We start from the raw sequence: 69310 nt of genomic DNA, 5'->3' as shown, positions 1-69310 counted from the left end.
TGCTTGGTGAGCCAAGACTTACGTCCTTAGTAACGGCGAGTTGTACAGGTGAAGCCTATCTAGCGTCCTCCAACGATGAATCACCACCGAGGCAGGTCAAGCCCTACTTTGGCACTTGCATGTGGGAGCCTGCGGGCACCATGCAGTGCCTCGGACGCTCGTCGGAAACGCTTTCCACCAAGGGTTCTAATGGCCAATGGCTGTTGCTGACGCCACCAAGCTCGTACACTCCTACGAGGGATGCCAGTACTACGCACGATAGACGCATCTCCCGGCCCAAGCCCTCCAGACCATCCCCATTACATGGCCATTCGCTGTGTGGGGGCTCGACATGGTTGGGCCTCTATAGAAGGCCCCCAGGGGCTTTACCCATCTACTGGTAGCAATCGATAAGTTCTCCAAGTGGATCAAGGCTTGTCCGATCAATCGAATCAAGTCCGAGCAAGCGGTGTTGTTCTTCACTGATATCATCCACAGGTTCGGGGTTCCGAACACCATCATCACTGACAACAGGACGTAGTTCACCGGCCACAAGTTCCTGACGTTCTACGACAACCACCACATCCGTGTGGCCTGGTCGGCCATAGGACATCCTAGGACAAACGGCCATGTAGAGCGTGCCAACGGCATGATCCTACAAGGCCTCAAGCCGAGAATATACAACCGGTTAAAGAAATTTGGCAAGAAATGGCTTGCCAAACTCCCGTCAGTCATCTGGAGCCTTAGGAACACCCCAAGCCAAGCCACAGTGTTTACACCGTTCTTCCTGGTCTATGGAGCCAAGGCCATCCTCCCCACTGACTTAGAGTATGGTACCCTAAGGCTGCAGGCCTACAATGAGCAAAGCAACCACACTGCCCACGAGGACACCCTCGACCAACTGGAGGAAGCCTAAGATGTTGTGCTACTACATTCGGCCAAGTACCAGCAAGCCCTACGATGCTATCAAGCCCGACACATTCAAAGCCGTGACTTGAAGGTGGGCGACCTGGTGCTGAGACTAAGGCAGAACAACAAGGGCCACCACAAGCTGACCCCGCCATGGGAAGGGCTATACATCGTCGCCCAAGTGTTGAAGCCCGGGACCTACAAGCTAGCCAACGAAAAGGGCGAAATCCTCACCAACGCTTGGAACATAGAACAGCTACGTCACTTTTACCCTTAAATTTCCAAGCATTGTATACATTGTTTCTCGAAATACAATAAAGAAGCATTCTATAATTGTTCTAATTTTTGAGAAATCCCCTAAGCCCATCGTGGGCCTCAACGTTACGATAACACCATAAGGGAGACTCGGCTCTGCCTCTACAGAGGTGCCCACCGTGGGGCTCGAACAAGACATGACTCTACCTTTGCAGAACCAAGCCTCCCTTAGGGGCTAGAAGGGGGGACTCCACCCCTAAGTCCCACGCGCCATTTTTTAGTCATTTTTTGAAAAAAATTCTACGCCAAACTCTCTAGCATGCTCTGACAAATCGATCGTAAAAAACCTAAGGACCGAAAGTCTATCTCAAGGCCAAAAGGCTGGCTGAGTCGCGAGATGGCCTACGCCTCTGGGCTATGGCACTCCCTCACCACCTTTTGCCCAAGGGGCAGCTTAGGCTCCGAGGAAGTTTTTTGCAAGAGATATGTTCAGAAACAAGACAGAGGGCAGAGGCTTGGAAATATAATAAAAACAATTAAGAAGCGTAGACACAAGTACTTTAGAAAAGGCCTCGATGGGCACAAGCGTTATGGTACAATAATAATCCTAATTTATTTACACAGCCCCTTTGGCCTAGGTCAAGGCTTAGGGTCTCTAGCATCGGTAGACGACGTGGGAGGAACCACCTCCTCTTCGAACAGCTTGGCCAGCGTCGTGCTAGGGCCCTCAGCGTCATGCAAGGAGATGACGGCCAGGGCGCGCTTGATGCCCATGTGCAGCGCTCCCCGGAGTCGCTCGCGCACCTAGCCGCTCAACGTGGTCAAGCGGCTCCTAAGGGAGCTACCTAATTCGACCCCCTCAACCTCTAGGGCCTCGCAGATGGTACGGGTGGCGCTCTACAGCGCGTCGTGCTCCTCGATCTCGGCCTCGAGCACCGCCTACACTGCGACAGAGGCCTCAGCTACCCGGGAGACCTCCTTCTCCAACCATGCACCAAAACTAGCAGGATGGGGTTAAGCGCAAAAGAAAATAAGCCAAACAGGGGCAGAGCCCTACGAGACTCACCCTCGGCTTTCACTTTGCAGCACTGGACCTTGACCCGAGAGGCCTTGGCTTTCTCTTTCCAGCTCTGGACCTCGACCCGAGAAGCCTCGACTGCCCTAGAAGCCTCCCTCTCTAGCTCTGCATCACGTCAAGGAGTTAGGGGTCGAACACAAGAAAAACAAATAAAACAAGGAGAATAGGACTCACCCTCCACCTTTCCTTTCTAGACTAGAGCCTCAGTCCAGGAGGCCTCGGCCACCTTGAGGGCCTCTGCCAGGGCGCCTTTCGTCAGTAGGTGCGTGCCCTGCTCCACCCCCAGCTACTCAGTGAGGGCCTTGGTAGAGGCCATTGCTTCTTCAGCCCAGGACCTGAAGGTGTCCCGATCGCCGGTCGCCCAGGTCAGCTCCTCCTCCAACTCCTTGATCCACGCCGCCAAAGGGGCAGCCTGCTCCCGAGCTATGGTCGCCTCGGCCTTCATATCAGCACAGCAAAGGCGGAGGTCCTCCACCTCTGCGCTCAGCACCGATAGAAGCTCATTGGCATTGGCGAGCAGGTCCTTCTACTGCCGAAGCTGGTCCTAGACATCCCTCTCCCGCCGGAGGAATAATGACTTCTCGAGGGATCGGGCCTCGAGCTCCTGATAGGCAGAATGGACGTTAAGTGCTACGAGAAAACTCGAGAAAAGGATGACACCGCATGAGAAAAGAAGGCACGTACCTAGGCAACCCTAGGCAGATCATCAGCCATGACAGACAGCGCTGTCCACAGCGACCGCTCCGCCAGACGGCGGTATTTCTCAAAGGTGTCCCAACGCCCCCCCCCCCTCGACCGCGTCCTCGAGGGTGAACAGAGGCTCCCCTTCAGGGTCGTCCAGGCTCCACCACAAGACACGCAGGTGATCCCACCCACGGGGCTCGGGTTGTACCCGCACGAGGGCCGAGCTTCCCTCTCCAGAGGTCGGAGCCGACTGCTCCATGGCGCTGGCCACCTCGGCATCCGCCACCTTCTTCCCCTAGGAAGTATCATTAGAGAAGATCGAATGGACCGCCACTTCCTGGGCGCTCTCCTACAATGGCGGCGGGCCTTGGACCAGTGGTGGTATTGAGGCTTGCCCCGCCTCCGTCTCCACTTCCTAGGCCGCCGGCTTCACCGTGCTCATGCCAGCCCTCGCCACCCCGACCTCGGTGGTCTCAGGGGCTTCGGTCCCCACCACTTCAGCCTCAAGGGTCCTGGGCGCCTCGGCCTCCATCGCCTCGGCCTTGGAAGTCTGAGGGGCCTCGGCCTTGCCCTCGGTGGCCTCGGCAACTGAGGGTGCCTTGGCCCCATCTGACTCATGGGCCTCAGCCCCACGGGGTGTAGGCTCTTCCTCCTCCGCTTGCCTCGTGGCCGCCTTGGTAGCCCCTCCCTGGGCGACCGGCTCCTTCAGGTTAGTCCTCGCCATCGCCACGCCACGTTGTACAGCGGCTTGTGCCTCCACCACCCATTGGGCGGTGGAGCTGGTGCTCACCTTGAGCGCCTTACGTGGCGCCAAGGCGGGCACTTCCGCCTAACGCTTCCAACTAAAAGCAAAACTCTGATAAGGTCAGCATACGACCGAGGAACGAATGGGAGATGCTACCAACTCTGCCGAAAAAACACTCACCTCGAACGGGGACACAACCGCTTTGGCACTGCGTCCCTCCTCTGCAATGGCGATGGCGACGGCGGTGGCATGGCCTCTGTATCTGCCGGTTCCGGCCGGCCCTCGCCGGACTCCAGCACCCCCTCGATCCTCTGTGGGGGCAGTTGCGTCACCCCTGCCGCCACCTACTCCACCTCTGCCGTCGAGCCCACCGGGCTGACGGCGCGCTTCCCTAACACCCATGCCTCGGGCGTGTCGGCCTCGGCCTTGGGGCGGGCGATCGTCGGCCCCGAGGCGTCCTCTCCTCCTCTTCCTAGAAGCGTCGGGCTACTCACCGACACCCCGAGCGTTGTCCCCCCGACGTTAGGGAGATGGTCTAGGGGACCCTGCCCCACCTCGCTCTCGTCATCTTCACTCGAAGAGTCTATCGATAGTGACAGCGATGGAGACGTCTCCACCGGGAGACCGTCCTACCTCTGCTGTCGGTGGCGCTTCTCCAGCTCCTCGCGCTCAAGGATCTTCCTCTTGAGCTTTGCCTCCTCAGCGTCCTTCCGCTTCTTCTATGCCTCGGCGTGCACCCGGTTCACCGCCCGCTGCTCTGCGTCCTCAGGAATAGGTGGCAGAGAGGCTCGCACGTCCCTTATCCCCTACAGGAACGGCGAACACAAATAAGGGAACAGGAAACGGCGAGGAACGAGGAGGCCTCGGGGGTCGCAGTAGCTCGTGCCTTACCAGAGAGAGGTACCCCTATGATGGGCGCATCATGAATAGGGTTAGACCACCGATCCTCAGCCACCCCTCCACCGTCTCTCTCACCCGATGTAGAATCTCCTTATCAGAGAGGGCGACGGTGGACATCCGGATGCCCTCGATTGGCTCATCTGGTCTAATGTCGAACAGGCGCCACCGCCGAGCCATCAGCAGCAACACCCTCTGGCGGTGGAAGGCCACCACGACCACAGCCGCCGTAAGGCTATAGTTGCGCAGCCTCTCCAGCCCCTCTAGGAGCGGCTACAGCTTAGGCTGGTCGGCCAGCGGGACACCGTACCTCCACTTCTCCGGCTGGCTCTCCACGATCCGCCCGGTGTAGGGGGAAGTCCGCCGTCATCGTTGTGGAGGTAGAACCAGCTGGTGTACTAGTGGCGATTGGATGACGTGAGCTGGGCTGAGATGTAAAGGTGCTGCCAGTCTTGGCGCACTTGGAGAGTGCAGCCGCTGGCCCTCATCGCCTTCCTCGTGCCCGTCATGCCTGTCGGCTTGGTGGTATGTCCCGTCCGGAAGAGGTGGAGCCACAGCTCCCAATGGGGGGCAATGCCCAGGTACCCCTCACAGACGGCGATGAAGATGGCCGCCTACGCGATGGAGTTGGGGTTGAAGTTGTGAAGCTCCATGCCATAGTAGTATGGGAGCGCCCGCATGAATTGGTCCGCCGATAGGCTGAGACCGTGCTCGTGGAAGGACATGAAGCTCACGATGTAGCCATCACGTGGCCTTGGCTCCGGCTCGCCCCCCGGAGCGATCCACTTCGGCCGGTTGGGGTCAGTGACCGAGCGGAGGAGGCCATCATCAACAAGCGACTGCAGTGTCTCCATGGTCATGTCGAACGGACCCCAAGGATCCGCCTGGAGGATAACAGGGCCACCAGCCATTGCGTGGTGGAGAGTGCGGCTACGGCGGTAAACCTCGCTCTGCCTCTCCCGCTCTCTCTATCCCTCTCCCTTCTCCCTTCTTCTCCCCTACGCTCTCTGTTCCTAGCAATGGCTCGAGGGCGGCAAAGGCGAGTGCAGGCAAGGTAAGGAGGGGAGGGGCGAAGCTCATTATGTATTTATGCAGGAAGGGGGCAAAACAGACGAGCGACGAAATCAAGGAAGTTTCCCTCAAATTTGATATAGTTAATCCAGATCTGGTTTTACCGCCCATGCGCCCAACTTTTCCTTATTAATCGCACGCATAGTTATGTCCCATCCGCTGACACCACATCATGTCTGACCGTAGCAGTGGTAGGCGCCGTTCTGCCTCCTTGAGAAAACCGCCTCAAAAGGCGCACCTACCGTTGTTAGCCGATGGGAGGGGAATATCCCCCACCCGATTCCTTTTAGACGAAGGAACTAGGCACCGAGCCCGTTACAGTCCAGGGGTTCAAAGGCTGGGCCCTCGAGGGTCTCGATAGTCGCCCTAGGACAACAGAGTTAGGGACAAATACGGGCGAGCCTGTACATGGCCGAGGCCTGAGCAAGCGATCGCTCAAGATGCCCTAAGTCGTGTCCAAGACCGACAAGGAGGTCTCCAAATGGGATCCCACCGTAGGGAGGCGCCAAGCCCCTAGGGCCCATTGAACAGCCCTGGGACCCACTAGAGAAGCCCTCTGGTACTTTTGGAGTGCGTCTTCGGACCACTAGCCAACCCTTATTGAACGGGGCATGGGTCTCCACTCAGACTTACCCGATAACAGCTCACCCGAGGTGTCACTGCTCGCGCCCACCGAGGGTAGCCTGGCATCCTCCACCCCTCCTTTCGAACGAAAAGGATGCGTGAGGGCCACACAAAAAAGATAGGGAAACTCCTGATTGCCCTCTTGCTCCATGCAGAGGCTCGGGGGCCCTTCCTGCAACCAAACCAAAGACCCAGCGACCCAAACTCGCACTCATTGGCTTGGCAAATGCAATGAAACCCCTCGCACGATGTGAGAAAAGCCCCTAGAGGAACAAATCCACTCCTCTAGGGCCTCGGGGACTACACCCGGTGGGTGTGCTCGCGCGCACCCACCGAGGCCTCAAGTACGAAACACCATCCCGCCAGGAGCTACCGCGAGCTGAGTCTCATCAAAACCTTAGGGAGAGTGCTCACACTCTCACTGAGGCTCAGGGGCTACTATTGGGTACCATAAAAAGGGTCCCCTAAGCAAAAACCAAAAAAACCACTTAGACCCTGTCAAAATCAAAGCCAAGAGACAACTATTGGCTAACCCTCGGCCTTGTCCGAGGCTACCGACTCTCCGCCTCGCTCGAGGCCTCGCATGAAAGGCCTCGGACGGCCTACCAACTCTCCGCCTCGCTCGAGGCCTCGCACGAAAGGCCTCGGATGGCCTACCGACTCTTCGCCTCGCTCGAGGCCTCGCACGAAAGGCCTCGGATGGCCTACTGACTCTACGCCTCGCTCGAGGCCTCGTACAAAAGGCCTCGGACAGGCTATCGACTCTTCGCCTCGCTCGAGGCCTCGCACATAAGGCCTCGGATGAGTGACCGATTCTTCATCTCGCTCGAGGCTGGCTCAGCGATAGCACCGCCGCCTCTGCCTCGACCAATTTCCCTGACAGAACGTCACGTCCAACTAACGCGACCATCCACTCCCGTGATGTCAGCCGAACGATGGCTCGACACAGCGGAGTGACCAACAATATGGGAGTCGCATCAACACCATGCCACCCGAGACAGGATAGGGCAGGGGTTACCGACCGTTGTACTCGGTACTGTGCCCACGACTGACGCCCACACTACACTGTGCTACCTAACCTCTGCTCCAGGAACAACGCGATGTGGGGAGTCAAGTCTAGGTCACTATAGCCTCGGAATTAGTGTACAGGACCAACTGCTCCCTCTAAGCCTCGGCAATCCACTTCAGGGTCTCGGCAGCCTCGGGATTCATGCCCACCGAGCCCCCATGATGGCTCAGCCTCGGCACCAACTGAGCCTTGGCTCTTCACACTATCAACACACAGCGACCAGCACATTGTCCGCCATACCCTGCGTCAAGCTATCACTAGAGCTCCCATGTCGCACAGGATCGGATGTGACCGGCCTGTCGCTCCAGCACATCAAGGATAGGACCGCTCCATCGACCATGCCGCCACAGTAGCAAGCCACAGGGCTCGAACACGCCACCTCCGCTTACAGGACGCTGCATAGTGAACACATGTATCACCCATGTCCCCCCTTCAACTATAAAAGGGAGAGACCAGGGCCATTTCTAGGGAAGGGGATAGACGGGCATGAACACGGATAGATAGACTCATTCACTCGTGTGCAAGCGACACTCTGTAACATGCACGCTTCCCCGCGGCCTGAGATCAACATCTCAAGCAATTCACACCACTCCACACAGAGACCTAGGACTAGCTCCCTCTCTCGCCCTACTTGTAACCCCCTACTTCAAGCACTTCGGTGCAAGGAATACAAGATCGATCTCTTAGACTGGACATAGGGCACCTCTTGCCTGAACCAGTATAAACCTTGTGTCTCTTTGCATCACCATCCGGGATTAGGGGCATACAGTACATTTTCACTAGTTGGTTGAGGGCCCGCTGGTCCAAAACACCAACAATTGTCATGAGAGCCACTTGCACTAACTTGATTTGTATCATCTTGCACATTTGAGTTAGTGAGCACTTGCACTTGATCATCTTCATCATCATTCACTTGCCTAGGCCTCAATTCACCAATATCCATATTCTTCATGGCATTTGAAAGTTGAATGCCTCTAACATCTTCCAAGTTCTCATTCTCTACTTGTGAACCCTTGGTTTCATCAAATTCAACATCATGAACTTCCTCAAGAGTACCACTATCCAAATTCCAAACTCTATATGCTTTGCTTGTAGTGGAGTAACCAAGTAGAAATCCTTCATCACATTTCTTGTCAAACTTGCCCAATCTAGTGCCTTTCTTTAAGATATAGCATTTACAACCAAAGACCCGAAAATATACAACATTGGGCTTTCTACCATTCAAGAGCTCATCTGATGTCTTCTCTTTCAATGTGTGACAATAGAGGTGGTTGCTATAATAGCAAGCCATGTTGATAGCTTTGGCCCAAAAAGATTGACACATTGTACTCACTAAGCATAGACCTTGCCATATCATTGAGTGTTCTATTCTTCCTCTCAACAAGGCCATTTGATTGTGGAGTGTACTTGGCCGAGAATTGATGTCTAATTCTAAATTCATTACACAACTCATCAATTTTAGTGTTCTTGAACTCACTACCATTGTCACTTCTAACTCTCTTGATGGTTGTTTCAAACTCATTGTGAATGCCCTTGACAAATGATTTGAATGTTGCAAACACATCACTTTTGTCCACTAGAAAGAATACCCATGTGTATCTAGTATAATCATCCACTATCACAAAGCCATATTTGTTACCACCGATGCTAGTGTATTGTGTTGGCCCAAACAAATCTATGTGCAATAACTCAAGTGCTTTACTAGTGCTCATCATGCTTTTCTTAGGATGGGTGTTTCCAACTTGTTTGCCGGCTTGACAAGAGCTACAAAGCTTATCCTTCTCAAACACAACATCTTTGAAGCCTCTAACTAAGTCATGCTTAACCAATCTATTCAATTGTTTCATTCCAACGTGACCAAGCTTTCTATGCTATAACCAACCCATGCTAGACTTAGTAAACAAGCATGTAGATAATCTAGCTTCACTAGCATTGAAATCAACCAAGTATCGATTCTCATATCTAAAGCCTTTGAAGATCAAGTTAGAGCCATCTACACTTACGATCTTTACATCATCTATCCCAAATATGCATTTGAATCCAAGATCACACAATTGAGCCACGGATAGCAAGTTAAAATTCAAGCTCTCTACTAGCAACACATTGGATATGCTCATGTCATTAGATATTGCAATCTTACCAAGCCCTTTGACCTTGCCTTTGCCATTGTCACCAAATGTGATACTATCATAACCATCATTGCCATTGGTGTTGATTGGGTTGAATATTCTTGCATCACCGGTCATGTGTTGAGTGCACCCACTATTAAGAACACAATGTCTTCCTCCAGCTTTGTAATTGACCTACAAAAGAAGATCAATTCCTTTTAGGTACCCAAACTTGCTTGGGTCCTTGAAGGTTAGTTACTAAGCTCTTTGGTACCCAAATGGCTTTCTTCTGTGAGCCCATCCATGATTTACCAATGAACTTAGCCCTCACACCATTTGTACTCTTAGTAAGCATATAGCATGAATCAAGCTTAAGGGAGGATACATTAGCATTTTTGCTTTTGTTCTTGCATTCATGCTTTTTATGACCAACTTGCTTGCAACTAGTGCAAAACCGACCATTGTTCTTCACAAAACTAGTCTTATGAGGAGCAAAGGCCGCCTTGCCTTTTTTGGGGGTATAGCCCAATCCCTCTTTGTAGAGAGAAGCTCTTTGGCTACCCAAGCACATAAGCAAGCGGTCCTCACCACCATAGGCCTTAGACAAAGTGTGAGTGAGCTTGTTGACCTCCTTCTTGAGATTCTCATTCTCAACCATTAGTGAGGCATCACAAGTGAAACCATCACTACTAGATGAGGTAGAAGTGGAAGTGCTACAAGAAGGGTTAGTGGGAGGAACAATGATAGGCATAGATAGTGATTCATCAATTATATCACAAGTTAAACCTACATTGCAAGTTTCAACATGCTTCTTTTTATTTTGCTCATCAAGCAAAGAGGAATGAGCCTTTTCAAGCTTTTTGTGAGCTTTGCCAAGCTTCTCATTGGCTTCCTCTAGCCTCTCATGAGATGCATTGAGCTCATCAAAGACTTGCTTAAGGTCTTTTAGTTCCTTACGCAAGCTTTTGCATTTCCTTCTCTTGATGTCAAAGTGTTCTCTAGCATATTCTAGCATGTCAAATAATTCATCTTTGGTGGGTTCATCATCATCACTATCACTATCATGGTTATTTTCATTTTCATTTTCATCATCATATTCCTCATTGCTTTCATCATCACTAGTTTGTACCTTAGTGGCCTTAGCCATGAAGCATGATGAAGATTCAAAGAGAGAAGGCTTCTCATTGATTGCAATGCTTGCAAGAACCTTCTTCTTGGTGGTCTTGTTATCATCATTATCATCATCATCATCACTTGATGAAGCATCACTATCCCAAGTGACTACATATGAACCACCCTTCTTCTTCTTGAAGGATATCTTGTCCTTCTTCTCTTTCTTTTCCTTCTTGTCCTTCTTCTTGTTCTTCTTGTTGTCATCATTATTGTCGCTATTGTATGGATATTGAGCAACAAGATGATCTTTGCTTCCACACTTAAAGCACCTTCTTGACTCTTCTTTGTTCTTAGATGAAGACTTATTTCTCCTAGCATGGTAGCCCTTCTTCACCATGAACTTACCAAATCTCTTGACAAAGAGAGCCATCTTCTCATCATCATCATCATCCCATGAATCATCATCTTCACTTGATGTTTCTTGCTTACCTTTGCCCTTGGATGATGTGGCTTTGAATGCCATGCTCTTCTTCTTCTTCTCATCTTTCTTTTCCTTCTTTTCTTCCTTCTCATCTTTATCTCTATATGTATCATCGGTTATGATGTCTTCCAATACTTGGTTTGATGTCATGGTGTCCAAACCACTCCTCACTAGAACTATGACCAATGTGCCAAATCTTGAAGGTAAGCATCTCAAGAACTTGTGGGAGAAGTCCTTGTCCTTCACCTCTTCTCCAAGTGCTTTGAGATCATTGATAAGCACTTGAAGCCTATGAAACATCTCTGGCACACTCTCATCCTCCTTCATCTTGAAGCTTACAAACATCTCTTTGAGGATGTATGCCTTTGCACCCTTCACGGCTTGAGTGCCCTCAAATGATTCTTCCAACGTCTTCCATGCCTCATGAGCCATCTCAATATTCTTGATTTGCTCAAATGTCCTTTCATCAATTGCATCATGAATAGCACTTAGAGCAATGTCATTGTTGTGGAGAAGCACTTCTTCGGCCGTGGTGGGATTCTCCAGATCTTCAATCTCAATTTTGGTTTCTACCACCTTCCACACTCTTCTATTGATTGACTTGATATGTGTGGTCATCTTTGACTTCCAATATGGATAATTTGATCAATCAAATTGGGGTGGCTTCTTGGTGTTGTTGATTTGAGCCATTTTTACACCGAAGGTTGTTAAGCCTCAAATCACGGTGACCTCGTCTCTGATACCACTTGAAAGGTCCTAATGGCTAGAGGGGATGAATAGCCTATTTAAAAATTTCTACAATAATACTTAACAAACCAGTTAGACAATTATGAGACGAAGCGAGTGTTGCACTAGCCTACTAAAAATACAAACCACCTACCACAATTCTAGTTTATGTAGTTTCTATCCATACAATAACTATGTCACTACACTAAGTTAGCGTGCTCTCAAAGGCTAACTAAAGAGTCACACTAACCAAACTAACAAGCTCTCACAACTAGCAACACTAAAGAGCTTGACAACTAGTTTGCGGTAATGTAAAGAGAGTGAGCAATTTGTTTATACCGCCATGTCGAGGAAGGAGCCAATCAATCACAAGAATGAATGTCAATGAAGACCAATCACCTCAGAATCAAATGATGAACACAATGATTTTTTACCGAGGTTCACTTGCTAGCCAACAAGCTACTCCTCGTTGTGGCGATTCACTCACTTGGAGGTTCACGTGCTAATTGGCATTACACGCCAAACCCTCAATAGGGTGCCGCACAACCAACATAAGATGAGGATCACATAAGCTACGAGCAATCCACTAGAGTACATTTTGGCTCTCCACCAGGAAAAGGTCAAGAACTCCTCACAATCACCATGATCGGAGCCAGAGATAATCACCACCCTCCGCTCGACGATCCTCGCTGCTCCAAGCCGTCTAGGTGGCGGCAACCACCAAGAGTAATAAGCAAATCCCACAGTGAAACATGAACACCAAGTGCCTCTAGATGCAAACACTCAAGCAATACACTTGGATTCTCTCCCAATCTCACAAAATGATGAATCAATGATAGAGATGAGTGGGAGGGCTTTGGCTAAGCTCACAAGGTTGCTATGTCAATGCAAATGGCCAAGAGTGTAAGCTTCAACTGGCCATGGGACTTTAAATAGAAGCCCCCATGAAATAGAGCCGTTATACCCCTTCACTAGGCATAACGCAGGGTGACCAGATGCTCCGATCTGATCGACCGGACGCTGGCCTTAAGCATCCGGTCGCTCGATGTTAGCCATGTGTCACACTGCGTTCAACAGAAGTCGTCTGATCTCAACGGTCATCTGTTGACCGGACGCTCCGTTACAACTGACCGGACTCTGAGCCTCCAGCGTCCGGTCATTTCCAGAAAGGTTCCAGAAACGTATTTTACTGATCGGACTCGTCTGGTCATGCTTGACCGAACCCTACTAGCGTCCGGTCAGACGACGTCTCTTCTATGCGCTTCATGTCAGCGTACATCAGTACTGACCGGACACACCATGCCAGCGTCCGGTCGTAGAGCGACCCAGCGTCCGGTCATTTGACCGACGCCAGCGTCTTCGCTGTTACAACTGACCGGACACGCCGGTCCAACCGAGGCCAACGTCCGGTCACTTCCAGTGACCTCCGTCTTTTCTGTCTAGGGTGCCGGTGGCACCGTCGGACTGACCGCACTCTACGGGCAGACACTCCACCGGTGGAGTTACTTACCCTTGCACCTAAACTTCACCACCCTTGATCAAATGTGCCAACCACCAAGTGTATCACCTTGTGCACATGTGTTAGCGTATTTTCACAAACATTTTCAAGGGTAGTTAGCACTCCACTATATCCTAAATTCATATGTAATGAGTTAGAGCATCTAGTGGCACTTTGATAACCGCATTCCGATACAAGTTTCATCCCTCTTAATAGTACTGGCTATCGATCCTAAATATGATCACACTCACTAAGTGTCTTAATCACCAAAACAAAATGGCTCCTACAATTCATACCTTTGTCTTGAGCCTTTTGTTTTTCTCTTTCTTCTTTCCAAGTCTGAGCACTTGATCATCACCATGGCATCATCATCATTCATGTTATGATCTTCATTTGCTTGACCACTTGGAGTGTGCTACCTATATCATGATCACTTAATAAACTAGGTAAGCACTTAGGGTTTCATCAATTCACCAAAACCTAAACTAGAGCTTTCACAAGTGCTCGCTGAAGGACCATCTGCTCCGAAAGTGGATCCTTAGAAGAAATTTGAACATAGGAAAGAGTCTATACAACCCTAAGGCCTTATGTGAACTAGGTACACAAATATACCTGCTAAACAAGTGGTACATGGCGGCGTGTGAACATGGAGAGAACTTTGTTTCTGTCAGAGTTAGAAACCAACATTACTTCCATGACGATGACGTTATATATGTCGAGTTTTTAGAATTACACCAACTATGCCACCTGGACTCTCTTGACAAAAGTCTCATTAGCTGCTATTGTCTGTAAGTGTGATTATTTTCTTCTATTAAAGTGTGTGTATATATATAAAGCTACATGTATATATATAAATTATATATCATCACACTATATTTTTATATATGCAGATATGAGATGACAGAACTCAGAAAGAAAAAGGATAATGATGTTGGTTTCGTTGATCCAAATATCGTATTCAAACACCCTAATCCCCCATCTCAATGGAAAGCTGAACTAGAGAAAAATCTCATGAGGTTCTTAGTGAACCAACAAAACAAGTACATACTCTTCCCCTACAACTTTAAGTGAGTGTTAAATAATTAATGTCGATCATATGGACATTTGTTCAATTATTTACTTACTAGCTAAGCTATCTCCCATATATATATATATATATATATATATATATATATATATATATATATATATGTGTTGACTCTAGTTAATGTCTATCATATTTGTGTATAAAAACATATGCAGCAATCACTGGATATTGATGGTCATCGATATGGCCAATAGTCGGTTGAGCATCTTAGACTCATTAAGAAAAGAGCAAATAGAGTACCAAGACATGATAGATCTTATCCAAGGGTAATTTGGTCTCTCTAGCAACTATATATACTCCGATCTCTTAACTGCAACAATTATTAAAGGCCAAATTAATTTTTATTTTATTAGGCGCAGTGTTTGAAAAAGTTTCATTGAGGAACACCACATGAAACATTGCAAAGCGCCACTGGATGTAATCAAAGTAAGTACTAGCTACATTTATATATATATATATATATATATATATATATATATATATATTATATATATATATAATTCAATTAACATCATGCATGCTTTCAATTCACCGGATCTTTTTTCTCATAAAAGTGGGTTCTGAGACAAGAACAAGGGAACAACTACTGCAGATACTATGTTTGCGAGTTCATCATGACGTACGCAAAAAAAACTCCTGAAGAGACCCTCAAAGTATGTTATATAAATATATTCATATATTCATAATTTCTTTTATTGCTCATATATATAAGTAATCACGTGACCAACACACACACACATATATATATATATATATATATATATATATACATTAATACTTTTGCTTTAACTTTTATTGAAGACTCTATGGTTGAAGGAAAAAGTCATACGACGTGACCAACTGAAAGCAATTCAAGAGACCATAACAGGATTTCTTAATGACCAGGTCTTAAACCCCACCGGCGAGTTCTACAATGACGTGAACGAAATATGGAAGCCAAACCAGATGAAGTGAATTTGTTATCCTAAGGATATGATAGAATATATAATACAAGCTTTATTTGTAATATATATATATATATATTATATGTACATAAAATAACGTACAATATATGTATATGCATGTAATATATACGTTAGTTTCATACTTTAGTTTGTATAAAATGTTCAAATATTATAAGCGTGTAGAATACGTATATTATTAGCAGCTTAGAATGCGTATTTGAAAACCTATTCGAAAACCAAAATGAATCATAAATTGAAAATAGAAACAAAAAATAAAGAAAAAAAAGAAAACCTTTAGTCCCGGTTGATAGAGCCGGCCCACGTGGCTAGGCCGGAAGGCCTCTTTAGTCCCGGTTGGTATTACCAACCGGGATCTTTAGTCGTGGGCGAGAAACCGGGACTACAAGAGGAGCCATTTAGTCTCGTATTCATGCTTCCGGTTGGGAAATCAGGACCGAAGGAGTTTTCCAACTGGGAGTAAAGCTTGTTTATGTACCAGTGTGCTTTACCTAAGCTTGGAGCTGTCACAGAACAGTAGTCAGCATATGCATGTGCATGATTAAATTATGCCAGTACTAGTGCACTACTCTAGTAGCACTAAGAACACTCTGGAAGACCCAGCCATGTTCCCATGACACAATGACAAATTAGGAGCACACCTACAGGACGATTGTTTGTAGTGACGTACGAGTACTACGAAGTACGTTGTCGAGGCATGATTGGCGTGACAGTGCGATGATTAGAGAGAACGTACAACGAAGATGGTAAAAACCCTGCCCCTGAATCCCTGATACTCCTACAAAACATCATGTACGAAAAGGACCGTGCCTTTCCTGCTTCCCGTGGGTGTTTTTGTTTTGCCTATCATCGAGGTCCTAAAGTATTTTCTCATTCCAAAGCAAAGCAGAAAGGGATCGGGTATTTTACATGAACATACCTCAGTCTAGAATTTTACTTTGTGCTATTCTAGCTGCCATGCAACTCCAACACAAGATCCTACGTACGTAGTAGCTGCCAACTACCATGGTTCCAAGTTCCAACTTCCAAATCTCCACAGCGCCGTGTTACTCAACCATAGCACCAAGTGTTACTCGACAGGCTCTTCACTATGATGCACTTCATTTAAGCATTTGAGATTGTTTCACAACGGTAAAAATTGAATTAAGTCTTTTTTTTAATTTGTAAACTCTCTGTTTACTATCTTTTCATGCGTACTTTTGCATATCTTATAAAAGAATTCTCTAGCACCAAAACTTGTGCAACTTATTAAATTAAGACCATCTTGCTATGATGCACTATAAAACAGTTAATATTTTATTATATTTTGCCGATCATATTATTTGAGTTAAGAACCACCAACAAACACATGCTAATTTTGGAGTACCTTTTGTACTTGTGGCTAGATTAGTTGGAAGCGGGTTATTTGTATATGGGATCAACTATATGTTGTTAATTATCTATTGCACATTATTATATTGCACGGTTTGAAGTATTTATATGCGGTTCAATTCATTTGGTCTGAAACTATTAAACCAGCTCTTCAACCGGTTCTTTATGGCTGGACCAGTGAAACGATGACATCATCAATTCAATGTCTGATCAGGTCCTAATAAGTAATAACTATTGGTTAAATAGCCATGCTATTTTTTTTTCCAGAATAAACCCACGCAAGATGGAGCGGGGGAGATGTGAAAACAGGAATAATCATGTGACAAAGAGGGCACGAAAGTCCAAGCAAAAAATAGCTTCACCCAAGTATCGACGTCTCAAACAGTCTTGAAGATGAGAAAAAAATATTATTTTTACAGCTCACATATAATGTATTGATGTGTATATCATTTGCACTAACTAATCACCTAAACAAGCTTATTACCACCCAAAGCCCCAAGAAACACAATAATGGACAAATGCTGCATAAAAAAAACTAACAAACATCTACACCTTGTACGCTGGTTGCTGTCATGCTTCATGATGATGCCGTCCGATCCACCGTTGAATTGTTTAGTTGACGAAATTTTTTAAAAACACTTTCGTTGTTATTTAGCAATTAGTATCCAATCATAATCTAATTAGCCTTAAAAGATTCGTCTACGGAGAATCTTGAAAAATTTTTAATGCTCGATGTGACGGAGAATCTTAAAAATTTTACATACTGAACAGGCACTTCGCATAAGCCATCCGATCGAAAAGTGAAAAAGAGAGAGAATATATGATTTGCTCTAGCTGTTGCCGCATCATACATTTGGTCGATTTCTGCTTGCTACATACACCGACATAACCCGAAAAGGAAGAAGAAGAAAGGAGTAGAGTAAGAGGAGGATGAATGAACACATGCACGCACGGCGACGCTTAGTTGTTGCCGCCGCCGTTGGCCTTAGCCTTGGCCTTCCTGAGGTGCGCGATGGCCTTCTTGAGCGTGGGCCGGAACCTCTTCATGTCCAGCCGCACGTCCTGCTTGTCGAGGTAGGCGTCCTTGAGCGACTCCCAGCCCTTGCTCTTGATCCCGTTGGGGTCCGTGAAGATGGGGTGGTCGCGCGGGTACTGGTCGATCAGCGTGCTCTCCTCCGGCGTGATCCGGTACTCGAGGTAGCGCAGTCCCATGTCCCTGGACGGGCCCCGGAAGTAGCCCGCCACGAACTCCAGCCCGCCCAGCGGCACCACCTGGATGACCACCCCGCCCGTCGGCACGAACACCATGTTGGTGAGCCCGGCGCCGTGCACGCCCATGATGGCGTCGCAGCTGTTGGCCAGCTCCGCGAAGGGCGCCACCTCGTGCGTCCCCTCCGACACCACCACCTCGAACCCGAGCCCCTCGGCGCCGCGCACGATCTCCTCCGTGTTTACGAACCGCCGCGTCCGCGCGCGCGCGATCAGCAGCAGCCTCGGGCGCTTCGCCTGGTCGGCGGCGGCCACGTCGCGCGAGAGCCCGTAGGTGGCGCGCATGAACTTGGTGAAGTCCAGCATGGAGTAGCCGTTGGGCGCGCGGCGCGGGTCGATGCTGAAGTCGTCGTGGCTGGTGAGCCCCACCTGGACGTGCCGGAAGCAGTGCACGCGCGGGTCCTTGTCCAGGTCGACCAGCTCGTAGTTGGAGATGGCCTTGAACACCGGCTCGAACTTGCCCACCCACCACGCCCGGAGGTCCGTCACCAGCAGCAGCACCTCGCCGGAGTACTGCCGCGCCGTCAGGAACAGCGGCAGGATCACGTCCGTGAACGCGTGGAAGTAGTTGCCCGTGTACCCGCGGTCCGAGAACACCAGCGCCGGCACGTCGTATCGGTCCGTGCACGCCGGCGCCTCGCCGGACACTGACTGCACAGTCACCACGCGGACGACGTGCATCGCGTTCGGGTCAGCCTTGCGCGGGTACGGCTTGATGCGCCACGACTCCGCGCGGAAGGTGCGGTCGTCCGCGCCCGGCGGCGCCACCAGCGTGACGCTGGCGTTGGCGCCGAGCACGCGCACGTCGCCGTCGATCTCGCACCAGTCGATGCGGCGGTTCGAGGTGATGTCGCACAGCGGCTTCCACTCCCGCGCCGGCGCCTCCGAATCTTTGCAACCATTAAAAAAATCAGTTAAGCACGTTGCCTGTGAGCAAATCATGGAATGACCGGCTGGACAAGAAAAGGAACTCCAAAAGAGTGTTTTTTTTTCAATAGCAGCAAAAAGAGCTTGACGGAGAATGAACAAGGTTCATGGTAGACCGCCGTCCACCGGACCCTAGGGAATTATGATCGCACGAGAGGCCTAGGAACGGGGCAATCCATCAGCTATTGGAACGGGATGATGCTGCCTACTAGTACGTTGCTCTCATCTCAAGAAAGGCGAAGAAGATGAGACGGAGCGGCACGGACACAGAGGATAAGAGAGTAGGAGTAATCAAAAGCAGTGGTCCAAGAGCAGCAACAGCATCGGGCCCTGCGTTGAGATAGAAGGCTGCAAAAAATTGCGCGTGGTGGAAAACGCTACAACTGGTAGTCTGACCAATATGCATTTTGCAACGACATGCCTGAAGAATTGCAAGGACGGTCTTTTCTCTTCGTCGTCCCTCACATTGGTTGGGTTAGGGCAGTCCCAACAGTGCATTGACGATGGTTTCTATCCTTATTAAATGACTTGCCACGTAGGCAAAATGCTGACATGACAACATAATTAATGAAAAAAGAGAGCAAAAATCATAGAAATGGTTTCTTCATGAAGAAACCAGGTCTACTCTTGACCCAATGCACCAAGAAACCATGAAATCGCCATTGGGGAGAAACTACCAGTTTCTAGAGAGCTCGTGTCGCACTCCCATTGGAGAAAAAGATAGAGTTAGAAGAGAGAAAAAGAAAATAGTTATTACTCATAAAAACCATGGGTTAGAAAACAGTACTTTTTTGGTGCGGTATCCTATATTATAGAAACTACTAGTTTTTTTCATTGGGACTGCCCTTAGGGCACTCCCGATGCAGAAATCACTATAGTTTCTATGAGCATTAATTATACTGCCACCTAAACATTTTGCTGATGTAGCAAGGTAGTTATTGAAGAGAGAGAACAAAAATCATAGAAACCGGGTCTAAGTTAGAAACCATGTCTACACGAGAACCAAGACACGAAGGGATGTGATTGGTAGCGAATAGAGAGAGAGTATGTGATTGGATAAAAAGTTGTTCCGTAGAAACTATCTATTGGAACCATGGTTTCTATACATAGTGTCTATAAAAATTAATAGGTATAGAAATTATACGTAGTTTCTAGCATTGGGACTGCCCTTAGAAAGCTGCTAATGGAGTAATTTGATGGGAGTGAAAACATCTTTTTACAACAAAAGAAGAGAAGAATCAGGGAGGATACCTGCTTGCTTAACCTCTGGAACCGCTGGAACATGCTGCTCAGCAAGAGTCTTGACATCCTGCATAGCAGGAGGAATCTGCTGCGCGGGAGCAGGGAGGATGGCAGGGTCAGAGTGAACCACAGAGGGTGAGCTGCCATTGCTGCTGCTTGTGGTGGTGGCGGCGGCGGCGGAGGAGGAGGAGTCGTTGCTCCTCTTGGAAGGATTGGCAACAGCATCCTGCACCTGCAGCTCCTCGTCCTCAAGAACACCTGACCAAGAACACAGCAGCTCGTTAAAATCCTGCATTTCCCCTTCCTTCCCCAGAGTGACAAACAAAGCCCCCGTTCGCCTGCCCTTGAACCCGGCTTAGATCCGCTTCTTTTTTTTCATCCGGAACCATGTTTTACTCTGCCAGCTTCCATATTCGTCCAGATTCCACAAGCGAACGGGGCCAAAAGAGCGAGCTATGCATTTATGTTGCTTGAAAGAGTGATACCAATACCAGTAAGTTAGCAGTTGGAGGTTGAGTGATTGCTTTCTCACCTGATTCTTGCGTGCTGTTCACGGCTTCCTCTGACGACACGGGAGGAAGAAGACCGGCAGCGGGGGCGTCATCGTCCTTGGCAGGAACCGCCTCGCCCTTGCCACCCGCTGCGGCAGGATTCGCCGCCGCGGAAGATGCATCACCGCTGTCCCCCACAAAAGTCTCGTCTCTCCTCGTGTCCTCCAGCGGCGCACTGCGGCCGGAATCTGATGAGAGGAAAAAAGAGAACCCAAAGCGATTAGAGGGGGGAGGAGAACGGGGGAAAAACCAGTCTTTTTTATCAGATTTTGGGCTTTGCGTGCAGCGGTGCAGGACGGTGGGAGTACGGGGCACACGAGGCCAGACAGTTTGACACCCATGGAAGGGCAAGCACGGCCACTCAATCTCGAAACAACAGGCGATGCCTTGCCGGCGGTGTTTACCTGGCGCCGAAGAGGAAGCCTTGCCGTCGTCTTTGTCGAGCACCTCGGCGTTGCTCCCCTCCTCGGACATGGACAGCGCGTCCGGGTCTTGCTTGCCCAAATCTGAACGTGAACAAGCTCGTCAAGTCAGGTCGTGGATTGGTACAGTAACCTCGTTACTGATGATGGGATCAGTTAATGTGAGTAGGGAGTTCGCCCTGTACTTGGAGGAGATCCCAGGGATTAGCTGACGGCTCACCTAATCGCTGCGTGGAGTTGGAGGTGTCGGCGGCGGCGGCGGCCACCAGCGAGCCGATCCCAGCCGCATTGCTGGAAATGGGGCTGACTGCTCCAGCAAACATTCAGAGAGTCAGCAGGCATGGATTGCAACCGGGGATGGGATGGGACGGAGAGACAGATGGAATGAGCTGCAGTGCAGCGGCTTACTCATGGCGATGTGGATGGCGTCGAACTTGGCGGTGGAGAAGTAGGCGCAGGTGACGAGGAGGAAGCCCGCGACGAGGCCGAGGCCGAACTTGCGCGGCTCCACGCGGCTGAAGCTCTTGACCAGCTTGCCGCCGTCCTGGTGGGCGGCGTAGCTGTACGGCAGCTTGCCGCCGCCGTCCATCCCCATGCCTCACCTCCCCTGTCCCTGCCCGGCCCCCTTCTATCTCCAGAGCAGTAGCGGCGGCAGCAGAGTAGCAGAGCCTCCCTCTCTCGTGAGCACGCAGCACGCACGGCACCTGCTGCCCAGCGGCACACAGGCAAAAAGCCCCATCTCTCCCCCCAACCCCCTCCTCGCCACCTCCATTTATTCCTCTCCATAAACTCTGCCTGTCATCATGGCCCTCCCTGTTAACAGTAGACTGACATCCCTAGTATTTTACTACTTGTGTTTTTGGGAACCCAATTTTCATGTACCGTTCGGTTGGCTGTTTCGTATCGTTGCTAGTTTATGAAGAAGTACTGCTAGCTGGTTTATATGAGAGAAAAATACTGTTTCGGCTGAAAATTTACGATCGTTTACGACAAGCCACAGCCAAACGAACAGGCTGGCTATCTCCAACGACAACACACAAAAAAAAATACAACGCATATTCATCCTTTAAAGCAGCGTTAGAGGTAAAAGGTTTAATACTTATTCAATATTATGTCCAACAACAAGATCCAAAAGAAATTTTTTTTCTGTAAATAAGTTTTTAAGAGAGAGGATGTTCATATTTAGATTATGACTCTCAGACAACTCAAAATAGATCTCCCATAAAAATACTTTTTGGAGACTGATTTTGAATCTCAAAAGTATCCATTTTGAGTTTGTGCATATGGATTCCTGGTTGACAATACAGAAAGCAGCGGAAGCTTTTCGAGAAAAAAAGAGAGTATAATATTAAAAAATAAGATGGCTGACCAGTGGATGTCTTGTTCGATTGATTTATGAGCCATAATTTTTTTAGATAACGAATAATATTTTTTTAAACAATAAATAAATTAACAGTATTTTCACTCCTGGATTACGAGGCCAGCTAACAGGGCAGTAAAAATGGGCCGCTAGGCTGAACCACCGGATGGGGTCCGTCAGTCTGCAGACAGACAGACAGGCTCGCTGGCACGCAGTGCATTATTGATAGCTCGAGTAGCCGCCACCGCGGGATCCATGGGAAACGGAGCGGAGGACCAAGCTCCAGAACCGACGGCGCATGGCTCCATGCGATGCGGGGGGATTGGGAATCTCTCTCGGAGCCGCCTTGGAGTGGAGGTGAAGATCTATCGTTTCACCGCACGAACGAACGAATCATTGCCTGGTACGTACTTACTCTACTGTCGTTACAACGTGCTCGGTGGTACATGGCCGTCAAGCACTCGGCACATGCACTGCACTGAGGATCTGAGGATCTGAGGAGATCTCCTCGCATTGGTACAGGAAATTCGTCGGGGTGCCTACTGGCTTCCCCTGGAATCCCTGATGGCCTTGTGAGGAGAAGGCAAAAAAAAAGTGTGTGGACGAGCAAGCGTCCTCTGAATCTCGGAAGCCTGTCTGAATCGCGTGACTCATCGACCCGTTGAAACTTGTCTGCACCCATGCCTGCAGCGTTGGTGCAAGACACTGACCGGATGAGGACTTGAGGTGTGACGAAGCAGCTGAAAGCGAGGGGGGTCGCTCGAGCTCAAAAGCCGCCAGCGCATGCTTCCGTGCTTTCTGCGTCTGCTTCCATTGCGTGTTCCTCGGTCCGTCGCCCGTCGTCCCGCGAGTTGCGCCGCGCCCCGGCGGAGGAACGCCCCGGCAAAGGCGACGCGGGGCCCTTTGTCTTGCAGAACCTTCCCCTCGTTTACTGAACCACTCTCAGCAGATACGTGCTACGGGAATTATTACATCGAATTCTACGATATATGTATGAAACATTAAATATAAAAAAAAAACTAATTATACAGTTTAGTTGGAAATCACAAGATGAACATTTTAAGCTTAATTAATCCATAATTAAACATTAATTACTAAATAAAAACGAAAATGCTAGGTAGCTAAATTTCCAAATTTCTCTAACTAAACGCACTCAGATGTGAGCACAACTGTGTCCACAGTACTCGTGGTGAGTGTAATAAATGTGCAAGTACTATCACCCGCAGTGATAGCTGGTGAGTACCGTGAGGTCGACAGTAACAACGCTACTGGTGAGTGGTGACCGGTGTGGGGAAAAGCCTGTAGCACGGGTGCGGATTGAGGGCCAGTTTGGATGGTGATTTTTTTTTGCAAAACGATACTGTAGCGTTTTCGTTGTTATTTAACAATTAGTGTTCAATCATAGTCTAATTAGGCTTAAAAGATTCGTCTCGTGGATTTCATCTAAACTATGTAATTAATTTTATTTTTTATTTATATTTAATGCTTCATGCATGCGTCCAAAGATTGACGGAGAATCTTGAAAAATTTTGTAAAATAAAGTGCAACTAAACAGGGCGATTGTAATGATTCTGTTGTTTTGCCACGGTTATCAGTTGCTCTCTTCGCCATCCTTTTCTATCCTCCTTGGCACGTTCGTTTTAACTGATCAGTCGGTTTATCGATTAGAATCTTTAGTATTTTTCTCTTCCAATAAAATAGTTTCAGCTAGTTTATTAGTCGGCTTTAATACAAGATGAGTAGATCCTAGGGGCAGCTTCATGACGTTCGTCCCTGTTTGCTCGAACTTATCAGTCATCCTGTTTCAGTAAAATAACAGCGTTTTTCTCTCACAACAAATCAGTATCAGCATCAACATCAGTTTTTTTTTTTCAGCCACGAACAGGCCACAAGGCAGGAGAAGTTACATGCTACGCTTACTACTCTAGCTGTTCTCAGGTGACCTTTTCGTCACTCAGGGCCTGTTTAGTTTCCTCCAAAATCCAAAATTTTTTACGCAGTATCCGTCACATCGAATCTTGCGGCACATGCATGGAGTACTAAATGTAGACGAATAAAAAAACTAATTGCACAGTTGAGTGAGAAATCGCGAGACGAAACTTTCGAACCTAATTAGTCCATAATTAGACACTAATTGCCAAATACAAATGAAAGTGCTACAGTACTCAAAACCTAAAAAATTTTTTTTACCTAAACGGGGCCTCAATTGAGCAGGGTGGGTTTTCTCTGTCGGCGTATGGCAAGCTCCACCACGAGCCGGTGAGCACAATAAATCCTGGGACACTTGCATAACTGTAGCAACATGAGAATAATACCCCTGCCAGGCATCGCCACCGTCTTCGCTATACGCCTATACGTAGCATTAGGCAAGATGCCAAAATTTTTGGCAAAGTGCTACGGTAGCATTTTTGTTGTTATTTGGTAAATAGTGTCCAATCATAGTCTAATTAGGCTTAAAAGATTCGTCTTGTTTCGTCTAAACTGTGTAATTAGTTTTATTTTTTATTTATATTTAATGCTTCATGCATGTGTCAAAGATTCGATGTAGCAAGAAATCTTGAAAAATTTGGTGTTTTGGGTGGAACTAAACTGGCCCTTAGTACCATTGTTGGGATACAGGTAGACCAAGCTACTGCTACCTCAATTCCTTGCTGTCATGCGGAGAGGAACGAACGGCAGATCGTACGCACGTGTTGTAGCAGACAGGAGAACTGCAGAAGGAAGGGCCGTTGTCCATGACCATGAATGATCAATCGGCCACTGATTGGAAAATGGATGGTGTGGCATCAGCGTGGCACCATGTGGGAGATGCAGTGGTTGCAACATCGCTTCACGAGAGCGACGACTGGCCATTCGGTCGCACTTGCACATCGGCAGGCACTGCTGCCAGTGCCAGTGCCAGTGCCAGTGCCAGTGCACGGAGGGCAGGAACCAACTTGGAATCTTGCTAACCTTGCTTCTTGCTCCACTCCTCTTCGACAGGCCTTCCTTCTTCCGTTCCGCCTGGTTCTTCTACGAGACGATCCCTCTCGCTTTCCGACATCCCAACAGAACAGAACAGCGCTCAAGATTGAGAGTACTATTTCTTCTGGAGGGGATAGACAAACAATGGTGTCGTCGTCACACCACCGTCGGTCAGGAAACACCCCCTGAAATCTTCTGCCCTGTTTGAGAGTTCTCCTTCTCCACATGGTGGTAGTAGCCTTTGGCGAATTCCATTCACCGGAAACACACTTGTGGTTCTCTTCTTTGTATACTGATTACTGAACTGAATCAACTGCTCATCGTCTTACTCCTACGACGACTCTAGCTAATCTGTTCGACAGGCCCATCAGCGATCAATTACTTCCATTTCCCATTCTTTGTTGCATAGTATTAATGATATGATACATAGTTTGTCCTTCTATATTCGTGTTGGTACGAATTTTCGTGTAGAGACGTGCGTCAGTGCACAGTGGTTGCCTGCATGCACAGGCAGGGAAATTATGACGTTGTGCTGTTGACAAGGCAACAAGAGCATCCATGGCCAACCACAAAGTGAATACACGATCTACGAATAATAAGGCAATATATAAGAAGAAGCTCACCCGTATTCTGTTGTCGACTTGAAGTACGGGCTAGAAAGCGTTATGGAATGATCGCAAAAAGCTTTATTGCCTTTTTTTTTCAATCTCTGTATTCTTTTTGAGAAAAAAATGCGAAGCAAACAAGGATTCAAACAAAGGGACAGGAGCTTTATTAGCGGGGTGGATGCCCTTAGCTATATATATGTAGTTGATTGATGCCCCATATTGTCCTTCTTTTTTTTTTCTGAATTCTAATATATAACGTACTTTGGTTTTTATGCATTGAACGATGCAAAAAGGCCAAAAGTTTTTTAATCCAAAAAATAAGAAGATTGAAATTCACAAGTCACATAGTATGTGATGATCTCTCTGTATCAACAAAAAAAATATTTAGAGTGACTGAGTGAGAAAGTTTTCAGATATTATTGGTTGCTAAAAAATCAACGTCGTCCAATCAACCATTCAGATATTAATTAATGGATGATGCATTTTTTGTCCACTGAACATGTATATAATCTGACCAATAAACGTTTGTCAAAATCAGTTGACTTTGCTTTGTCATTCGTAGATGAAGTGCGAACATACATACACGTAAGAAAAATTAATTCTATTTAAAGCATAGAGTCAAACACTTTAGCGGGACATCCATTAAGATTTGTTTACACTCGCGAAGAAACCCATAAGGCCATACCAATATATGGGTACACATTTGTGTCTATGTTCATGCAGGTAGCGGATACCCATGAGTTGCCGTACTTGTGGGTAATAGGTACCCGCTATAAGCATGGGTATGGGCATGAATTTGTACCCATTCATGGGTATGAGTTTCTTCACGGGTAAAAAAATTCTGATGGGTGTGGGTATACATGGATGATACCCATCGGTATAAACCCATTGCCATCCCTATGCGTGAGAAGCTCACAAGCGACACAATGCACAACACTATTTTTTTTTTCTCGAGAAGTGGTCAGAAGCGGAAACAAATATGGTCATGTCATAGTTGATAGTAGTGCAATACGTACAGTGGCATGGTAGCAAGTCTTCGATTATTAGCCAATCACCAATGATGGTTCCATTCCGTAATTTCTTTAGGAAGGCATGATAAACTGCTAGAGGCTAGGTTGAGGTCGTAGTGATTCCAACACACATGAGCAGAATTACGATGATGAATCTGCTATAGAACAAAAAACGTTCAATATAATGCACAAAATGGTTCAAGATTAAGATTTAGAAGAGGACAGGGAAACTGAAAAGTGATAGTGGTTTTATTAAGGAATGCCAAAGAGCATCTAGTCCAACTGATTAGAGCGTCCTGACGGCACTCCTCAGGTCCTGGGTTCGACTATCAGTGGGAGCGAATTTCAGGTTGAGGTTAAAAAAATCCCCTCGTCTGTCCCACGTCAAAACACATATTTAAGGACCGGCCCGTTCTCATAGGGCGACGATGCCGCTGTATAAGGGTGGGACAGAGGTTCGGAAGTTTTTTGAGCCTACGTGAGAGTCTTCTTCTTAATGTAATATATAGGGGTGGTCATACCTCGTAGATCCAGTTTTCTTCTTAGTGTAATGCATAGGGGTGGTTATACCTCGTAGGTCCAGTTTTATTAAGGAATGGAGCCTGTCAAAAGGAAATCCCAACAGAACAGCGTTGAAGATGAGAACACTATTACTTCCTTTGGATGGACCACGGCCCACGCATAGACAAACAATCGTGTCGTCATCACGCGTTATTTCAGGCAAAAAAAATCACAGTCAGTTAGGACGAAGCCTGTTGACCTGCGACAAGGTTCAGTTTAGTTACAAAAAAAAATTTGCAAAATTTTTTAAGATTCTTCCTCACATCGAATCTTTGACGCATGCATGAAGCATTAAATATAAATAAAAAATAAAACTAATTACACAGTTTAGACGAAATCCATGAGACGAATCTTTTAAACCTAATTAGACTATGATTGGACACTAATTGCCAAATAACAACGAAAACTGCTACAGTGCCATTTTACCAAAATTTTCAGATCTAAACAAGCCCTTGAGTTAGTCTGCGCAGGGATGAGCAAAAGGAGAGATGAGTTTAGACTTGAGAGGGCGGATTGCCAACCAATGCCATGTTTGTTTGGCTGGTTTGATTGAAAGTACTGTTGACTGATTTGGTACGAGAGAAAAATATTATTCGTTGGCTGATAAGTCATAGCTTATAAGCCAAATACGACCCCGCGGGCCGCAAATCTTCTGCTCTGTTTGACCGTCCTCCGCATGGTAATGGTAGCCGCTGCCCGCTGGCGATTTTCATTCACCGTCCGGAAACACTTGTGATCCTCTTCTCTGTACTCATTACTGAACTGAACCAGCTGCTCATCGTCTTACTCCTGAACCTGACGACGTCGGCTGTGCTCACCGTCGGTGCAAGGCAGCAGGAGGTGAGGTGCCGTGTAGCGCTAGCAGAGCAGTAGCACTGACTGGGATCGGGGTGGTGTCACTGTGTCAGGGAGATCGCGATTGGCGCGGTGGAGACGGCTGCAGCCCGCCTGCCTGCCTATGCCAAACTGGAGCTGCGGAAGGACAGCAATTGCTTCCTTCGTCCCCAAATTACAGGTCAATGTAAGAATTACAGAGAGTCAAACCATCTCAAGTTTAATTAAAATTATAGAAAGAATAATAACGATTTATGACTTTCAATAGATATACTATAAAAATATAATTAATGAAGAATCTAATGATACTTAGTTAGTATCATAAATATTATTATCTTATTATATAAATTTAGTCATACTTAAGATGCTTTGGTCCTCTAAGATTTTTAGAATTACTTATAATTTGGGACGGTGTGAGTAACGAGGAAACGGACAAAAGCACCCACCCAGCCGTGTCTCCGCCCAGCGCCCGGCTAGGATGACTCTACGCTAAACACTTTTTACATGTTTATTAATCATCATCAAATTAGTGCCATCTACGGGATTCTTAGAGACGTCATCCTTTTCTCCAAAAAAAAAAAAACACTTCTATAAATACTTCTATAGACGGCTCAGTTTATAGAGGTGATTGGTGCCTCCATCCACTCTAGAAACCATTCTGAATTCGAAAATTTGACTGCCTCTTAAAAAAACAATTATGTACAGTAGTGGTGAGGCCATCGATTGCTTTCATCATCTCCGATTCTTTGTTCCGTATTAATGATATGATATACAGTTTGACATTCCATATTCGTGTTGGTACGAATTTTGTATGCACACTCGTCGTGTATACAAACGTGAGTGCACAGCACGTAGTGGTTGTCCAGTCCCAGCAGGCAGCGACTAGCTAATTATGCTGTGCGGTTGACACGGCACATACAAGAGCCTCTCATTCTGTTCGCTTGTTTTATAATCGGTACTTTTTGACTTATCTTTTTAGCAGAAATAATATTTTTCTTTCACAATAAATCAGTCGAAACAGTATTTCAGCTTGTTTTTTCAACGAAGCGAATCCATGGCCAATCAGAAGGTGAATCCATGAACGACGAATAAGAGAATAGGTACACTATTTGATGGCTCACTGTATTCTGTTTCAATGACGGTGCTATGAAACATTCACAAAAGGACTATTTTTTTAAAGTCCCGTATTCTTTTTGAGAGACAGGTGATATTCTTGGTTTTAACTTTTAAAGTACCACACTGGTAATAGAAAAATGTGTGCAACCGAAAACATAGGGAAACGATAATTCTTAGCGGGAACATCGAATGCCGGCGCAATACGTATTGCATACGAACCGAACGACCAACAGAAAACACCATGAAATTATTTATCACAAATACTAACCGAAGCACTGACGGTTGTGAAATACTACATAGGAACGGCCAATTGAAATTTTGCCGCCCCTTTCGTAAAAAAAAGGCCAATTGAAATCATGGACGGATTGACTAAGCAAAACTGAAATTTTGCCGCCCCTTTTGTCGGCCTGTTCGCTTGTTGGTTTCAGCCAGCTCAAATCAGCCAATCAACAGTACTTTCCTCTCACAAAAAATCAGCACCAGCCAGCTCAAACCAGCACCAGCCCCAACCAGCGAACAGGCCCATTTGGGGGTGGATGTTCTTGTAGCTATGTAGTTGATGCCTCCATATCGTCCTTCTTTTATACGTTTTTTTTTTTCTGAATTCTAATATATAATGCACTTCGATTTGTATGCATTGAACCATGCAAACGGCCAAAAGTTTCTTTTCTAGAAAATAAGAAGGCTCACATTTCACAAGTCACATAGTCGGCGTGTTCGCTGGTTGATTTCTGGGTTGGTTTGGGCTGGCTGGTGCTGGTTTGTTGTGAGAGGAAAATACTATTGGCTGGTTGAATAAGTCTGACTGAAACCAACAAGCGAACAGGGCGAGTATGTGATAATCTCTCCGTATCAACAATAAAAAAAATACTTAGAGTGCCAAGGTTTTTAGATATTAGTGGTTGCTCAAAAATCAACATTGTCTCATCAACTGTTGGTGTTGGTGGAGGCAGCTCAGATTTCACGGGAGGTCTTGGTACTGTTTACAACGTAGTGATGAACAGTGCTGCACAGTGTCATTCATATGCCAAATGTTTTGAAGCCCCCAAAATTAGTGACAGATCTATGTGTGTGGTGGTGGGGTGGGGGGGTGGGGGGCTCAAGCCCCCTACCGCCGCTAATACCATGGAGCCCTCCTAGAGTTCGTCCAAGAATTTTTGTCATGGCTTCCTTGAGGAGGAGAAGGTGGAGGTTGAAGATGACATCACCTCCCTAAACTTTCATCCTAGATCAAAGGTTGAAGATGACTTCATCTCCCTGGACTTTTACTGTTTACAAGGTAGTGATGAACAGTTGCTGCAACGTGTCATTCATATGCCAAATGTTTTGAAGCCCCCCAAATTAGTGATGGATCTGTGTGTGTGGTGGGGGGCCTCAAGCCTCCTACCGCCGCTGATACCATGGAGTCCATCCAAGAATTTTTGTCATGGCTTCTTTGAGGAGAAGGTGGAGGTTGAAGATGACATCACCTCCCTGAACTTTCATCCTAGATCAAAGGTTGAAGATGACTTCATCTCCCTGGACTAGGTAGAGTTTGACTTCTTTGAAACAAAATGCGCTTTTATCTTCGTAGATAAACGGCAGACATACTTGTAAGACAACTTCTATTTAAAGCATAGAGTCAAACATTGTAGCTGGACTGCTGGACTGGTGGGTTGATCCTTAAAATTTTAACATCGGTAAAAAAATTGCACAACCGTATAATAGGAGTGGAAAAAATAAAGACAAAAATAAATTTAAGCTAGGAAAAAAAATTATTAGTGATGGATATATATGTTTATTGGTGCAATGAATGCAAGTGTATGAATAACGAGATAACTAATACAACAAGACAAATAAATAAAAAAGACTAGCTATTTACGCGGAGTATAGGAAACTTATCAGGGCCTAGTATATTTGTATTCTTTCCAAAAAAAAATTCCTGAAAAGAAAGCGTTCCTGATTTTTGGTTTTCGCTTTCAACTGTAGGTAGCTGGGAATGGAAATCTTCGTGGCCTGCCTCCTACGACGTCGACTACATGGCGGCTCTGTATGTATGGAGTATCAGGCATGCAATACGTGCCGTTTTGTCAATTTGTCGCATTCCGAATTCGAGCGGAAAATGATAGTGACCCCTCAAATGAAAACCTGGGCGTCCATATTTTCTTGTCGGCTAGCACGAGAAAACGGAAACAGCCTCATAAGTCACGAGTTCACTCGACGAGGTCCCCGCGGCGCCTATTTTTTTTTTCCTCTCCTTTTGCACTCCATTTTGGAGAATTCTTTTACTTTTTTTTCAAACAAAAAGGGGAAAATATTAAGAGTACAAATGATCTCCAATACGGGCCGTGACTAAAAGCACACTCGCTATGTTGGGCCGTGATTAGGAATATCGAGCATTGCCGTTTCGGCCCATGGCGCTGCGTTCCGTCCGTTGGGCCCGGCCCGTCAGTCGTCCGTCGTGACGTCCACTAGTTTGCTTCGTGAGGCAACACGGCCTCACGGCGACAAAAGATCTCGCGTCGCATGCAGAGCTGTTCACGCGTGCGTAACCAACCTTTGGATGATGAATGGATTGAAATCGAATGAACGACCTTGCAGAACAGCCAGGTTTTCTTGTCTGTCAACGAATGCCGAGTGGCAGCAAAGTGATGATGTGCAGACAGCCTAGGTTGGTCTCACTCTCACGGGCTTTGCTCGAGGAGCGAAAGGAGAAAGCGCAAGGGGTCGGACGAGGAAGGAGTTGGCCGCCAACCTCAAGCTCCGGTGAATTGGCACCTGAAATCTTCCACGCATGCAATACAGCGTTTCAAATCAAATAAACCAAACCATCGAGTGACAGGGACTCGTCCGCCAGTCGGCGCAATCTGTAGACCGAGCTAGTGGGTGTATCACTGATTCACTGACTCTGACTGCGACGAGGGAGCCCAGCGGCCCAGGTGCCCCTGCAGCCTGCCGGTTTGGCTGCCAAACTGACCGGACCCGGACCTGCAGCAAGCGGAGGAAGCAGATAAAGCAGCCACCCTAACCTTGTCCATGCCCGCCCAATCATTCAGTCGGTGGCCACCGGTACTTCACACCAACCACCGCTACACTGTACAAACACGAGTACCTACGTATATGTTGTGGTGTTCCAGTGTCGGGCGACGGCTTCGACTTGTTTTGAGCTTCATCATCCTACGCCTCACACGCTCCGTCGTTTAGCAAGCGCCGAGAAGCAATCGGGCGGATTCGGCGCCATGGCCACAAGCCTGCAACCACGGTCTCCCACGCAAAATCCCCGAGGTCGCACGTGGTGGCGGATTCAGGTCCTCGGAGAACATGCTCCGACACATCACGCCAACGAGCGGTGCAAACACACAGCGCGTGACACGGCCGCCGGCGACGAGTGGCCCCTGCTGGCGGTCTTCGATGACATGGCGCGCGCGAGCTCGAGAGCTTTCAACCCCCGCACCGTGCGCAGCTCAGCGAGCCTCTTGGGAGTGAGCAGCTGTCCTCCATGCAGAGCTTCCTCAGGCCGTGCTACTTGCACCACAATGAGAGTGCCAGGGCTCGCTCGGCGGTCGCCGTCGACCTCGCCGCGGCGCTCGCTCCGTGGTCGCCGCCAACCAGCGTGACCGTCATGGCTGGCTGCTGCTTGCCTGCGCTAATACATTTTTGCCCAGCCCGTGGAAACCGCTTAACCCGCGGGTTTGAAACCGCTGAAATTGCTGTCCCAATGGTTTGCGTCGGTTTTTGCTCAAAGACCGGATAAACCGGACCATGTACAGGGTGACTTCACGGAATACACATGTGTCCTTGTTTCATCTCAAATTCGAATAGAAAAAATGGCAATGCCATCTTTGAACTGAAAAACAGGGTGTCCTCTTTGTCACCTGGCACAAGCGGTGGATGAAGCCACGGCTCTGTTCGGCTGCCATTATAAGTCGGCTTTAGTTATGGTACAATATTTTTCTCTCCCAATAAATCAGCCGTACAAATCAGCACAAGCAACAAATCACGAGTTCAATCGGTGAGGTGCCTGGCGTGCAAATTGCTCCATCACGCGGCTTCTCGCTCCATCTAATAAGCCTGCAAACGGCATACTTATTCAATTCCAAATGTACGTCGTTTCGCTTTTATCATAAATCAGACTTTCGGACAAAAACTCATATAGAAAAATAAATTAGCATGTACGTAAAACATCATTTTGTTCCATTAAATCCACTTTGAAATATGTTTTGATAGCTTTATTTTAGTAATTGTAGTTTGTAGATGTCAATATTTTTAGTCTAACGGTACAACTTAAGCATGATTACGTCTATCAGCCTTATGCTCTACAACGAGATCGATGTAACATCCAAGGCGGCGAAGGACGTCACATTCCCATGATCACTCCACGGGTCACTGAAGGCAAGTATTTTTATTTGAAAACCAGCCCCGGTGGGAAATCGGTCTGTTCCTTTGATTTTGAAATCAAAGGGATTGAGAACGATTGAGAGGAATAAATCCCCTGCAAGTCAAAATTCCCTCAACCCCACTCAATCCCCTCCAATTCCTTTTATTCCCTTTGATTTCTAGCACAAACGAATAAGGCCTGAGCTGTCGCTCGGATCCTAAAACAGTGTTGGACTTTGTTTTGTCACTGCCTTAGATATATACTCTCTATTCTAAATTATAAGTTGTTTTAGTTTTTTTTTCTAGATATACATAGTTTTTGATATACACTTAAATACATATTATGTCTAGATATAAAATAAAATAGAAATATATTTGTAAAAAAATTAAAACATCTAATAATTTATAACACAAGCGGACCAAATATACCTGACAGCAATACACCAGCACAGCATATTGGCCCATCAGGGCTGGGACTACCTTACTAGGCCGCCGTATACAACGAGGCTGCTCGATACCCTCAAAGGCTTGGGCCGTAATTACAGAAGAGAACATGGGCCGTCCGGTCATTCGTGGGTCTGGCGGAGAAGCTCCATGGCGCGGCGCAAGGCGCCACTGAACCGGTGGACATCGATCGTCACGTTCTGGCCCACCAGGTACGCCGCCCGCAGCGCCATCCACCCCTCCCTTCTCACCGCCGCGGGGTCCCTCAGCACGCGGTGGTCGCGCGGGTACTGCCTCGCCAGCGTGCTCTCCTCCACGGAGATGCCGTAGTGCACGTACCGGAGCCCCGCGTCGCGCGCGGGCGCGCCGAAGTCCTCCGCGGCCATCGCGTCCAGCCCGCCCAGCGGCACCACCTGCACCACCACGGCCCCCGCGGGGAGGAACACCAGGTTCGCCAGCCCGGCGCCGTGCACGCCCACCAGCACGTCGCACGAGTTCACCACCCGCGCGAACGACGGCAGGTCCGCGTGCCGCGCCGGCTCGCCCACCACCACCTCGAACCCGAGCGCGGCGGCGGCCTGCGCGATGGCGCCGGCGTTGGTGAACGCTCGGGTCGACTTCCGGGAGATGAGGAGCAGCCTGGGGCGGACGGCGGAGGAACGGTTGCCGTCGCTGAGACGGATGGCCGTGTCCCGAGTCAGGCCGTAGGATCGTCGGGCGAGGAGGGTGAAGTCGGCCATGGAGTACTCCCCAGCGGTCCTCGCGGCGTCCACGCTCATCTCCTTGTGGAACTCGAGGCCTAGGATCACGTGGGGGTAGCAGAGCACGCCCCTGCTTCCCCTGCCCATGTCCACTACTGCGTGCCGGGAGAATCCAACGAGCAGAGGCCTGAACTTGTCGAGCCACCATGGCTGGGCGTTGCTGACGAGGAGGTGCACGTCGCCGCCGAACCGGCGCGTGGTGATGAACAGCGGGACGAGCACGTCCGTCAGGTCGTGGAACATGTTCCCCGCGTAGCCGCCGACAGAGAATACGACCGCCGGGGCGGTGTGGATGGCCGTGCATCGGGGAGCAGCGCCGGCGGTGTGATGCGACGACGCCACCGTCACCTCAGTGACGCGGGCGAGCGCGTGCCGGTCGTTCTTCCTTCCGTGCGGCTTCATCTTCCATGATTGACGCCTCGCCCACGGATGGCGGACGACGATGGTGGCGTTGGGGAGGATGCGGACGTCGCCTTTCAGCTCGCACACGTCGGATCTCGAGCTCGAAAAGTCGCACAGCACAGGCCCTTTGTTTCTACCTGCAACATTATAGACAAGAGCTGAGTCTTCTGGCCGACATTGTCCAAGCTTCTTTCTGTTTGATCGTCTATCTCGAGTGAGTGAGGTTCCAGGTCAGATTGCTTGAACATATGCGTTAATGAATCTATACTGTCAACTTCTCTGAATGCTTTTTTTTTTGTCTGAGTGACTGAGTATGACATATGCTTTGACATACCGTAACGATGAGAGCCTAATCTTTCCTCTCCCCACATTACTGAAGTAGCCGGACCTACTGAAAACAACAAGCTCACTGCGAACACAACGATAAGAGAAGTCAAATAAGCATCACTAAGGTTAAGAGTCAGGGTTAGTGCAAGAACTTACATGTTTGCAGAGGAACCGCGGAATGCCGGAACATTGTGGCAAGTGACATCGGCACAAGAATGCATCCTGCAAGAAGCACCAATCCAAACCTGACAGTAAAACTTTTCTTCTCGCATGCCATCTTGTAATGCTAAAACCTTCATCTATGACTGACACACAGAAATAGTAAGGCCATCCTTTGAGTAGTTGCCATGCTTTATATTCGTTTCCATCTGACATTAGGAACATTCTGTTGTTCCTCTGTTAGAGTGTTAGTTCAGACATCTGGACTAAAACAAGTGCTGTTTGTTGAGAGATTCTTCAGGCTCCAACAGCAGAATAGGAAGCACAGCTACTGAATGGGTTCTCGTGCAAAGTTAGATGAGCAAACTCCACGGAGAAAAGAAACAAAAGCAAGCTATGTGTCTCGCTCACCTTTTGGTTTGGTAGGAATGTGGTTAGTGTGCACTGCTATTGAAAGTCTGCATGCTTGTTACAGTAGAAAGCAAAATATTGCAGAAGACGCTCTCAAACGAGGCAGAGTTTTGATTACTTATCAGAGTGTATCCGCAGATAAAAGTAGGATACAAAATTTCAAATTAAACTATTAAATCACTGGAGAACATGCTTTTTTCAAACTCAAACTAAATCTACTATAGGGAACACAGGATGGTGCACAGCCAAATCAGAACAAAATAACAATAAATCTGAATGGGTACCTGTTCAGAATTAGTTGCAGTACACATGAACCAGAACGCGATAAAAAGGTCATCATCAGTGGTTGTTAGGTGTTAGACTGAAGAGAGAATTGTTCCAGTTAGGTGATCCAACTCTTTTTTAGTGAATAACTACATACATGGGGGTTTCTACTCAGTCAAATCCTCCTTGCTAAAAACTGAAGCAACATATGATCTGAGCAACAAAGTCTGAAAAACTGTGTGAGCAAAATGGAGAGAGTATAGTGTCAGATCGTTGGGCACAACCTGTGCTTTGAATTTAACATTGTAAACCAAGAGTGGCCTCTTACCTATGTAGGAAATAGTAACCCAAGAGGGGAAAATGTTTCCATGTAAATACACTATTAAATACAAAAAATGTTGCATGGCAGTAAACTGCAAGTGCTAAAAAACAAATTTACAGATTTGTCATGTCTCATTAATCTCTATCAACTACTCCTGACTCATAGCGAGATAAACGGAAAAGCAAGAGCAATTATCAGGTCCTTGCCTTTTGTTGATCTAAGATAACATTCAAGATCCTTCCAGGCACATAAATTCTCTTCCTGATGCCTTTTCCATCAAAATATTTGGAGAGTTTCTCATCTGAGGCTGCAATTTGGAAAACATCATCCTCAGAGCACGCTTTGTCAACAAGGATTGTACCCCTGGTCTTTCCATTGATTTGGACAGGGAGTACAAGCTTTGATTCCTCCAGGTACTCACTTTTTGCCTGGGCAAAAGAAAAATGGCTCAGTGTTGTTTTATATGCCATAAAACACAATATTTCATGCATGGGTGAGATGCATCATTGTAAAGTACTCTTTAAGGCATCATGGTAGCAAATCCTTGTCATGTACTGTAGGCATACTATTCCCACACAACTTCTTTCTTGAACATGCAGGAAAACACTGCAGTGTCTTCTATGCTTATTCAGATTAGGTTGTTTTAGTACCTAGCAACCATGAACAAGCAGTACAAACATTCTGACTAGATTTACATCTTCGAAAGAATCATAAATGTATGTCATTCAGCGACAAGGGGTGATGCGCTGAAGCAGGATAGGTTTAATGATACCTCTGGAAACTGTTCATAGGCCAATGATTGTGGATGTCCGAGGCGAAACCAAAGCTCCTCAGCCAAGTGTGGTGCGAAGGGTGAAAGCAGCAGAACAAAGGATTCAATAACAGTTTTTGGCTGGGTTTCCCACTGTAAAAGAAAATAAGAGTCACATCATGTTCTTCCGTAAATCATGGAATATACAACCTTAGCTAGTTAGCTCCCTCTCTATATAAATGCATGTCATTTTGAACATGGCATGATCCAATAGAGCCAATGTTGACTAGTAATTTCCATTGTGTAAAAAGGAATAGAGCAGAATGGAAGTACTTGACGATGAGGATATTAGTTTTACTTGCACTTGGTCAATCCAAAATATTTCTAAAGTCTAATATTGCTAGAGAAATTAAGAGAAGTTTGGTTTCACCTTGTATGCAGCATTCACAAACTCCATCATTGCAGATATTGCAGTGTTAAATCTTGTTTCCTGAATTTCCTCCGTGACCTATACAAACCAAAATACCAAATAATACATCAGTCAGTCATCAGCCACACACAACAGTACAAAAAATGAAAATGATCACTATAAATCATGTTCTGCATTATGACTACACTGAACATTATAAAACATTGAAATAGGAGGGAAAAACCGTATGTAATTACAATTCTATTTGTGTCAATCCCACCTAGGCATGGGCATAACTTTTCGCATGGAAACTGATAAATGAGCATAGAACTAGCCACCTCTATTATTGGATCTAATAAGTATAAAATTGTAGAGAATTAGGGAACACGTCACACCTATTAAGGGAGGGGCGACTTTCATATATATAGTCAAGATACAACTTGGAGTACAAGTAAAGTACATACATATCTCTAGACTATACATATCTCTAATAAAAAGTAACTAAAATGGCAGGTTGAATAAGTTGTGGGATGACATAGTGTGTATCCTACTATCCTTACTACCACACATCAACCTGAATGTTATAAGATGGGCCTGATTTTCTCTTATTGTGTACTTGAAAGTTATAGGACACCCGTGTTATGGCTAGGACGTACTGCACATGCGAAGTATTCACATGAATAGTAGCAATAGCAGTGCTGTGGCTTGGAGGATGGTTTCTTCATGACCAAGTTTATATATTCCTCAATAGCTTGATTAATTTCCTTTGTAGAGAACTAGAGATCATGTTAATTCATTTACATTCGAAGTTCCTAAAGCAACGATATACACGATAAGTTAGGGGGAGGCACCAATTGAAGAAAAAGCTTGTCCAACATGGCAACATCAATTGAGATGGTTTAGACATGCCTAACAGAGGCCTCAAAGGCACTGGTGCATAATGACATCCTAAGGTGAGCATATAACATAAGAGGCAGGGATAGGCTAAACCTGACATGGAAGAGGTAGTGAAGAGAAGACATGAGAAAGAATATACCCAAAGAATCATCTTTGGTCGTAAAAGTTCACCGCAAATAGCTGATATGCTAAACATTTTGCATGGTTTATATTTCAGAGTGCATGAGCGAAAAGAGTGTTAACTGCTAACAGTGACAACTGTGACCTACCCTTGCAATACATTTGTGAAGAACTCGAAGCTGATCCAAGGTTGGTTCATCTTCAGTAGTCGTGGTTCCATCATTATATGATCCATCAGGTAATTGTGGACCAACTATGAGTCTCCATGTTCTTCCAAGGAACCGGTGCACACCTTCGATTCCCCCAGTGCTCCATGTCTTTGAATCTCTGGAAGTACCATATATCCCATCAACTTTGTCTAAGCAATTGTACTTCATCTTCATCTGTAAATATTTATACACACCTCAATGGCCCCATGAACATTTCGTACAAGCGAAGAGAATCAGCACCATATTCTGAAACAACATCATCAGGGTTGATGACATTCCCTCGACTTTTACTCATCTTGTAGGCACGAGCATTCAAACGAATGTTTGGATCATCCTTCAGAACATACTGATCTCCAACTTTTGTAACCTTGCAAAAAATGAAGCAGAAAAAAAAATCAAACCCCAAACGTTTATCGCACCAATTGATAATGAACACAAGTACCAGACGCAGACCTTATCTGCAGCTACTTTTTCTTGGTAGCAATCAATCAAACTTGAGTCTGAGTCTGCAGAAACCCATCTGCCTTCATTGTCTCTATATGCAGTATACTCAACCTGTTACAGCATTTATTAGCAGCAATAAAATCATTCATGAACATGTAGAAGTTTTGGCACAAAGTTGTGTCACCTACTTCTCCTAGTATCAATCCTTGATTTATCAGGCACTTGAAAGGCTCTTTAGTGGAGACTACACCCATGTCATAAAGAACCTATGAAACACCACTTAGTTAGAATAAAGGAAGGCCAGACGACAGTATATGGTAGAACAATTGAGAAAACCACTGAAAACCAGATGTTAACCACTGGTCCCCAGATTTTCTAAGAGCAATGAATTTTGGCTAACAGGAGCTAAATTTCTGATGTATATTGGTAGAATAAGGGAGAAAACCATTGAAACCCAGATATTAACCACTGGTCCCCAGATTTTCTAAGAGCATTGAATTTGGACTAACAGGAACTAAATTTCTGATGTATATTGTATAACTTTAAAAATAGCCAATTCAGGAGTCCGTGATATTAATCAAAACTTCATGCACCAAAACCCTAATCATATTTAAAACTAAGCCCAAGGGGAGAGACATCCTGAAGGCATTGCTTGGTAAGTCGAGAAAAGGCACCTCAAAGCTGGCTCTTACAAATATGGGGACACCGTTGCCACAGGCGAGTCGTATCTCCACCAATCTACCAATAATCTATCCCCAATATGTAGGTATTCGGGTAGCCCAATATTACTTTTGTGAATCTTCAATACCCAGATAAAAGATGAGGCCCACAGGTGTGTAGGGAAAAAGATGATGGGCCCCATGCTATTGGGGGAGATTGAAAGCTTTAGTTTGGTTTTGGTGAATTGATGAAACCCTAGGTGCTAACCCTTCTACTCTAAGTGATCATGAGATAGGGTAGCACATTCCAAGTGGTGGAGCAAATGATGAACATCATGATGATGGTGGTGATAGCCATGGTGATGATCAAGTGCTCGGGCTTAGAAAAGAAGAAAGAGAAAAACAAAATGGGCTCAAGGCAAAGGTGAATTCCATAGGACCATTTTGTTTTGATGATCAAGACACCTAGTGGGTGTGATTACATTTAGGATAGATAGCCGTACTATTAAGAGAGGTGAAACTCGTCGTGAAATGCGATTATCAAAGTGCCACTAGATATTCTAACTAATTGCATATACATTTAGATTCTAGTGAGTGCTAACACCCTTGAAAATGTTTGTGAAAATATGCTAACACACATGCACAAGGTGGTGGTTGGCACATTAGATCAAGGGTGGCGAAGTTGGTGGAGTCGAGGAGGTCAGTGGAGCTGACCGGACACAGGACCGGACGTTGGACCTGCGCGTCCGGTCAGTGGTGAAGCAGTGGCGTGGCCTCGGTCTTGATGACCGGACTCTGAAGGGGCTGTTGACCGGACTCGGTGGAGGTGCGTCCGATCAGCCGTAACGTACGCTGACGCAAGCTCTAAGAAGAGGAAGGAAGGAGCGGACGCTGGCGTGGGTCCGGTCACCGTTGACCGGACGCGTCCGGTCACGAAAAAGGCGCTCGGGGAGCTCTCTGGAAGTGACCAGACGCCACGTTGGTGGCGCGGCCGGTCAGGGCGTTGGTGCGTCAGGTCGCCAGCTTGTTGGCTCGGGCGCTCGTGTGATCAGACGCCACGGGGGTGCGTCAGGTCATGTTGCCGAGCGTCCGATCGTGACTTGGCCGTTGGTGCTGAGTTACTTGACCGTTGGGATCAGGCGGCGGTGGTTGAACGCGGGGACGCGTGGCGCTTGATCCGTGACCGAACGCAGGGGGCCGAGCGTCCGGTCATCTCTGACCACGCGTCCGGTCGCCTCGTGGAGGCTGGCAGTGAGAGCCTAACGGCTCTATTTCGTGGGGGCTTCTATTTAAGCCCCATGGCCGGCTCTTGCTCACTCTCTTGGCCATTTTCATTGAAATAGCAACCTAGTGAGCTAAGCCAAAGCCCCCCCACTTATCTCCATTATTGATTCATCATCTTTGTGAGATTGTGAGTGAATCCAAGTGCATTGCTTGAGTGATTGCATCTAGAGGCACTTGGTGATTGTGTTTCGCTGCGGATTTCGTTTGTTTCTCTTGGTGGTTGCAGCCACCTAGACGGTTTGGTGCAGCGATGATCGTCGAGCGGAGAGTGGTGATTGTCTCCGGCTCCGATTGTGGTGATTGTGAGGGGTTCTTGACCTTTCTCCGGCGGAGAGCCAAAAGGTACTTTAGTGGATTGCTCGTGGTTTGTGGATCCTCATCTTGTGTTGGTTGTGCGGCACCCGATTGCGGGTTAGGCGTGTGATGCCTATTAGCGCGTGAACCTCCAAGTGAGTGTATTGCCATAACGGGGACTAGCTTGCCGGCAGGCAAGTGAACCTCGGTGAAAAATTATTGTGTCATCTTGTCTTCGAGGATTTCATTGGTATTCATTGTGATTGATTGATTGATTGATCATCTCTTGCCACGGCGGTATAAATATCACTACCTCTCTTGTATTTACTTTCCTAGTATAGCTAAGCTCTTTAGTGTAATTAGTTTTGAGAGCTAGCTTGTGTCTTGTCTAGTGGTTAGTGATGCTCTTTAGTTAGTCTTTGAGAGCTCAGTAACTTAGTGGTAGTGACTTAGCCTCTTGTGTGATATAGAGATCATAGATAACTAGAATTGTGAATAGGAGGCTTGCATTTTTATTAGGCTAACGCAACACTCGCTTCGCCATTTAATTGTCTAACATCTTGGTTTAAGTGTTGTTGTAGAAATTTTCAATAGGCTATTCACCCCCTCCCCTCTAGCCGTTAGGACCTTTCAGAGATGCAACTCCTCCTTTATTTGAGGAGAGATTATTGGTGGTCACCAAAAAAGGGATAAGTATTGGGAGACTGCTGGAGCAAGAAAAAAACACAGTGACCTCAGTATGAGAGTTTTATGGGAATAGGGGAGGTATTGGGGGATATGCTCTTAACCCATACTTTTTGGGAACATCCAGCGAGGGGACTTTTTTTTTTATGCGAGAACCACAACTGGAGGACTTAACACCATGCTACAAGTATGTTCTCGGCAAAATCATAGTAATGCAAACATGGTAGCACTTGCACAAAGATATCAACAAATTAAGCTACAAGGTTTGCATGGGACAAGAGAATAACTAATTTCATCACCTTTAACGGAACTATAGAAGGGCATAAACTTGTATTAGAACATAAAAATTACCTTGTGCCAAAATCTTGCATAAAGCAAGTGCAAGACAGAATGTTCAGCACCACCAATGTAGATGTCAACTGGACCCCAATACCTGTGTGATATGAGAATCAGAATAAGTTAGTACTACCATGTAGCACACCCCTTATTGGAGATGACAGACGAAACAAGGATGCACCTTTCTTTAGCCTTGTCAACCAATATACTGCAGTTTTTGGGATCCATGAACCTCAAATAGTACCTGAAATAATGATTTCATGACACTAAAGATGTAAGGGCTCACAAGCCACTCGCAAAACCAGAAAAGATATGTTTCAACAGTGTGGGAACAGTTTTCCAAATGACAGTATGATGTTAGAATTTGATGCATTCTTCCATGAGACAATAAGGCTCCTATTATATATTAGAAAAAAATCTCCAAATGCTCATTGCCTCATGATTGTTAGAATATGATAAAAGTTACCAGCAAGATCCAGCCCATTGTGGCATGGTGCTTGTTTCTCTTCTTGCGGGCTTCCCAGATAAAGGATCCATGGTTCTAACCTGGAAAGGCAGTAAAAACAGTTAAATAGTAAATAGATGTGCTCAGTATGTGCAAGAGTAAAAGAATGATGCAAGTTTTGCCAACAGGGAAAGGGGTGAACTCAGAGTGGTAGTTTAACTAAATTGCATGACACTGGTAGGCAGATGTTTCTAGTAGTTTCAAACAATCAATGTTCATGTCAACCAATTGTCTTTCTAACGTGCTAACTAAAAGACATAGTGATGAACAATGCAATGCAGCCCAAAAAACAGATGAAATGCAACTTTTGGGGACTTGTGTTTTACCCCCTAAAAAAGGCTTTTGGGATGGGTCTTTTATATACAATTTCTAATGCAATTTTGGGATTCACGCAATGCAGTCATAATTTTATATTATTTTCTTGCCTTCAAAATTTTCCTTTTCCTATCTAACTCAAGAAGTGTTTGCCACTTACACCCTTCTATATCTAAAACAGCCCAACCTCTATGCTCCCCTTCCCATTTGACATTCTGATTTCTTCTTTCATTATGGTTATTTTAGATTTATAACAATATATTGCCATTGCACAGTAATGTCTCAAACAGCTTAAAGTCATACCCAATTCGTTGCTTTAGTCAAAGGTGGCTCCCCAGTACCAGTCGGAGTAAAATCATCCAATTCAGGAAGAGTTAAGGGCAACTCATCTTCTGAAAGAGGAACCATTTCATTGGTATCATCAAGGTAGCTCACAGGGAAAGGTTCACCCCAATAGCGCTGTCTGGCAAAAAGCCAATCTCGAAGTTTGTAGTTAACCTGATATTCGGTTCTCCTCAATTAAATTCTGATGAAAGTAGTATGCACGACATATTATATGATGAAGCAGGATGAAAGCACCTTTTTCTTTCCAAAACCATTACTCTCTACCCACTCAATAACCTTCTTAGCAGCATCTTGGGAAAGCATTCCGTTAATACTCAATCCAGATGAAGAACTGGATGAATTAATCATGATGCCATCATCTTCATATGACTCCACTGGATCACAATTACCATTCGGTGGACTTACAACCTTAATGATTGGAAGTTCATATTTCACAGCAAATTCATGGTCACGAGAATCATGTGCAGGCACTGCCATGATAGCCCCAGTGCCATAGCTGCAGGGAGGCAGCCAAAGATTAGAATGCACAAACAGTCAGGAACAATAGTAACAAGTGTATTTTTTTCAAATCTTCGTCAGATATTTATTAAATTATAAAGGTAATTCCAATAGCTTACAACAACAACAACAACAACAAAGCCTTTAAGTCCCAAACAAGTTGGGGTAGGCTAGAGTTGAAACCCAACAGAAACAATCAAGGTTCAGGCACGTGAATAGCTGTCTTCCAAGCACTCCTATCTAAGGCTAAGTCTTTAGGTATATTCCATCCTTTCAAGTCTCCTTTTATTGCCTCTACCCAAGTCAACTTCGGTCTTCCTCTGCCTCTCTTCACGTTACTATCCTGACTTAGGATTCCACTACGCACCGGTGCATCCGGAGGTCTCCGTTGCACATGTCCAAACCATCTCAACCGGTGTTGGACAAGCTTTTCTTCAATTGGCGCTACCCCTAATCTCTCACGTATATCATCGTTCCGAACTCGATCCCTTCTTGTATGACCGCAAATCCAACGCAACATACGCATTTCCGCGACACTTAGCTGTTGAATATGTCGTCTTTTCGTAGGCCAACATTCTGCACCATACAACATAGCAGGTCTAATCGCCGTCCTATAAAACTTGCCTTTTAGCTTCTGTGGTACCCTTTTGTCACATAGGACACCAGACGCTTGCCGCCACTTCATCCACCCTGCTTATTGGTCAATTTTAAGAGTAGCAACAATATTCTGCCAGGTGATCAGGTCTAAAGATGGCAATGGGGCCCCGATACCCGATACCCGACGGGTATTTGATCCATTAGGGGACGGGGATGTGATCATATCTTTACCCGCGGGCATCTAAATGGGCAAGAATCCATACCCGACGGGTATAGCGGGTACGGGAACGTTCCCTGTTTACCCGTCCCCGTTACCCGTTGGGGAACCCGACTATTTGAGCTGTCATGCGAGTATTAGGCCCAAAGAAGCTCAATATAGGTATTTTGGTCCAAATCTGAACAGTCATATATATAGTTTGTGTGTTCTAGAAACCCTCGTTCAATTTTTCCTCACCATCTCCGCCAGCAGCACAAGCACGCCTGTCTCACGAGCGCTCGTACCCCTCGCTTCCTCAGTTCGGTCTCTCTGCCACCTTTGCTCGTCTTCCTCGCAACGTCGCTCCTTCTCCTCGGCATCTCCGAGACTCCAACACTTATACCCAGGTGAAGAAGAAACGTCTCTGATTGCAAAGCTACGACCCCAAGTGTCCTTGTTTATCGGGTATGCAGTACCCGTCGAGTATCTGTTACCCGACCGATACCCGATGGGTACGGGGATGGGCAAGAATCTATACCCCGAGACAGTTAATGGGAATGGGGACGGGATGAATTCTCCGTAGCGGGGAAGAGAACGTTCCGGTGATACCCGACGGGTATATCCCCGTTGCCATCCTTAATCAGGTCCCTTACTGGATAGCAAAATTTAGTTTATGGTGAAAACAGAACAATAGATCCAAAATGAAAAATGTATGTATATGGAGAACTGAATTAAGCAAACTATAGTAAGACTTGTGCCTATAATATTACATAAGAAGAGTTTTATTACATAGATGTAAAAAACCAAGGTTCTCTGCCAAACTACAATAAGAAGCATAAAGTATTTACTAAATAGATGTAGAAACCTATGTTCTCTAGAAACCTAGGTTCTCTAGCAAACTAGTGTAGACCTTTCGGGTAATATTACATAAGAAGAGTTTTATAGCATTTGATCTTTCGGAAACAAGATGAACAAAACAATGATAATGCACAAGACAACATCAGAATACACAAGGAACATATGTTGACAAACCTTCCTAGAACATAATCTGCCACCCATATTGGAATGATTTCCCCGGTTGCTGGGTTCTTAGCATAAGAACCACTGAAAACCCCAGTTTTTTCCTTCTGAAGATCAGTTCTTTCTAGTTCACTCTTTCTTGCTGAAAGTTCCCTGTATTCCTCTACCTGCCATTTCCAATTAGTCCATAATATACTTCAATTTTTTATGATGCTATAGTTAATTAAGGACAAAAGAACATACATGTGCTCGTTGTTCCTCAGATGTTAGAGATGACAGTAAAACATGCTCAGGTGCCACAACAAGATATCTGCAGCAGAAAAAAAATAATTTCTATATTGTCCATCCGGGTCCATAAACAAGTAATATGCAAAAAGACAAAAGAGAGAGAGAAACCAAAGTACACACGTTGCACCAAAAATTGTGTCAGGCCTCGTTGTGTAAACCAACAAAGTGGCACCTAGGTCATGTCCTTCCTGGTCAACTGCAGAAAAAACAAGCTCAGCACCTTTTGATCTCCCTATCCAGTTTCTTTGCATTTCTTTGATACTCTCAGGCCAATCAAGATCATTCAAATCTTCAAGAAGACGATCAGCATAAGATGTTATCCTCAGCATCCACTGGCGCATTGGCTATACAACAGAGGAGGAAATGGATAGCCGCAATATGACATTTCTGCATATAGGTACTTAGCAACCATGCATTGAAATGAACAAGTTCCGCAGATTCTACAACATACCTTTCGTATAACAGGATAACCACCACGTTCACTCACACCATCTACAACTTCTTCATTCGCCAGGACAGTTCCAAGAGCAGGGCACCAATTGACCGGTACCTCGGCCTGATTGCAAGATATCAATGCCAGCCTAAAAATCATTGAAAACCACAAATGCAACACTAAGAACATAAAAACAGAATCCTAAAGATGAACAGTACAAAATAGTTTATCACTAGCAATAAAGAAAGTGTGAAACAGGAATTATAACGAATGATAAGCACATTTGTAACCTAAGATTCAACAAGAATGGCAGAAAATAGTATTTTCTGACCTGATAAGCAAGTCCTCTCTTCAACAGTTGAAGGAAAATCCATTGTGTCCATTTATAATAAGCTGGCTCTGTCGTGGAGATTTCACGATCCCAATCATACGAAAAACCTAATGATTTAAGCTGCAAAAATGAGAAAACATCTTCCTAATGAACCACTGGTAGTCAAAGTACGATACATAATACTTCTACTTCTCTTTCAGTAGGTAGAGACATTAAAAAAAGTAAACATGTCTCCATGCTTCACAGAAACTACAAATGGAATGGCAGATTAGCGCCTTTTTTCTAAATGGGATGACATGGACATTTCTTTTGTGTTTTCTCAAAAGAAAATGTAGTGCATTATTTTTCAACTACTCAACTGTACAGTTGATACAAATCAAACATTGCTCGGTACTGCATGAACAACTTTCAGGCTGATTACACAAAGAAGCACCCCACAAGCATTACAAAAAAGGTCCACAAAAGAGTTATACAGGTTACTTCTTTTTACATCTTATTAAGACCTGCATAAATGGTTATATTGCTCTAGAACACTTGACAGTACCAAGATCATATCGGCACTGCAAGCTTGTCATTTCATAATACAGATCAAGCTCTTTCTCTCTAATACAAAGAAGCGCAGCTCTCCCGCGTTTTCGAAAAAAAAATACAGATCAAGCATCAGGACACACTTTTAGTATAGACTAACATGGCTAATGGCAATTACCCAGTCTTTTTTTTTGGCAACCAAGTGGTAATGCAATGATTGAAAAGTGCAAATCATATCAAAGTGGGAATGCATAAAGAAGCATGAGAGCTCCATTTAGTTGCTACCATAATAGCTTCTACATGCTAGAGGCAAAACTTGCAGCAACAATACATATACATGGAGCATATTACCTGTGTGCGGAAGCGCCCAATGTTCCTTTCAGTGGTAATCTTTGGGTGGGTTCCCGTCTGAGCACAGAGTACCCATGTCAGATAACTACAGTACATGATAACCCTTTGAGATGGAAGGCTATATGAGGGCATAAAGTAAATTGAAAGTTCTAAACGACCTCAATAGCGTACTGCTCAGCAGGAAGACCAAATGCATCCCATCCCATTGGATGCAAAACGTTGAAGCCTTTCATGCGCTTGAACCTTGACAGAATGTCAGTTGCCGTGTATCCAAGGGGGTGCCCAACATGCAGCCCAGCCCCGCTGCACAACATTTTGAAAATAGTTTCAACAACGAGCAACACTGTCTAGTGCTGATTTAGGAAGATTCGGCTCCTAGATAAATCAAATTTAGTGCTAACAAAACCAGAGTGAACTTGAACGACTGCAGCACACAAATCAGCGCGGTGCAAATTAGATGGCCAGAGGGCACCTTGCCTGGGGTAGGGGAACATGTCGAGGATGTAGCACTTGGGCTTTGAGGTGTCGAGCCCCTCGCCGATGTCCGGGGTGCGGAACGTGCGGTGCTCCTCCCAGTGCCGCTGCCACCTCGGCTCGACCTCGTCGAACGGGTACGCCCTCCTCGCCGCCGCCTGCGCCTTCCCCGTGTCGGCCGCAGCGGCGGCGCTGGCACAACAGCGAGCTCGGAGGAGCGGCAGGGAGCGGCAGACGGGGAGGAGTCGGTGGCGGCGCCAGTGATGGCCCGCGGTAACGGCGGGAGGCCGCGCCTGGAGCTGGAGCGGGAGTTGGAGGGGCCATTGCAGCGACAAGGCCATCGGGGAGCGGGAGCGGGAGCTGAGCGCCCAAGCCTGCTGGCCAAATGTATAGCCCCGGTTTGGGATAAGGTTTTAGAATTTGGTGAGGGGGAGAGGGATGGGGTGGAGAGGTGACCGGGTGGGGAGAGAGAGACAGACAAATTTAACACACCGTTCGTTTACGCTAAAATTTGGTTTAGGCAGAAATATTATGGGAAGAAAATACTGTTCTCGTGACTAAAAAGTAGCTCAAGGCAACATTTCGAGTTGCTGTATTTTGGTGCGGGAGCAGTTTTACATCTATGTCATCATCTATTGCAATTCCACAACAAGGAAATCTGCAGAACCTCTCCGACTCAGTACAGAAACAAATCATCTACTGAAGTTCAAGAGGATCTAGCAGTCGTCAAATTACTACAGAGAAATTATTTATTTGTCCCCTACGTATACATGTGGTGCCACAAAACTACGTACAGCCTTCTGATTCTGATTCAATTAATAATTCCCGCTCCGATGAATTCCAGGTGTCTGTTGCGGCAGCTGGAAGAAGATCATGGGCTGATGCTGTATGAGACTTTAGTGAGGCCTTTCTTGACTCTTATGTTTGTTACCTGATGGAACATAGGAAATGAGGTCAGCTTCTCCAAGTCCTAACTCCTAAGGTATAAAGAGAAAAATGATGCACAGCATATGTCAAAAGTTCTTTGACTCTATGTCAGTTTATCTGTCCTGACAATTTCTGTGTATGCCAAATTAGGTAGCATGAGTACCATCAAGTCGAAAAATGAGAAAAATGATGCAAATCATAGGAATCGAGGGTCATGAATGCACTAGCAGGACGCCATGTACATTGATGGCTTACTAGAAACACCCAAATGTCCAACTACGGTGCCCTCCACTCAAAATATCATTTGCATCGAATATCATTGTTAGGATTCATTCACAAAAGCCATTCTACTTCCAAATTTCGTTATGGAAGCTATCGTTCAGCTCATGCCCCAGTTTCTAAGACTAGTGGATAATTCTGTAGGAAATTTTGACAGGCCTGGGAAACCCAACTGTGAGAATACTAGTGTGGCATAAATAATAATAATAATTACCTTTAGGCTATTGATGATTGAAATGTCAGCAACATGAGTACCACCGCAAGGACCACCAGGATTATCCCCGAACTTCACAATGCGAGGAGTGCTATCCTGCCATGAAAACATAAGGTCGCGAACAATGTTAATGAGAAACACAAAACTTTGAAAAATAGACATCTACGCTAGAATATTCCCGATTAAAATCTAACTATTGATGCTTGATTACAATGATAATTCAAGACGTACTCACACATAGAAATGCAACCTTATGCATTTTTCAGATGCAAACGCACATATACTCCCTCTGATTCAAAATACTTGCTGTTTTAGCCTTCTGAATTTCTTTCAAAATACATGTCGTCCTAGAACTTCTAGGCACTTTTTGCTCTTTATTACTTCCTTTCTTGCCCTTGCTAAATAAATATTATCACTCTCACAAATAAATGAATATCTCTTTCCATTTTGGCATAAATGAAGAGGAATAAGTTCATTTCATCCACTTCCTTAATATCTGTGCACAACTCTAAAACATGTATTTTGAATCACGGGGAGTATCAATACAGTGATGATGTCAACAAATCAAGAGACAAGGACAATCCTTGAGTAGGAAGTAAACTGGAATGATATTTAATAAAAAGTCATTCAAATGTATACGATCAATGATGCTGGTGGAATGTACATTTCTTTCAAATGTATACAATCAATGATGCTGGTGGAGTGTACATGTAGTACAAGCAAAGATAATGCATCTAAGAAAGTAAGAAGTCTATGTTAGATATATATGGTGTATAGCATATTTTCCTCTTTGTATAAGGGCTTAGATGCATATATGCCCAACTTATGTACATGTTTGGGCTGTTGCCCCCAGGAATAGAGTGAGCTTCATTCCTTCTAACATGGTATCAGAGCCTAGTGTCTAGGGTTTTACCTCGCTCCCTCGCGCGCTCTTTCCGTTGCGCTTGCCTGGAGCTTCGTCGCCCGTCGGCTCTCTCCCTCGCGTGCTCTTCCCGTTGCACGCTCCGTAGCTGGGCGTGGCCCCGCTGTCGCGCACTCTCCGCGGCCGGGCGCGGTCCCGCCATCGCGCGCCTTCTGCGGCCGGCGCGGCCCCGTCGTCTGCCCCGTCGTCGAACTTCCTCCGTTCCCGCGCGCGCCCTTGCTCCGCTCTTTCCACGCGCGCGATTGATTTCCCGCGCAGCTCGCGCCCCTCTCGCATCCTCTGCTGTTCTGCTCTGCTCTGCTTGACGCGTGCGAGGGCGCGGCTGCCACGGTGGTGTGCTGCGCCGACGAAGCTGCGCGGTGCGCGCGCTGCGACGTCGAGATCCACGCCGCCAACAAGCTCGCCAGCAAGCACCAGCGCCTCCCGCTCGAGGCGCTCTCCGCCAGGCTGCCAGGAGAAAGCGGCGTTCATCTTCTGCGTGGAGGACCGGGTGCTCTTCTGCCGGGACTGCGACGAGCCCATCCATGTCCCAGGCACGCTCTCCGGGAACCACCAGCGCTACCTGGCCACCGGCATCCGCGTCGGCTTCGCCTCCGCCTCCTTCTGCTCTGCTCTGCTGCTCTGCTCTGCTAAATCCACCTCTGCTGCTCTGCTCTGCTCTGCCGTCCATTCGGCTGCTGCTGTTTTTCTGCTTTTCTGGAGAAAGAAAGATGGCATCTCCTCCTGTTCCTCCCTCTGGAGGCGCGCAAATCCCGCGTTGTCCAGTGATTTTCGATGGCACCAATTATCATGACTGGGTTCCACATATGCGGTGGCATATGCGTGGTCTCCGACTCTGGGAGTTTCTTAGTGGTGAGCTACCTTGTCCAGCATTGCCTGATCGTCCAGTGCAGCCGGTGATTCCTCCAGAAAATTCTGAAGAGGAACAAAAGAAGTTGCGCGAAGCTTATGATGATGATATGGCCTCTTACATGTCTCATTTTCGGGCTTATCGGACTTGGTTGGATGAAGATGCTCGTGCTGGGGCTGTTCTTGTTGCTAGTATGGAAAAGCATCTGGCAGGAGAGGTTATTCGGCTTGATCATGCTGCTCAGATGTGGGCTGTTCTTCGTCAGCGCTATGAGCTCTCTGGTCAGTCCACTTATATTGCCGCCCTACGTCAAGAACAACTGTTGCAGCAGGGTGACAGTTCAGTTGAGGATTTCTTTCGACAGCTATCTGCAATATGGCGTGAGCTTGACACTCTTAGTCCCCAGTTGTCCCCGGACACTTGTGACTCCTGCAGGAAGCAACAGAGCCACCTCAAGCTTCGTCGCACCTATGATTTCCTGACTCGTTTGCGTGCTGAGTTTGAGCCCCTTCGTGCTCAATTACTTGCTCGTGAGCCGTGCGTGTCTTTGATGGAGGCTCTTGCTGCTGTTCGTAATGAGGAGACTCGCCTTCGTTCTGCTGGTCTACTTCAGTCGACGTCCTCCTCAGTCCTGGCTGCTCGGTCTGGAACAGTGATTACAGATCGGACGACTAATCACGATTAATCGTGATTAGTCGTCCTTATCGTAAAAAGGTGCTCGATAAGGGTCCTCGATTAGTTTGGACCGATTAGAAACCTTATCGTCCGATAAGTTGCGACTAATCACGATTAGTCGTCCGATCAGACACACATGACGACTAGTTGGGCCAGTATATTCAGCTAAAGAATTCGGCCCACCTAATAGCTGGCCCATTAGGGTAAAGATAAGAGTGAGTGTCTGAGTGACGACTGACGAGTGAAGGAGCTGGCTGCAGCCGCCGCACATGGCACATTTCTCTCTCGCTCTGGCTCTGCTCTCTCTCGCAGCTCCGTCCGCAGCGGCGCAGCTCCCTCGCCGGCGCAGCTCCGTCCGCGGCCTGCAGCTCCCTCGCCGGCGCTGCTCCGTCCGCGGCCTGCAGCTCCGTCCGCCGGCGCAGCTCGTCCGCGGCCTGCAGCTCCGTCCGCCGGCGCAGCTCGTCCGCCGGCGCAGCTCCGTCTGCAGCGGCGCAGCTCCGTCGGTCAAGCGCCAGGGTGCGGACGATCTACGAGAGCAAGCTCCTGGAGCACGACCCCGAGCGCCACCTCGCCTGTCTCCTCCCCTGTCTCGCACGGACGGCGTTCACGAACAAGGACTGCGGCAAGGGCGAGCGCGAGGCACAGTGGGCGGTAGAGCAGAGGGCACTCCACGGCCTGAACCAGCTCGCCACCTCCTCCTCCTCCGACCCTCTAGTCTGCAGCTCCGTCCGCGCCTCTCGCCGGCGTCCGCAACATCAAGATGAGCCACCACTCTGCCTCCTCTGCCATGTTTACATATATTTACATCATAATATATATAGTATATACATGGTCGATCAGGCCATCTAGGCACAAGGACGACTAAATGTCCGACTAGCCGATTAGACCGATTAGGACCGACTAATCGTCCCTTATCGACGACTAATCGTCCCTTATCGACTTATCGGTGGTCATACGACTAGCCTCGATAATACGATCTGAAAACATTGGTCTGGAATTCTTGGTTCTCCTCCCAAAGTGCCTGCTTCAGCAGCCTCTGGTGCCTCGGGGACTCGCAACTCAGGTGGCCTTCATTGTAAGCACTGTGGCAGAGATGGACATGATGAGGATCATTGTTACAAGAAGAAGAGGCAGGCTCAGTCTCAGTCTCGCCGAGGTGGGCGTTCCTCACATGCTCAGTCTCAGCATCCTGATGCACAGCAGGAGATACTCATGTTACTTCGTCGTCTTGCTGTTCCTCCACCTATTCCTCCACCTACTGGAGCCTCTGGTTCTGTCACTACTGGAGCTGCTGGTTCTGGCACTCCTGCCCCAGTACTCTCTGCTGCTACTTCTCAGTCTTTTATTGAGAGACCACCATCCACTTCAGGTATCTTGCCATGGATTCTTGATTCTGGTGCTTCTTTTCATATGACACCTGATAGTACCTCTCTTTCTTCTATTTGCTCTCCTTCCATTCCTCTCACTGTTCAAACTGCTGATGGCTCATCTCTTTCGGTTGTTGGTCGGGGCACTCTTTCTTCTTCTTCATTTCATGTTCCTAATGTTTCTTATGTTCCTGATTTGACCATGCAACTTATTTCTGCTGGTCAGCTCACTGATCATGGTTGTCGTGTTATTTTTGATTCTGACACTTGCTGTGTACAGGATCTCAGCACGGGTCTCCTAGTTGGTACTGGCCCTCGCCGCCGTGATTCTCCGCATCTCTGGGAACTCGATTGGCTTCGTCTTCCTTCCGCTGCCTCTGCCGGTCTTGTGAGCTCTGCTTCTCCTGCATCGGCTTCTTCCTCTTTTGCTCAGTGGCATCATCGCCTGGGACATCTATGTGGTTCCCGCTTATCCGCTCTTGTCCGTCGTGGTGTTCTAGGAAATGTCTCTGGTGATGTTTCTTTAGATCAGTGTCAGGGCTGTAAGCTTGGCAAACAGATCCAGCTTCCATATCCCTCTAGTGGGTCTATGTCACAACGTCCTTTTGATCTTGTTCATTCAGATGTATGGGGTCCTGCACCTTTTGTTTCAAAAGGGGGTCATCAATATTATGTCATATTTATCGATGATTTCTCTCGCTTCACATGGGTGTATTTCATGAAACATCGTAATGAGGTGTTATCCATATATAAAACTTTTGCTCGGATGATTCGCACTTATTTTGATGTTCCTATTCGTGTTTTCCGGGCTGACTCTGCCGGGGAATATCTTTCGGGTGCTCTTCGCCAATTTCTTTCTGAGCAAGGGACTCTCTCACAATTTTCTTGTCCTGGTGCGCACGCTCAGAATGGTGTTGCTGAGCGTAAACATCGTCACCTTCTTGAAACTGCTCGTGCTCTTATGATTGCTTCCTCGGTCCCACCTCATTTCTGGGCTGAAGCAATCTCCACTGCCAGCTATTTAACCAACATTCAACCCTCATCTGCTCTTAAAGGTGGCATCCCATATGAGCGCCTTTTTGGACATCCACCTGATTACTCTAGTCTTCGCCTTTTTGGATGTCTGTGCTATGTTCTTCTTGCTCCTCGTGAACGCACTAAACTCACACATCAATCTGTTGAGTGTGTTTTCTTAGGCTATAGTGCTGAGCACAAGGGCTATCGCTGTTGGGACCCGACTGCTCGTCGTATGCGGATCTCTCGGGACGTTACTTTTGATGAGTCTCGTTCCTTCTATCCTCGGCCCTCCTCTGATGTTTCTCCTCAGGCCGTTGTTGAGCCTCTGTCCTTCTTGACTTTTCCTGATACACCTATCTCCACTGTGCTTCTTCCTCCGTCACCATCTCCACCTCCTAAACCATCTTCACCTCCTCCACCTTCTCCTCCGCTGCCCTCTGAGTCGTCTTCACATGCTCCTCGGTCCATTTATGATTCTAAACCTCCTGTGATTCACACCTACAGTCGTCGGCTCCTGGATTCCTCGCCTCCTGTTGAGTTGCCTTCTGATGTCTCCTCTCCTGCTGAGCCATCTTCGGTTGACGATTCTTTATCTCAGCCCTCCTCTCATTATAATCTTCGCGATCGTAGCTCGCTGAAGCCTCTTGATAGGTATGGTTTTGCTGGCACTGTCTTTTCTGAGCCGGCCACATACCATGATGCCATTTGTCATCCTGAATGGCAACTAGCCATGGCTGAGGAGATTGCTGCTCTTGAGTGCACTGGCACTTGGGACCTTGTCCCTCTTCCTTCTCATGCTCGTCCCATCACGTGCAAGTGGGTTTATAAGATCAAGACTCGCTCTGATGGCTCTCTCGAGCGTTATAAGGCTCGTCTTGTTGCTCGTGGTTTTCAGCAAGAGTATGGTCGTGATTATGATGAGACATTTGCTCCTGTGGCTCACATGACCACTGTTCGCACTCTCCTTGCTGTGGCCTCTGTTCGTGCTTGGTCCATTTCTCAACTTGATGTCAAAAATGCCTTCCTTAATGGTGAACTCCGTGAGGAGGTCTACATGCGACCACCTCCTGGGTATCTTGTTCCTGAGGGCATGGTTTGTCGTCTTCGTCGCTCTCTTTATGGTCTGAAACAAGCTCCTCGTGCTTGGTTTCAGCGCTTTGCCTCTGTGATCATTGCCGCTGGTTTTTCTCCAAGCAATCATGACCCTGCCTTGTTTATTCACACATCCCCTCGTGGTCGCACTCTTCTTCTTTATGTTGATGATATGATTATCACTGGTGATGATTCTGAGTATATTGCCTTTGTCAAGGCACGCCTCAGCGAGCAGTTTCTTATGTCTGATCTTGGTCCTCTTCGTTATTTCCTTGGGATTGAGGTCTCTTCCACCTCTGATGGCATTTACTTATCCCAAGAAAAATACATTCAGGATCTTCTTGCTCGCTCTTGCCTCACTGATCATCGCACTGTTGAGACTCCCATCGAGCTTAATCTTCAGCTCCGTGCTACTGATGGTAAACCTCTCACCGATCCCACTCGGTATCGTCATATTGTTGGGAGTCTTGTCTATCTAGCTGTGACCCGTCCTGATATCTCATATGCTGTGCACATTCTTAGTCAATTTGTTTCTTCTCCCACCCATGTCCATTATAGCCATCTCCTTCGTGTCTTGCGTTATCTTCGTGGGACCATTACTCGTCGTCTGTTCTTCCCGCGTTCTAGCTCTTTTCAACTCCAAGCCTACTCTGATGCTACTTGGGCTAGTGACTCTGATCGTCACTCTCTTTCTGCCTATTGTATTTTTCTTGGTGGCTCTCTCATTGCTTGGAAGACAAAGAAGCAGACCACGGTCTCTCGTTCGAGTGCAGAGGCCGAGTTGCGAGCTATAGCTCTTGCGACAGCAGAGGTTACTTGGCTTCGATGGTTACTTGAGGATTTCGGTGTTTCAGTTTCTATGCCCACTCCTCTTCTGTCTGACAGTACCAGTGCTATCAATATAGCTCGTGATCCTGTGAAGCATGAGCTCACCAAGCATATTGGAGTTGATGCATATTACACTCGGGCTCAGGTGCAGGATGATGTCATTGCTCTTCGTTATGTGCCCTCCGAGCTCCAGGTGGCTGATTTCTTCACCAAGTCGCAGACGCGAGTTCAACATCGTTTCTTTCTCTCCAAACTCAGTGTTTGTGATTCACCCTAAGTTTGAGGGGGGGTGTTAGATATATATGGTGTATAGCATATTTTCCTCTTTGTATAAGGGCTTAGATGCATATATGCCCAACTTATGTACATGTTTGGGCTGTTGCCCCCAGGAATAGAGTGAGCTTCATTCCTTCTAACAGTCTACAGGACTAACCTTTGAAATGTAGCTAGGCAGAGAACCTCCGCATAATATCGCTGCCTCCTCATAAGGAAAAACAGAAGCTAAGACCTGCAAAAAGGGTGAACACTTAAAGACGACAGAATGGATGATATGCACTTCGACATATTCAGCTTGTTTATCCACCTTCGCTCCTTCTGAAATTAGCCTATTGGCTTCCCTTTCCAGTTCATTTTTCTTAACCGGTATTTGATCTGGAGGAATTACTCCCTTATACTCAACAAACGCTCTACAAAGAACAGAGACACAAAACAGTTGTCTGATCAACAACTGTAATCCAACTAAACTGGCATAAATGCCAGCAGTTAGTTTAAACAACTGGACCCAAATGCTCGTAATACAAAGAACAAAAGAATAAAGGCACTAAAAAATAAGTAATCATACCCATCAGGAAAATGGTAGCCTTTCCCAGGTTGCAGATGAAAGAGGCCTACATTGTGGATACAGATGTCCAACAAATGCCCAGCAGAATGAAGCCTGTAACATTACAGAGATAGCATAATGAGAAGTAAAGCTTAGACATTCAGAAATAATGAAATGACAACGAGCAGACAGAAATTGGGTGATGAAATGCTGAAACTGCTTATTACACTGAGCATCTATGAGCTGAATACATCACTTCTTACTTCTATAGGCATTCCTTGTGGAAATACAAGTATGGATCATCTGGCCAGGATGTCAGCTATGAAATAATGTTAGCTTCAAGCAGCTTAACTAGTTAAATTGATTGCAATTTGTAAATACAACTTGATACATGGGTGTCCTTAAAGACTCAAAGCTCTTCTAATAAGTAAATGGGAAGGCCTCAAGTACACAAAGGAAAGCTTATATACACAACAGAACCATTCAGATAGCATCACCTTGAATTAAAGCTGCGCCGTTCTGCGTCAACCTCCAAGCTAACGGTTTCCTCCTCTTTAAATCCAATCCCACATCCTTGTTCCGTGCCCTCAAATCTTCCATAGTGGAAAACCTGGGTGCCAATCACAAGATGAGAGAGGCATGGCAAGTTAAAAAATCAGAACTCCTGCGACAATCTCATGGTTCATGAACAAGTTTGCAGCTTTTGTTGCGGATAGCGAAAAAAAACCCGGATCCTCACCACTCCGTCCTTCGCCCGCACATCCTCGACGAGAAACCTGGCTCCGCCGGCGGAGATGACGCCCGTGTCCGCCGGTTGGCCGCCGCCCTGCGGGTGGAAGACTGTGGCGTCCAGCACCACCGCTACCCGGCCGCCGTCCTCCTGCGGACACCCGGAGCTTAGCTCAGGCTGGGTCCAGCCTAGGGTTTCGCGCCTACGGCGGAGGAGAAGAGGAGGGAAGGGAAAACCTGGTGGACGGAGAGGACGGTGGCGGAGTAGCGGAGCGCTCCCATATCATCGAAGTAGACAAGCCTGGTGGGGCCCGCAGGCCTCGCCGGTGCAGCCTCCTGCGCCATGTTTCCGTGGAGGCGGTGGTGGGAGACTGGAAGTGATCGCCGCCGGTGACAACTGACAAGGAAGTTCGGGCTGGGGTGAGGAGTACCAGGCAGCGCCAAGTGGTTCAAATCAAACGCGCAAGACGCTCGGAATACTGAAGATTCTGAAGAAATGAACATGACCTGAGAGGCAATATATAGCCCGCGGTGACAGAAACTACACGGAAGAATACTTCAATTACGTGCTGTTTAGAAAAATTTTAATGGCGCAGCCAGTCAGATGGATGGTCTCATCATGGCCAGGCCTGGTTTCGAGGTGCCTTCGTTCTTTGCCCAGTTTTCTGTTTGTCTCTGGACTGTTCTGGAGATAAAAAGGATTTTGCAAGGTTATTGCTGGAGCAGGTTGGCTTTGACGGCTTTGCGACTTTGACTGCCCATTGCCCCCGATAAACTGGGAATTTGGGAAAGGTTAACGCATAGTACCTCTCTATAAAATGCTACTCCTATATTATCATGTATCTGTCTCCCTCGCTTCTCGCTTGGTTCTGGAGACACCCCGAACTTTGACGAACCATAGACATCCCAGGAGCTAACAGCTTCCACCTTCCAGAGTTCCAGTCAGTCACCTTCCACCAAGCTTCCATGAAGCTTATCTCCATTACACAACAAGCAGTGGCGGAGGTTGAAACTTTTTGAACTTTGATGTTCCACTGAATAGAAACATGTGAATAGTGCGGAGTTCAGAGAGAGAACTCATATAATTGCCACGCACATTACATTTCTCGAAGAGTCAAACTCTTTTAAGTTTAACTAGTTATATAAAATAGTACGGTACTTATATCTCTAAATATGTTTATATTATGAAAGTATATTCCACGATCTATATGATAATGCTTATTACACATCATATTTGATCAAATTTAAAAGAGTTTAATTCCTCGATAAGTGAGATATACGCTTATTTTGGGATGGAAGAGGTACTAGTTAATTACAGACACCCTCAACTGTAAAGCTATACAAACAAAAGCGTATCATTTTAATAGTATTTCATAGAATTTCATTATTTACACCTCCTTTCCTTTTCTCGTTTTTGGAGACAAAGCAGATAATACAAAGATGAACATTAGCCCTAAAAACTAGAGACTACATTGTCCTGATCTTGTACAGTGATTATTGAAGAGAACTGAATGTCTGAATCTTCAGGGGACACGCTGACATCTGCACCAGTAAGCTACTCCACCGCCTCTGCCTTGCGCAACAGCGATTTCCTCATCAACATAAAACCAAACAAAGAACGGGTCCTTTGTGCTGGGTTCCCTATCATCATTGCTGCTTCCAAAGCCGATTTCTAGGGGACCCAATGGTCCAACCTTTATGCGAACCTGCTCGAAGATGAATGCGAGTATTTTCTTTTTCCATGACAACCTCCCTTCAAACGTTAAGCACCCAATAGGGCCCAAATATATGCCATTCTCAATCCGTTTGCCCTGCAGATAATAATTACAGCAGTCATATATCAGAGATCAGCACATGTTTGTAAGGTGCAACCAAGAAAACCTATAGTGGACTAACAGTGTACGAACTTTCAAATTTCATATTTAAGGCACATAGAGCTACGTTGGTTTAGCAAAAATGTTTGTTGCAGTTGGAAACACGTTCTTTCATGCCTCAGGGCTCAGGATATCATGCTGCAGGGCATCACTATATTGGTACTGCTTGACCTCAACTGGGCATATTGCGCAATGGTGGTCATGTATTGAACAGTGCTTACTTTAGAGAGAAATGTGAACATATGATGACTATAAAAAAAAAGATGTCTACATGGATTTCTTGCATTGTTCAGCAGAAAGAACTTTACAGTGGCAGATAAGAAACTGTTTGAACTTTGAACAGACATAACGAATAAACAAACTATCAACATGGCAATTCAAGTACTTGATTATTCAGGTACCACTGATCATCAGAGCTAACATATCATAGCATCATCATGAGGAGCTGCCATGAGAAGCTCACCGCAGCATCGAAGCGCTGGACTGCAGTCACTGGAAAATACTGTCCTTTATCCAGCCGACCCTATATATACAGACATTAAATCAATCAATCAAGCAGCAAAACATAGAACTTAATCCATGACCCATTAAACGTATGGGTCTTCACCTTTGCAGTGAAGATAAGCATCCATGTCCTGCCTGGAGACTCAGTACCACCAAGTGTCTCAAAGAATGTCGATGTGTCAAGTTTCACCTTCTTGATCTTGGACAGCGCCGAGAGAATTTCCGGTGCAGGTACTTTCCTTGTCTTGGCTGCCTTCTTGAGCACCTTCACACTGTCCGCGACAGCCTACTCTAAACCCACATCAAGAAAATGGTTTTTACTAGTTGCATAACAGGGCACCTTGTAAAGAACCATGAGACTTTCAAGAAATTATGAGGCAGTGGCATTAATGGCTAAATGCCTAAATGCTACGTTTCAAGAAATTAACCATGCACATTTTCCCTGTGAATTTAACTAGTACATGGAAAATTTCATTATTCAAGCAAGTTGGATTTTTCTTTCTTTCTTTCTGATAGAGACCACAGATTCTGTGGCAGAAAGTAAAACTGAAGTTCAAGAAATGTGAAAGACAAGTAGTGCCAAGAGTCCAAGAGAATGATGACAGTTTGCACCTTTGTCACTGAGACTGCACCGAAGCAATTCATTAACACAGGTAGGGTAAAAACGTTAGAAATTTAAGCGCAGGACAGCGAAACAAGTTAAGAGGAAACGCTTGGGCCATGGCTACATCGCGCAACCACAGAGTGGAAAACAGATGAGCACCAAATTATAGGCGCCAGCAGCTATACGACCCCGTGGATACTCACCGACAGAGGTTCCTGCGGCGAGGACGGGGGGGACGACTCTTTCTCGACTTCCGGCGACGCGGCGGAGGAAGCAGCGAGTGATACGCCGCGGCGACAGTTGGGGGAGCCGTGGAGATGCAGCCGTGGCGCGGTCTGGAGTCGGTACGGGAGCGGAGAGAAGACTGGAGTGAAGGCCGTGGAAGCTTGGAGCAAGGCTGACGACGCCATCGTCGTCGTCTTCGTCGTTCCTTGGACCTTGGTTTCAGATCGAGAGAACGGAGCTGCAACGGTGTAGCGTAGTGCGGGGTTTGTGTGGCGGTTGAGGAACGAGGACGGGAGAGGAGCGCGGAACTCTTGGTCACCATGGCACCGCGTTGACGTGGGCAAAGCTCGGCTGCTTGCCTCACAGCACCCACGGTGTAGTTCAAAAGCTATCTTTATAGACTCGTTATCCCTCCATCCCTAAATGTCTATTATTTTTGCTTCTTAATAAACATTTTTTATTAAATATATATTAAAAAATATTAATATTTATAATATATAATTAGTATTATTGATAGACATTTAAATCTAGTTTTTTAATAAATTTATTTAGAGAGAAATATTGCACGTATTTTCTATAAATCGAGTCAAGGTTATCGACACGTAAATCATGGCGACAAATATTTAGAAACAAAGGGAGTATACGACTGAGCAAACGGATCGAATACTCACGGATATCATCGGATACTCACGGAGTCACGGATATTATTGATATTATATCTTTTTATATTTCTATTAAGATTCAAATATGAATCGTTTTAGTTATGTCAAATATGATATAAATGGAGATCGATATCATAAATATGTGATTTGAGTATTCAGATATAGAAACGGTATTGGACGTTGAATATTCAGACTCAGATATATAGGTTGTTCGTTGGTCGGTTTCTAGGGCCTTGTTTAGACTGGGTTAGAAATCAGTATTTGGCACTGTAGCACTTTCGTTTGTATTTGACAATTATTGTCCAATCATGGCCTAATTAGGTTCAAAAGATTCGTCTCGTAATTTACAATCAAATTGTGTAATTAGTTATTTTTTTATCTACATTTAATACTCCATGCATGTGTCCAAAGATTTGATGTGATGGAGAGAGAGTGAAAAAACTTGTAATCTAAATAAGGCCTAGGCTGATAAGCCCGGTTGGTACTGATTTGTTGTGAGAGAAAAATATTATACCATGGCTGATAAGCCCTGGCTGACGAACAGTCTGATAGATGGGTCTAAACTCCTCTAAACATGTTCAAACTATGATACGATCCTAAAATATCGGTACTATTTGCACCCAGCTGACCCTAAAAGCATACGAGTATTTTATTATTTTAGGGATTGTAGAAAAAAAAAACCTTACAAATTTAGTAGACTCTCTACGCTCCAAAAATAGGGCATGTTTGGTACAGGTGAACTTCACCGAAAATTGGTTTCTCCGTAGTTTACGCTAATTCATTGCTTTGTTTCATTTGTGCTGATTGTGCGTGGTGATACCGCTATTTACACGAGGGACGGCCGTCTTCCTTGCTACCCACCGTGTTTTTTCTCGTCCAATTTTGCCATTTGTTCACGTTGACGAAAAAGAGAAATCGAAGGGCATACATTTAGGTGTGAAAAATTATACGGATATTTTCGCACCATATTCTAATCCGTTTATAGGTGTTTAGATCTGTCTGTATTTAAGTTTGGATATTCAACGTACGATACCGTATCCATATTGTACTCAAATCACATATTTATTATATTGAGATCTAATCGTATCCTATAGTTGACACTGTCCGTATTGAAATCGAATAAAAAAATATATCCTATCGTATCTGATCTGATTTCGTCCGTACATAACACCTCATTCAGTCATCGCATAGGCCTCTACAGCTTTCATTCACAAAAAAAAGTTATTTGGATTCATGACATTATAATTTTCAATGTTTGGAGAAACGCATTACTATTTACCTATTTTGAAGCATGCCACTATAATTCTTCGTTTCCCACAAAAATATCACTGAATACATATGGACACAGCCTGAGCCCAGCTACAGGCGTATACAAAGACGTATACTTCATCACCCCTGTCACTGACACGTGGGCCCCACATGTCATCCTCTTCTTCCTCCTCTCTCTCCCCATCCCGACACGGCCACGCCCACGGCGAGCAGCAGCAGCACGCCGGCAGCCTGCGAGCAGCAACAGCACGCCGAGCAGCAGCACGTCGGCAGCAGCACGCGGTCGAGCAGCAGCACCACGCCGCAGGCGAGCAGCAGCACATCAGTTAGGCCGCGAGCTCCATGTCGGCCGCGTCCTCGTTGCGTCGCCCGGGCGGTGAGCTCCGCACCGGCCGCGTCCTGCTGCTCGGCTGTGGCGCTCCCATCGCCGGCTGCTCGCCCACGGCGCGTGGGGTCACGACAGCGGCTCGTCGGCTCGCCCGCAAGCCCGCAGCCGCCGCCGCTGGCAGCGCCTGCCATGGCCGTGTCGGGATGGAGAGAGAGAGCCGGAGAGAGATGAGGAGAGAAATAAGATGACATGTGGGGCCCGTGTGTCAGTCATAGGGGAGATGAAGTATACGTCTTCGTATACGCCTGCAGCTGGGTCCAGGCTGTGTCCATACGTATTCAGTGGAATTTTTTGTGGGAAATGAAGAATTGTAATGGTCTGCTTCAAAATAGATAAATAGTAATAGCGTTTATCCAAACATCAAAAATTATAATGGCATGAATCAAGTAAACAACAACAACAATAAAAAAAAGGCCTCTACTCCCTTCGTACTAGTTTATCTGTCGTCGTAGCGACAGTAGAGTGTCCCAATTTATCTGTCGTTGGCTACTCGTGTCGTACTGGTAGTAGCTGTACCGCAGCGCACCACGCGTTGTCGACCAAGGCAAGCCTTATCCCTTCCCTCCCCCTTCCCAGCCTCACACAGCAGCTTCACACACCACGAAAAAAAGCATCCTCATCGGCCTCATCCCCAATCTCGGCAGATCCGCAAGCTTGCCGTCGTGGCCGCCCTTCGACGACTCCCCTCCGCCAACATGGTCTAGCCGGGTGAAAGGTCCTTGTTTGGTTTTGGTAATTGAGTGACAACCTAGGTGGACTAATTGTGTTTATGTGAGATACACAGGTGATTAGTCCACAGGTACATGTGTATAAGCAACATATGCCATGGAGGTGAAAATGGCTTGGAGATGTTGCAAAGCTCACACATGTGATGATGAAGGAGCTTAAATGCACATGAGACATGACATTGAGTCATGTGATCAAGGTGGAGAAGATCAAGACAAGACTTGGCTTGATGGACCGGTTGCAAGCGTGAAGGGCAAGTCGAAGGCTTTGGAGTGATGGACCGCGTGGCGGTGAAGCTTGAGCAAGACTTGGCGCCGATGGACGATGGCAACGGTGAAGAGCAAGTAAAGTCAAGATCGATGAACCAATATGATCATGTGATGATATGAAATGTGAAAGTGCATCTAGCCCTTTAGTGGGTTTTGGATGATTAAATGACAACATGATTAAAGAACTAACCCGTTTGCTAAGTATGGACAGGTAATAGGTTATCTCACAGGTACTTAATGAAAGCCAAAATAAAGTGTTGTTGTATAAACAATCTAGTTCAAGCACAAGACAACAATGCAAATGGAATTCATGCAAATGCTTGTTTATTGTGGGATTTCCATATACTATGTGAAAGCAAGCTTGTGAGTATTAGTTAATGAGACATGAGGGATTGCATATGGAATAGTCTCATATTTGAAGCTTGCTAAATTGAAATAAAAAAGATAATAATACATATGAATGAATGATTCAACACAAGATGTGACTTAATGGCTTGAGATGGTGAAGATAGCAAGGAAAGGCTTCGAGGTACTAAGCAAGGGTGAAGGGCAAGCGATGGCTTGGCGGCCGAAGAACCTAGCTAGGGTGAAGAAGAAAGTACTTGCATTTAGTTGAGGTACTAATCAAGCTAAGATGGTCATATTAATGTGAAGGATCAAATCACTATTGGAGTGTTTGATGGAAGTGACTTGATGCATTTGGAGTTATTCATATTTGATGAATGGAATCAAGTCACGTGCTCAAGATGGCTATGCTCAAGTGACAAGATCAATATTGACATGTTGGCACCCTCACTTGATGAAGATTGAAAGACACGGCATCAATTTAAAGAAGATCAACTCAAAAGGTTTAATTTTGTTTTTCTTTTGATCTTGAGTTAATAGGTATGCCGTACTATTAAGAGGGATGCAAGTTTAGGTGGTCTAAGGAAGATAGAGTGCTCAAGCATAATAATTAAATCAAAAGAGAGACACTCTAGCACTTCACAAGCACATAGAATAATTTTCTGTGACTGTCGGTGTCGGAAGTCCCGACGTAAGCCGGAACTCCCGACAGTCGGAAGTCATGACTCTTGCCGGAAGTGCTGACTCCCAGTCACTGCCTGTGCGATGACTGTGGATGTCGGAAGTCCCGACGTGAGTCGGAACTCCCGACAGTCGGAAGTCCCGACCCAAGCCGGGAGTCCCGGCATCGATGGTTCTACTGACCTGCTGACTATGCACGTCGGAAGTCCCGACGTTTGTCGGAAGTTCCGACCGTCGGAAGTCCCGACGTTCGTCGGAAGTCCCAACGTTGGCTGTCTCAAGTGGACTTTGACCTCGCATGAACAGTGTTTTCTTCATACGTCGGAAGTCTCGAGATCTGCGTCGAAACTCCCGACGTAGATCTGAACGGTTAGATTTTGCCTTAGAGTATATATACTCCTCTCCTCATTTCTAACCGTTGCCCACTCATTTCATTGCAACAAACACTCGGCCAAAACAGCCCCCAAGCATTCTAGGCTCGCCACTCTTCTCTCCTTTGCCTCCAACTTCAATTCCTAAAGGGTTTGAGTGATTGGAGAGTGGATTGAGTGAGAAAAACACTTTGAGCAAGCTTGAGCACTTGATTTCTTCGTCAAGCCGGTTTGATTTGCATTTGTTACTTTTGGGGATTTTCCCCTAGCTGGCGAGGCGTCGCCCAAGAGCTTCCATCTTGTGGAAGAGCCTTGGGAAGTTTGTATTACCCTTGTTTTCTAGTGAAGAAACTCAAGTGACCTTTGTGGTATCCTTGAGTGAGGCAAGGAGGTGGAAGAGACTCCGACCAAAGTGGTCACCTCAACAACGAGGACGTAGGAGCTCCTTTGTGGGGCTGCCGAACCTCGGGATAAATTCTTGTCTCCCGCGTGCTTGTTGTTGTTGTGATTTGCTCGAATTTACATGTATTTGGTTATCTTCCTCTCTCTAGCTATTTCTTAGGGTTTGGGCCTCGATCTACGGAGTGGTGGCTTATCAACGTCAAGAGAGTGACCCAACACCTTACCTTACCACTAGGAAGTGGGTTTGTAAGTTATCGGCATCACAAAGTTCATTTTAGCACTTGTAGTTCATTTCCCGTAGGGGTCGGAAGTGCTGACAGTTTGCGTTGGAAGTTCTGACCCAAACTGTCGGGACTTCTGACACGTCGGAAGTTCTGACCCAAACGTCGGGACTTCTGACACGTCGGAAGTTCTGACCCAAACTGTCGGGACTTCCGACATTAACTGACTAGTGCATTTTGATTCAACTATTTGGTTGCCGCTATTTGGCTCCCTAGGTTTATCTAGTATCTTTTATATACTTTGTGGCTAACTTGTGAGGGGTTGTATTACTTTGATTTGGAGTTTCCATTTTGGAAACTCCTATTACTAATCGTTTCCGCTTTTAAAGGTGTTGATTTTTCAGAAACGCCTATTCACCCTCCTCTAGGCGACATCCTAGATCCTTTCAATTGGTATCAGAGCGAGGTTCTCACCTAAAGCTTCACCGCCGTGAGAAAAGGATGTCGACGCCTATTGAGTTGGAGCCGATGCTTCTCCAAAATGATGGTTCAAACTTTCTATCTTGGTTAATTCATGTACTCAATGCTTTTAGAGATATTAGTCCTCTTGTTGAGCATATTGTGTTTGCAAGCATACCTCTTCCTATAGTTGATTGGAGCAACTATAAGAATTTATCAAAAGAGGAAGAGATATGCGTGCAACTAAATGCTCAAGCTATTAATATCATTTTGAGTACATTGAGTGCAGAGGTTCAAGATGAGGCAATATTCAATGGACAACCACCTCCGGAGAGTGCTCATCTCATTTGGACCAAACTCATTGAGTTATATGGAAAATCCAAATGCGATGATGCACTTGAGGTTGAGTCAATGGAAAATATGTCCATTATGTCTTCATGCAGCGAAGAAGCCTCACAAGATCTCAAGAGCGCTGAGCCGGAGCAAGAGGTGCAAGCTGAGGTGACTGCGCTGTCTGCAAGCGCATGCCAGACGTGTCCGGTATCCCTACCAGACGCGTTCGGTATGGCTGAGGCAGCCGGACAGCAGGCAGTCTATGATGATGAGGCTCAAGCCCGGTGGCGGCCAAGTGATGAGTCAACCTCAGTATCTCATGATACTCATCACTTGTGTCTCATGGCCAAGAAAAGCAAGAAGAAGGCTAGCAAGAAAGATCAAGCCAAGGAGATAGCACGAGTAGATGATCAAGAAGAGAGTGATATTGAAATTGAAGATAGCTACACTCTTGATCATCTAAGCAACAAAGACAAGCTCATTCTCATGAAGCGAGTTGAGAAGAATGATGAGCTAGAGGAAGAGAATGAGAAACAAGAGCAATCACTTCAAAATCAAGAAAAGTTTCTCATCTCCAAATTGCAAGAGCTAAAGGCCATAAATGAGAGGTATGAAAAATTATCAATTGAGCATGCTTTAGTTACTAACTCCTCTTCTAGTGTTTTACAACTAGAGAAGGAAAACTTTGAGCTCAAGGCAAAATTAGATGAACTCTCAAGCAAATATAATGTGCTACAAGCAAACTATGTTCATCTCAAGTGCTCTCATGAAGAATTAGTAGAATCAAGCATCATGCTTGAGGTGGCTCATGAGGTTGTGATTACAACGGTAAAATCATCTCAACCTCCTACTCACACACTCACTTGTACACAATCTCAATTGAATATTTCTTATGCTAATGAGTGTACTTCTCAAGCAAGCCAATCTTCGATTGAGCAAAAATTTATAGAAAACATAGAGCTCAAAGAAGAGGTGAAAAGATTAAAGAAAGATGTGATTCGATTGAAGGGTAAGGAGAAAGCACAACCTTCTCAAGATAACCGTGATAACATGGTGAAGAAGCTTGAGAAGGGTTCAAACCTTGCTTCCTTCAAAACCCAACAAAGGAATCACATTTCAAGCAAGGCCAACACAACCAAGAGCAAGAAACATGGAAAAAGTATGTGCTATGGTTGTGGATTGTATGGACATGAGTGGGCTACGTGTCCACATAAGAATTGGGCCAACAAGGTTGAAGCCGCCACTCAAAAGGCTTCAATCAAGGAGGCCAAGCAAGTGAAGAGTGATGGACAAAGCGCTTGTCTCATGAGCAAGAAATTGGG

General features: G+C 46.3%; 6 protein-coding genes across 9 annotated transcripts; all 6 read right to left on the bottom strand.

The window, feature by feature from the left end:
* Window positions 1-3320: 3320 nt before the first annotated feature.
* LOC136454394 (uncharacterized) lies at window positions 3321-4052 on the bottom strand. Its single transcript, XM_066454837.1, has 2 exons — window positions 3831-4052; window positions 3321-3734 (listed from the first exon to the last, which is right to left on the bottom strand). The coding sequence occupies exons 1-2, from the start codon at window positions 4050-4052 to the stop codon at window positions 3321-3323; spliced, it is 636 nt and encodes a 211-aa protein (XP_066310934.1).
* Window positions 4053-17452: 13400 nt separating this feature from the next.
* LOC136449666 (beta-1,2-xylosyltransferase XYXT1-like) lies at window positions 17453-21816 on the bottom strand. The gene is made up of 6 exons (XM_066449799.1): window positions 21477-21816; window positions 21289-21375; window positions 21051-21152; window positions 20628-20834; window positions 20105-20353; window positions 17453-18816 (listed from the first exon to the last, which is right to left on the bottom strand). The coding sequence occupies exons 1-6, from the start codon at window positions 21661-21663 to the stop codon at window positions 17618-17620; spliced, it is 2031 nt and encodes a 676-aa protein (XP_066305896.1). The 5' UTR covers window positions 21664-21816; the 3' UTR covers window positions 17453-17617.
* Window positions 21817-34288: 12472 nt separating this feature from the next.
* LOC136449663 (alpha-1,3-arabinosyltransferase XAT3-like) lies at window positions 34289-36880 on the bottom strand. Its single transcript, XM_066449795.1, has 3 exons — window positions 35968-36880; window positions 35819-35893; window positions 34289-35621 (listed from the first exon to the last, which is right to left on the bottom strand). The coding sequence occupies exons 1-3, from the start codon at window positions 36086-36088 to the stop codon at window positions 34444-34446; spliced, it is 1374 nt and encodes a 457-aa protein (XP_066305892.1). The 5' UTR covers window positions 36089-36880; the 3' UTR covers window positions 34289-34443.
* A 128-nt stretch (window positions 36881-37008) lies between these two features.
* LOC136449662 (leucine--tRNA ligase, chloroplastic/mitochondrial-like) lies at window positions 37009-49362 on the bottom strand. Of its 2 annotated transcripts, none has more exons than XM_066449793.1 (20): window positions 48939-49362; window positions 48620-48764; window positions 48462-48518; window positions 47583-47702; window positions 47270-47374; window positions 46939-47162; window positions 46774-46840; window positions 46543-46697; window positions 44454-44715; window positions 44178-44372; window positions 43521-43600; window positions 43236-43298; window positions 43070-43151; window positions 39986-40063; window positions 39807-39908; window positions 39548-39720; window positions 39294-39471; window positions 38149-38226; window positions 37740-37871; window positions 37009-37395 (listed from the first exon to the last, which is right to left on the bottom strand). In XM_066449793.1, the coding sequence occupies exons 1-20, from the start codon at window positions 49274-49276 to the stop codon at window positions 37162-37164; spliced, it is 2868 nt and encodes a 955-aa protein (XP_066305890.1). In that variant the 5' UTR covers window positions 49277-49362; the 3' UTR covers window positions 37009-37161. The 2 variants fall into 2 exon arrangements, with proteins under 2 accessions (XP_066305890.1, XP_066305891.1); XM_066449794.1 differs by having other exon boundaries at window positions 48934-49351.
* Window positions 49363-49456: 94 nt separating this feature from the next.
* Window positions 49457-59427, bottom strand: LOC136449664 (uncharacterized). 3 transcript variants are annotated; one of them, XM_066449797.1, is made up of 8 exons: window positions 58893-59143; window positions 58666-58806; window positions 58424-58536; window positions 57948-58040; window positions 57690-57792; window positions 57540-57614; window positions 50356-50451; window positions 49476-49866 (listed from the first exon to the last, which is right to left on the bottom strand). In XM_066449797.1, exons 1-8 carry the CDS (start codon window positions 58998-59000, stop codon window positions 49807-49809), a joined length of 789 nt encoding a protein of 262 aa, XP_066305894.1. In that variant the 5' UTR covers window positions 59001-59143; the 3' UTR covers window positions 49476-49806. The 3 variants fall into 3 exon arrangements, with proteins under 3 accessions (XP_066305895.1, XP_066305894.1, XP_066305893.1); XM_066449796.1 differs by lacking the exons at window positions 49476-49866; window positions 50356-50451 and adding an exon at window positions 57212-57379 and having other exon boundaries at window positions 58893-59427; XM_066449798.1 differs by lacking the exons at window positions 57540-57614; window positions 57690-57792; window positions 57948-58040; ... (1 more) ...; window positions 58666-58806; window positions 58893-59143 and adding an exon at window positions 51269-51799 and having other exon boundaries at window positions 49457-49866.
* Window positions 59428-59998: 571 nt separating this feature from the next.
* LOC136451746 (uncharacterized) lies at window positions 59999-62230 on the bottom strand. The gene is made up of 4 exons (XM_066452434.1): window positions 61841-62230; window positions 61137-61319; window positions 60993-61052; window positions 59999-60466 (listed from the first exon to the last, which is right to left on the bottom strand). The coding sequence occupies exons 1-4, from the start codon at window positions 62045-62047 to the stop codon at window positions 60179-60181; spliced, it is 738 nt and encodes a 245-aa protein (XP_066308531.1). The 5' UTR covers window positions 62048-62230; the 3' UTR covers window positions 59999-60178.
* Between the last annotated feature and the right edge of the window lie 7080 nt (window positions 62231-69310).

The sequence above is a fragment of the Miscanthus floridulus genome, chromosome 5 (genome assembly GCF_019320115.1).
Source record: "Miscanthus floridulus cultivar M001 chromosome 5, ASM1932011v1, whole genome shotgun sequence".
In the NCBI taxonomy this organism is placed as follows: Eukaryota; Viridiplantae; Streptophyta; class Magnoliopsida; order Poales; family Poaceae; genus Miscanthus; species Miscanthus floridulus.
Note: the sequence above shows the minus strand (reverse complement) of the source record. Positions and strands in the feature narration are given on the sequence as shown.

Bases quoted from the DNA above. Each gene is read 5' to 3' on its own strand.
- LOC136449664 (XM_066449796.1), bottom strand. From the start codon at position 59,159: ATGTTCATTTCTTCAGAATCTTCAGTATTCCGAGCGTCTTGCGCGTTT. The intron at 58,807-58,892 runs GTTTTCCCTTCC...GGGTGTCCGCAG, and splicing joins CCGTCCTCTCCGTCCACCAG to GAGGACGGCGGCCGGGTAGC. The intron at 57,615-57,689 runs GTGGATAAACAA...CCCTTTTTGCAG, and splicing joins TAATTTCAGAAGGAGCGAAG to GTCTTAGCTTCTGTTTTTCC.
- LOC136449662 (XM_066449793.1), bottom strand. From the start codon at position 49,276: ATGGCCTTGTCGCTGCAATGGCCCCTCCAACTCCCGCTCCAGCTCCAG. The intron at 47,375-47,582 runs GTCAGAAAATAC...TCTTGCAATCAG, and splicing joins AGAGAGGACTTGCTTATCAG to GCCGAGGTACCGGTCAATTG. The intron at 43,299-43,520 runs GTAACTTTTATC...TCATTATTTCAG, and splicing joins CAATGGGCTGGATCTTGCTG to GTACTATTTGAGGTTCATGG.
- LOC136454394 (XM_066454837.1), bottom strand. From the start codon at position 4,052: ATGGGTGTTAGGGAAGCGCGCCGTCAGCCCGGTGGGCTCGACGGCAGA. The intron at 3,735-3,830 runs GTGAGTGTTTTT...TGGAAGCGTTAG, and splicing joins CGGTTGTGTCCCCGTTCGAG to GCGGAAGTGCCCGCCTTGGC.
- LOC136451746 (XM_066452434.1), bottom strand. From the start codon at position 62,047: ATGGCGTCGTCAGCCTTGCTCCAAGCTTCCACGGCCTTCACTCCAGTC. The intron at 61,053-61,136 runs GTGAAGACCCAT...CTGTATATATAG, and splicing joins TGCTTATCTTCACTGCAAAG to GGTCGGCTGGATAAAGGACA. The intron at 60,467-60,992 runs GTGAGCTTCTCA...TATTATCTGCAG, and splicing joins TCCAGCGCTTCGATGCTGCG to GGCAAACGGATTGAGAATGG.
- LOC136449663 (XM_066449795.1), bottom strand. From the start codon at position 36,088: ATGGCATGCGAGAAGAAAAGTTTTACTGTCAGGTTTGGATTGGTGCTT. The intron at 35,894-35,967 runs GTAAGTTCTTGC...TTGTGTTCGCAG, and splicing joins CGCGGTTCCTCTGCAAACAT to TGAGCTTGTTGTTTTCAGTA. The intron at 35,622-35,818 runs GTATGTCAAAGC...ATAATGTTGCAG, and splicing joins ATTAGGCTCTCATCGTTACG to GTAGAAACAAAGGGCCTGTG.
- LOC136449666 (XM_066449799.1), bottom strand. From the start codon at position 21,663: ATGGGGATGGACGGCGGCGGCAAGCTGCCGTACAGCTACGCCGCCCAC. The intron at 21,376-21,476 runs GTAAGCCGCTGC...TTGCTGGAGCAG, and splicing joins CGCCATCCACATCGCCATGA to TCAGCCCCATTTCCAGCAAT. The intron at 20,354-20,627 runs GTGAGAAAGCAA...GTTCTTGGTCAG, and splicing joins GAACAGCACGCAAGAATCAG to GTGTTCTTGAGGACGAGGAG.